The sequence below is a fragment of the Protomyctophum parallelum genome (genome assembly GCF_964188405.1).
Source record: "Protomyctophum parallelum genome assembly, chromosome: 2".
NCBI lineage: Eukaryota > Metazoa > Chordata > Actinopteri > Myctophiformes > Myctophidae > Protomyctophum > Protomyctophum parallelum.
Window position 1 is genome coordinate 60,608,459 of NC_139699.1, and position 72,089 is coordinate 60,680,547.

Genomic DNA, 72,089 nt, shown 5'->3' on the forward strand with positions numbered 1-72,089 from the left:
CAGATTGGAATTTGTTGTGGACATTCTGTAGAAACACATCCAATTGATGGAAGATGCATTTTTCTAAAACCTTGCCCAGAAAGGGTAGATTTGAAATGGGTCGATAGTTACCCAAAACAGCGGGATCAAGATTGTGTTTCTTGAGTAGGGGCCTAACTACAGCAGTCTTCAGTGAGTCTGGGAAGACGCCTGATTGTAGAGAGCTGTTTACAATTTTTAGGATATCTCCAATCACACTGTCTAAGACCTCTTTGAGAAATTTAGCTTTGGCTAACTCTGGCCCATTTACATTGATGTGAAAACTGACATGTTGATTAATGAGCTTTGTCCCTGTCAAATAAATAAATAAATAAAAGGTGTGAGTCGGTCGGACCTAAGGTCTGTAGCTATAGGCTACTTAAGTAAAATTTGAGGAATTTGTGCTATACTTTATAATTCCAATTTCCAATACTAATCCACTGCATTTCCGATCTAAATATTGTACTTTTACTCCACTACATTTACTTTGTAGATTTTGAATCTTATTATTACAAAGCAAAAGCATACATGAACCCCTTCAACCTTTTGAAGTAGTTTAATGTTAGTGGTGCTTGTGGTTAGTGGAGCTTGTAGATCTGCTATTTAAAAACAAAATGAAATTTGAAAGATTTAAATGTGAATGTATAAACATGAGTACTTTCTACTTTTGGTACTTTTTAAAGTATTGATACCAATACTTTTGTACTTTTACTCAAGTAATTTTTTTAATTTGAATTTTCTTTTACTTGTAACGGAGTAGTTCTATGTTGCAGTATCTTTTTTTTGTTATCAAATGTTTTTTATTTTAAGACAAAAATCACAATAAGACACGTTAACACCATGAATACTATGTTGCAGTATTGATACTTTTACTTAAGTTAAACATTTGAGTACTTTTTCCACCACTCTATCTATTCTAGAACAACAGCTTCTCCTTTATTTCCTTATTCTACACCCACCAAATTCAAATTCCCCCCTCTGAGTTTCATAAGAGGCATTTATGAGATTTAGTAGGGTTCAGTCTCAGTATGAGTATGAGGCAGACCGCCATTTGAAAAGATTTTGCCCCCCAGGGACCCCCATAAGAGAAGATTATTGTTGTTAGATCAGATTTAGTACATTTATTTAGTACATTTAGTACATAATTCTAAAAGTGTCTGTACTGTAGGAGGGGAGATATAACAGTGGAGAGGAGAAACCTGATCTGAAAAGTCGTTATTTTGCAGTCTCTCATTGGGTAATTTCCTCTGAAGGGGCCCTGTGGGTCTCAGGAAAAAAACACTGATTTACAGTATGTGAGTACTGAGTACTTACAGTAGGAGCATGGTGCCTCACTTGGACTTGAGGACATGACAACAACAACAGGGATTTAACCAATTATAGAATACAACGGCTTCTATTTCCCCCACAACATTTATAATGATGGACACTTCATGTCCTTTGTTGTATCTTTTCTGTTTAATGCAGCAGAAATATCTTAACAGACTGACAGTCAAGTCTTTAGCTCCATCCAGTGGTTAATGCAGCCTTGTACAACTGTACAGTTTGTGTGTGTGTGTGTGTGTGTGTGTGTGTGTGTGTGTGTGTGTGTGTGTGTGTGTGTGCGTGTGTGCGCGTGCGTGCGTGTGTGCGTGCGTGCGTGCGTGCGTAGCTTCATGAACTTCATTTCCAATTCCAACAGCAGTAAGAACTGGATTGCCCAACTAGAGCAAACTGACTCCACCCAGCTGGCAAGTATAGTCGAAGCCAAAACAAACAGTGTGACTGAATGGGTAGAGATCTGTTCATAAATACCATGTGTTAACATTAACAATGGGATTAAGCTCCTTCTGCTACAACAAAAGTGATATACTTTATCACCTTAATACAATAAATACATAGCCTAATACATGAATGCAATAGAAGAGGAGAAGAGAAAGTCTGTATCAGTCCTGGTTACCAAGGTTAGCGTGTCCTTGGCACAGCGAAACAAAGAGTACAGGACACGGCAACACACTGGGACACAACAAGGAATAGAATGTACACACACACACACACACACACACACACACACACACACACACACACACACACACACACACACACACACACACACACACACACACACACACACACACACACACACACACACACACAGGACTCGAGGAAATGTATACAAAGTTGCTTTCCACCACTGAGTGCAGCAACAGCAGGGCACGCCAGCAGTCATACATACTGTATACAGGCCTATATACACATAAAGATAATCCTGTGTGTCGTCAGGACGACAGGGCGACAGCCTGACGGGCTTAGCGTAGTTTGTTCAACAGTCTGATGGCACACTGAACTGAAAGACAGGACAGTGACACAGAAACAGAATGTTGACCAACCCAGCCTGTTTGATTAGCTATAGCTATTCTACACAGTCTGTTAGTTGGCAGCTGTACAGACTTTCACAAGATAAGGTCAGTGCTCTGTTTATACCAAATATGAACAATTTGGTTGTAGCTATGCAATAAAATCATAAAACAATGCACAGCACAGTGAGCACACTCATAAAAACATCTTAATTTTTTATAGTAGGCCGAGTGCAGAAATTCACCAAGGAAGCAACTACCTGTGCCAATATTTGATGGATTTGAAACTCAGTACCGGTATTATGGCTTTCTCTTCCTCACCTCCATCAACAAGTGCCATGAATGTGCCTTTTAACACAAGCCTTAATCCTAATTAGTTCCAGAGGAGCTGTGCTGTGGCGGTATTGGCCAGCTCCCTGTGACCCAACTGCATGTGGTCCCTTTCCCATAAACAGGCTCAGGACTGCCAGACAAGTACTGGAACTATAAACAATCAAATAATAATAATGATATGAAAAAGAAGCATTTACACACATATTGCGTGTGTGCCTTAAACACGATAGTTTCATGATGTGTGTTTTTCAACATATAATAATTCTGCCTCATCCGGTTCCAGTAACACACAATCTAAACCACATAAGTATTTGACTGACAGGTTGGGAAATAACCCACATTGCCAGCAAAGACTCACCCTACAATTAACACAATCACAGAGCAGGCATCAGCATCACAATATCACATGCAATAAGAACACAACAAAGCTGCAGCAGTCCTGAAACAGCCCCTCAGCTCTTGACATTACACACTCGTTGCCAGGCAACCAGAGACACTTGTGGCCAGGACAGGAGTATCCTTTAATTAGCAGGCCATGCACCAACCAGACCGCTACGTTACGGCTAATCTATCTTTAATTTACACACGATGCAGAGTGACTTTCAAGTCCAACAGTGGGAAAAGTTTTAGTACTGAGTTCAGCAACTTTGCAATCAACCAGTAGTACATGGTGCAAGCATCAGAGCCACAGTGGACAGTCAATTCCAGTGTTATGATAAGGAACAGTATCACTACAGACATTTAATTTGTTTGTGCGTGCGTGCGTGCGTGCATGCGTGGGGGTGTGGGTGTGTCTGCGTGTGTGTGTGTGCTTGCGTGAGCTGCCAGATAGAGAGATCTGCTGTCATACTTGATGATGACTACAAGGTTAGCTGAGTTGAGCGGCGTTATGCACATAGTCCAACAACTTTAGCATGTGTCCTGTCAACTTTTGAGCAAGGCACTGAAGCCGTCTCGGCTCATCCGTGAGTCTCTCTGGATAAAAGCACCAGTCCAGACAGTCACAGATATCATGTGTTTGACTTCTACCTGAGGGTTTTGTTAACCTGTTTAGACCTGAGAACTGATTCTACAAATGTCTTCTAAATCCTAACAGTTTTCTGAAAAACCTCATGTTTCTATGTTGGTGGTGATCAACCTTTTTCATGTCAAGGACCCCCAGAATTATCTCATCTGTATTTGGCTGTGGACCCCCATCTGAAAATATGATGCTCCAGGGACCCCCCCAGAAGCTAATATTTGAGTTAAAAACGGTCACTGTGAAAGAATATATATTCAAATATTTGCGCCACATTTTCACGATTTTTCAAAAAATAGCAGATCTACAAGCTGCTATTTTTCAATAGCTAAAGTATAACATGATGCTTGAAACACCAAAAGGGGTTCCCGTCCTGAATGGGTCAAGACCAGCCGATGATACTGTGTTGTTTAAAATTATGATTGTGCAAATGTGTGTGTGCAACATACGTAGTGATTACGTGTGATACTGTGTATATACAGAGTATCGGTATGTGTGTGGATTTGCCTCTGAGGGTGTGTGCCTGTGAATGTCTATTAAATATTAACTGGATCTGCTGAAAGAGCAGCAAAAATATGACAATGCATTGAGTTTACATATTTGAGGTTTATTGGTTTTATGGTATAAATATGGTATTACTTACTGAGAATTGTGGAAAAACATACTCATTGTCTATATGTTAACTGACAGGGGTTCTCAACGCCACGCTCCATACTGTATATGGCCAGTACAGAATTCATTCCATATGTTGATCTGAGACCCCATGCCAAAGCACCAGCGCTCGCCCAGCAGTATGCTGTCATGCACTCCCAGACAGATGCGTGCACGCGACCTCGCCCTTTGGGGTACAAGGTCAGGGTGTCGTACTTGCCTGGTAACTATAGTAACAAGTTCTTAAATAATTTAGTGGAGTAAAAGTACAATATTTGTCTCTGTAGTGGCCGTGGAGTATTGGACATTGGAATTACTCAAGTAAATTACAAATACCTCAAAATTGTACAAGTTACTGTGAGAGAGAGAGAGAGAGAGAGAGAGAGAGAGAGAGAGAGAGAGAGAGAGAGAGAGAGAGAGAGAGAGAGAGAGAGAGAGAGAGAGAGAGAGAGACACCCCTAAACATTACAGCGCCAGTGAAATGGGAGGGGCTTAACACTGAGCTGAGCCTCTCTCTCTCAGTCTCATCTCAGAATCAGATGTGTTTCAGACCACAGAGAGGAGAGGTTCGACACACCACGGTCCTTCCACCACACACACCTGTTGAAGAACAACAGCAGGGACCATTATCAAAGTTCGTATTCGGAAGGAATTCGCTCCGGCTTTTTTTCCTCTGAGATTCACTAGAAAAACTTCTAGACTTTTGGAGTTTTTCGCCGTGGGCAGCAGAACAGGCAGCAATATGACGGACACCCTGTTACCAAACAGTGTCAAAGACCGAGGCGGAGAGAAGTACTTCAAAAAGGTGAGTTGGAGTATATTATACATTCAATGGAATGTACCGGTAATATCCTCCATGCTGGAAATAATAAGTACTAGGAAGTGTGTGTGTGTGTGTGTATTCCTGAAATACAGAAGAAAAGTTGGTTAAATATGTTTCAGTTTTACTTTTTTACCTGTAGCCGTGCATGAGTCATGAGAGCAATACAAAAGCGTTCCCAGTAGTAATAGGCCTACTAAACGGCTCTTTACTTTATTCACAATTTCACATGCATATAATTTACTGTACATGCGACCGTGCGTAAACTTGAACACAGTAGGCCTAGTAGATCTATTCATAAATAGCCTACTTGTTGAACATTTCATTTCGTGAATACTGTGTGTGTGTGTGTGTGTGTGCGTGTGTGTGTTGTGAGAGATGACGTACTACGTCTCTGATAGCGACATAGGCCTATCAGTGATATTAACGTTGAAAGTATTTAATATCCATCCCTTCATTCACTGTTAGGCTATCCTCAAACGTGTTATTTTTTATTTAACAGCGTCTTCGATGCCTTATCAGCGTGTTTTGATATTAGCGTGTGAAAGAACCGATTCTCTCTTTGGGAAACCTGTTCTTCCACTTTGTTTTAAGTTGTTTTGGTGATCAGCTGCCAACAAAACTCAAAGAGTTTTTCTTTTTGCCAGTTGATTTTATATAACCTACCTACATAGTAAGTTAGTAACGACTAATCAACTTGTTGCAAATATCATAAAGCTTTTTGCAAATATTTAATTATGATATTAATTGACTTTAAAAAAAAATGTTTTATGATTCAATTACGACATTTGAACACAATGCCATGTTATCCTGTAATGTGTAATTTCAAAAATATATCTGTTCTTTTTTTTTTTAATGCTTTATAAAGATACTCCATGTGTGACAGTGTAATTGGATTAACCGCAAAGGAAAGGAATCCAAAGGCATTGAGTTACTATTGCCAACATTAGGAATAGGATGCCTTTGTCGACTCTTGCCCAGCCCTGGCCTGCACTGCTTCTGACTAACTATGGCACTACAATGCTACGTAGCCATTGATTCTTGTCTGCATTTTTAATGCTGTATGTATTCTTTGTAACTTTTTTCTGTCTGCCTGCTGATGCTGTTCTTTTGGACAGTTTTACTGTCTGCAGCATGACCAGCTGGTTAGACAGTTAGGTAATGTAATGCTCTAGTAGCCTAGTCGACACACACAGAGTATATACATTTATGTTCTTAGAGGCTCAGAGGATGAGATGCAATAAGTTGAGCTTGAATGGTAGACTTGTCTTGGGCTGCTTCTCAATTCAATTTCAATTCAAATGAGCTTTATTGGTATGAGAAAACATACGTTTACATTGCCAAAGCAAAAGTGGAACAAAAAATCAAGGATCTCTCTCTCTCTCTCTCACACACACACACACACACACACACACACACACACACACACACACACACGGTGAGAGAGTATACTACTTATGTGTCATTTCAACGACAGGGAAAGAGGAAATCATTAAGGAGAAAGAGAAGGCAGGGCTGTCGGTACCAGATGCCGGTGTGTGTGTGTGTGTGTGCAGTGGTCGGGGGGTCGTGTCAGGCCATTAATAGGGCCCCGCAAAATATCCCAAAAGGGGCATATTTTGTCCCTTCCAGCCCGCATCCTTGTTGTGGGGCAAGTAGGACCCTAGGAGAGACAGATCAATCACTTTGCTAGAGTGACATGGTGAGCTTGTAGCCTAAACAGTTACTTTACCATGCTATTATACTACTTTAATGATGCAGATTTGCTCGGTTTACTTGGGCCATAACAGAAGGAAAGATTTTATTGTCTGGACTTTCTATCAAACAATCAAGTTTCAAGCATGTGCACTGACGGCGCACAGAACCATGGATGCATAACAGCCAAGCAAGGTAATTTAATTAAGCCACATACGCATTTATACAATCAATGAGGTTTCTATTTTAATTGGGTGTCTAGCTGGCCATGTCATGATTTTATTTATATATTTATATATCACTATTAGTATAATAGATCAGAGATCTATGACGAGTCGTTGCTGGAAACTATATAGCATCATGTCAGTCAGTATCAGTGGACAAGTGTATCAGATAAGCTATTTAGAGAATGTTGTCCTACTACCGGTACTAAACATGACATTGTATGTACTGTATGTCTGACATTGGTAACACATCTTATCTTTGGGTGTTGTGGAAGTTAGCCAATTAACCCCCCCCCCACGGTCTCACCCCACGCCCCCCCTCAATCTCCTCTCATTCTTTGGGTGGATGCATGTGTGCATTTTTGAGTTGGTTTGTAATATGCATTTCCACTTGCGTGGGACAGGCTTGACTTGACAGACTCGACTAGCTTTGCTTTCCCACTAGCAGATAGTAGGCCTACCCCTCTGACTGAGTGGTCACTCCAACCCTCTGCGTAGGAGAGTGCTAAACAATGCTTTAGTCCAGTGTTGATTTGAGTGAATAGTTTTCACATAGTTTTAGTCACATTTTAGTCACCTGGAATGTTTTAGTGTTAGTTTAGTTTTAGTCGACTAAATGTCATAAGATTTTAGTAGACAACATTTACAGGTGATTTAGTCGACTAAAATGTATTTTGGTGGGCCTCGATGGTGTAATGACTGATTTTACACTTCAGCATGCAACCAAGTGTAAAATGTCTTATACTGGATCTCTTGTCCACTAGTCCCTTCCTAACATTTTAGTCTAGTTTTTATTTGTTGACGAAATTGTCAGTATATTTAGTCTCAGTTTTAGTCATCATAGCTTAGTTTTCATTTAGTTTCCATTTAGTTTCGTCAGTGAAAAAAGGTAGTCGACGGACATTTTTCATCTTAGTTTTAGTCGACGAAATCAACACTGTAGGAGAGTGCTAAACAATGCTTTAGTCAAAGCTCTGACCAATCATTAGTTTTCATGTCACCTTTTTGGAACCAAGAAGATCAGTGACATTCCTATATTTTTTTAACGCACAAACAGAACATTAATAGCAGAAATCTTCAGATGACTCAAAACTTTAATGGTTAACCGGGTGGTTGAGCCTGGTTCATGATGCCAGTCGTTTCCACAGAGAAGCTTGGGTTTGTTCAGTGGAAAGTTCCTCTCGGTTCACCTTCCTTTACGAGAAGACGGGGTTAATTTATGTTGCTTTTATTTGTTTTATGGAATATGACGCCTATAGGCATATTCATTATGCAAATTGTGCGGTGCAGTGGTCAATTTGCGTATTCCCCTCATGGCACAGCCTGGACTATAAGAGAGAGACCAAACCACTTCTATAAAAGTGGCCTTGACAGCTCTACTGGTGACTTGAAGTTGATTTCCTGTCATGTCGAATGTACTGCTGGTGTGGATGCAGGCAGATCATATTGATGTAATTTTCGTTGACATGACAAAGAAAAAACATTCTTGAGCCAAAAAGAGTTCATGTTTGACTTGGCAGACTTTGGTATCTGGATGCCATTATTGTTTGGTTTTGTTGACCGTAAGTAACCATGCATCTGTTGAATGCTACGGGTGTTCTCTAAAACAAATGCTCTTTCATCGTAGCCACAACCTCCTGCTTCACATTCTCACCTGGGATCAAAAAGTCAAAGTCATACGATTTGCATTTGTCACACGTGTTACCGCAGTGAAATTTGTTCTCCGCATTTGACCCATCTCTCTCTTGGGCCGCAGCCAGATTAGTAGATTTGACTCCCCAATCCAACCCTTTGATGCCGAGTGTCAAGCAGGGAGGCATTGGGTCCCATTTTTACAGTCTTTGGTATGACCCGGCTGGGTATCGAACCCCGACCTCCCAGTTTTATAGCTGATCTGCCTTTATAGCTGAATACCACAGTCTTGCACGAGGGCTCACACTGACAGTAGTACCTCTGTGAAAAAGAGACGGATGCGATGGAGGTTGGTTTTCGCAGCTGATCTAGGGAAGTTAGAGATTTGAAATGGCAACCTTCTCAACCTAAGCCTGGTGGGGAAATAGCTGTTATCTAATGATTGTACCGTCACCGTGTGTGTGTGTGTGTGTGTGTGTGTGTGTGTGTGTGTGTGTGTGTGTGTGTGTGTGTGTACTGTCAATACTGTGTTCATTCACGGCTTGTGTGGGACTGCAGCAGAGCACTGTGCTGTCAGTTCGTGCTTGTGTGTGTGTGTTGTAGATGAGTCTGGAGTTTAAAGGGTCTCTGTTTTGTTAGGCCAAGCCCACCCCTCCCCAGCCCCAGGACAGGTTTACCATTCTGAACCCTGTCTGGATCCATGCTTTTGTCTCCATTTCCTGTCTGTATAAACACTGCAGCTACATATGCCAGACACACAGAGATCTACAGAGAGCCAACGAGAGAGTGAGGCCAAAGTTCAGCACCTCCATCACCCCGTTTCCTATCTCTCTCACACACACACACACACACACACACACACACACACACACACACACACACACACACACACACACACACACACACACACACACACACACACACACACACACACACACATACTTTCTCTAATATTCATTTTGTCCATGGATGAAAAGCGAGTCAGTATCCACCCTATTCTTTCTTTCTGTCTTCTCGCCATCTCTCCCTCTCTAGTATTCTTTTTAAGCCACAGGGTCAATGAGTACGATGCTCTCATGATTTTCTAAATGTTAAACAGATTTGTGATCTGGAAACTGTTTTGTCAATTTTTAAGCCAAATGGAACCAAGGACCTTTCCCCCTTCCTCTCCCTCCCTGTCTCACTGCCAGTGAAAAAGAATTGCAGCGGTTTGGCGTGGTTAAAGCTGCAGTACGGGAATAACGATTAACATTTAATTCTTAAACAATACGTATGGTAGTTAATATAAAATATAACTAGCATCTGCAGTGGCTGGAGGTGGTCTCCCTCCCCACTATTGGCCCTGCCTGAAGCTCATAAGGCGAATATCTCCGATGGCCAAGGGAGGATTCCCTCTTTGATGAGTGTTAGATATTTGGTTTCCCGCACCGGAGACCCAGGTTCGAATCCCAGGTGTTACAGTTGCAATTAGCCCTCTTTGTTGAGAGGACATAAAAGGACAATAGGACATACAACAATTTATGGATTGAGGCTTTAAGCAGAGTCTGTGAATAATTAACTTTACTTAGAGGGGCTGTGCTGTCCTGTAACTGAGTCACACATTTGATTCTCGCTACAGTCATCCTTCCTGTCCTTTCTTGAGCTACCGCCCACCTGCTCTCTCAGTAGAAATAATGTCCATCGTTTAAGTAAGGGTGCCAAATGCCAAAACGTTTAAATGTTAACTGTCTCACATGAGCTTTACAGTACAAGTCTGACCAAAGTCCAAAGTGATATCACAATTCTATGAACACATTTATGAACCAATGAATCAAATGCCAATAAACCTCTAAACCTCCCGCCTCCTTAATTCAGCATATTTGGGAATTTGGTTTCATCCTAATAAACCACCAGGTGCACATCCCTCTAGTGAAGTCGTAAAACAAATTGTGTGGGTTGAATCCAGCGAGATTCATCTCTTTATCCTCGTCTCTTTCTCTCTCTGTTTCTCTCACTTTACTTCTCTGCATTGTGCTGTAAGCCTGCATACAACATATTTCAAATAAAGAAAATGTCCAGAAAGCACATTTGAAATTACGTTTGAGCCCTGGAAGTATATTTTCCACACATTATACTTACAGTAGATACATTTTGCCCCTGTCAAAAAAAATCTATTTCTTAGTTTATTTCTGAAATGTATGGCCCATAATCCCATATTTATTTTTGGTATGGGGTAAAGCCAGCGTCCTGGTGTCCAGATGAAGCAGGGATCGGCCCCCTTGACAACCCCCCCCTTCCCAAACGGGTCTCTGCCAGCCCCTGGCTCACTACCACACGGAAAAACCACAGCAGGAAAACAGCCGAATCGGCATGTTTCTCTTCTTCTCGTGCTCCAGCCGTTGGTCTCAGGGAGCCCATTGACGTAGTAGAAATCAGCCCCAAAGCCTGTCCTTCACCCAAACCAAACCACACAGACAAATCAACAGCATGTGCTCTGGACTACTGACAACCTCTCTCTCTCTCTCTCTCTCTCTCTCTCTCTCTCTCTCGCTCTCTGCTGCTATAGTAACACAGAGGCAAGAGGTCACCAACAAACTGTCTGTCTCATTTCTTTCTTTGGGTTTTAAATGGGAGCAGTCCTCTTCACCTTGCTTGACTGTTTCTTTGTATAGACACTAGTCTGGGAGAGTTGAGAGGGAGACATGAACTAGCAGAGCAAAGAAACTAGGAATGCTAAGCTAGCTGCCTGGCAGACAGACAGGAGGAGGACTGGCAGGCAGACGGTAGGATAGCTGCGAGGGAGACACGGTAGAAAAGCTGAGAGGAAAACGGAGAGTACAGGTAAGCTGAGAGGAAGACAGACCATAGGGAAGCTGAAAGGTAGACGGACAGAGAAGGAAAGCTAAGAGGGGGACACTAGTGTAGGGGAGACGTGGTGAAAATAGACCCTGGAGGTATTTCCTCACAGTCCTACGCTTAGCCAAGTACACAGTGGGTCTGAATATGCAGTTCCTGAGTCACCACAACATCAGTGGGCGCAATCTCTCTATTGCTATTGCGTTTTAAATGGGAGCAGTCCTCTTCACCTTGCTTGACTGTTTCTTTGTATAGACACTAGTCTGGGAGAGTTGAGAGGGAGACATGAACTAGCAGAGCAAAGAAACTAGGAATGCTAAGCTAGCTGCCTGGCAGACAGACAGGAGGAGGACTGGCAGGCAGACGGTAGGATAGCTGCGAGGGAGACACGGTAGAAAAGCTGAGAGGAAAACGGAGAGTACAGGTAAGCTGAGAGGAAGACAGACCATAGGGAAGCTGAAAGGTAGACGGACAGAGAAGGAAAGCTAAGAGGGGGACACTAGTGTAGGGGAGACGTGGTGAAAATAGACCCTGGAGGTATTTCCTCACAGTCCTACGCTTAGCCAAGTACACAGTGGGTCTGAATATGCAGTTCCTGAGTCACCACAACATCAGTGGGCGCAATCTCTCTATTGCTTTTGTTCACTTAAAAATACTGTCTTTTTGATAGAGCAGGGAGTGGCGAGTGGGTATTGTGCTGCCATAACTGGCCCGTGGTTGGAGCAGGGTGAGGTTAGCCTCTATCTGGCTTACTGCCATTCCCTAATCGCCAGTTATGTAACTGACCGACCCCATGAATCATTGCCGTGGCCCGTGCATATTCTTTACGAGGTGTTGTTGGCTATGCTAGACATCCTGGACAGAGGGGAGGCCCTGTTTCGTTCAGGAGACTAGAGTGGCTGACAGGCTTGTCTTCATTTATTAACAAAAACCTTCTTACGTCCTCTTCTTACTGTACGTAAGTGGAAATCTTGTAGGTCCAGATTATTTCTTCAGGAAAATAACCTGTTTCAGGGATCCAGTGTAGTTATTATTATTTAGTCACACAAGCAAGCTCTTCTTTGCATTGGTTAAATATTTATAAAACCCTCAGACAGACTTCATCCTGGTCTCCCATAGCACATCTACAAGCTCATAACATAACTCATAATACAGCACATTGTGAGCTATTCTTGCTGCCAACTTAACCCATTTTGACCTGAGGACGATTCTACAAATACCTTCTAAATCCTGACAGTTTTCTGAAAAGGCCTATGTTTCTATGTCAGTGGTGCTCAAACTATTTCATGTCAAGGACCCCTAGAATTATATGTATTTGGCTGCCGACCCCCATCTCAAAACATGTTGTTCCAGGGACCCCCCTCCAAGAAGCAAAGATTTTAGTTAAAGACGTTTGCTCTGGCCCAGGCCGTAGCGTAACGGTCTGGGCACCGGACTGGTAATCCAGTCGCAGTGTGCCGCGGGTTCGACTCCCGGACCCGACACGGCCTTTACTGCATGTCATCCCCCCATCTCTCTCCCGTTTCCTGTCAGCCTACTGTCTGTCCCTTCAAAAATCAATAAAAGGCGTAAGCCGCACAAAAAAAAAAAAAAAAGAAAGACGTTTGCTCTGAAAGAATATATATTCAAAGATTTGCGCCATATTTTCAAGGTTTTTCAAAAATAGCAGACCTACATGAAATTAAATGTAAATATTTGTGTATCTGTATTTATGTGTGTGTGGAAACAAGTTAACAACAACCGGAACTGTGACAGTGTAGCCTTAGCCTACTAGAAATGGAATCAAAGGACGCTTTTATAACAATAAACTCTGAGACTGTACAAATGGACTGGTCCATATGGTTGTATTTGTACACTCTCAGGTAGCACATTCTCCAAACCATTATATGTCGCACCTCACGCACAGCTGTCGGTTGTAGTGTTGACATTAGCTTGGCAGATATTAAAGAACATCTCATATGTGTCAATCGCGGGGGTCCGCGGATTGGCAGGTCCAACCGGGGTCCCTGTGGAGGTCGGCGTGGGATGTCCGCGGTAGTCTGCGTGGGGGTCCGCGGTTACAGTGAGTTGACTGAGACTCGAATGTGTTACTGTTAAACCAGCGGGTATGCTCAGCTCTCATGCAGGTCTACGCACTGTTTTGCTGAAATTAGTTAGCCTATATAATTCGGCGGCGGTGACGCCGCTCGCGCGACCGTTTAGACGATGGCATGAAAAGGGTCTGGTTGCGTAGAGATGAGGCAGCCAATCAGAACTACTCGTCAGACTAGCATGTCGATCTGTCGTCTAGTTTTCATGGGCTTTCATTGACCAGCGCTTTACAAGCCGCTGGTAAAAATATAGAGATACAAAGTTTCTGCCTGAAAACGACGGTATCTTGTCTCTATTGTCGTGCTGTCTAAAATCATCTTCACATCTTTGTCTGACCCACTATCAATGAATCAATCAATCAAATATTTAGAACATTTCATACAGCAAGTGCAACCCGATGTGCTTAACAGATTGAAATAGAAAAAAATCATTAAAAACATTCATGGACCACAGTTGGCAGTGCTGTCGCCTCACAGCTAGAAGGTCCTGGGTTCGATTCCCGCTCGGGACGCTGTGGGTGCTGGCGGCGTGTTTCCTCCTCCGCGTCATCAGTGCCCATACCCGAAGGCGGGGTTGGCGAAAGGGCCTTTCTGTGTGGAGTTTGCATGTTCTCCCCGTGTCCCCTAGGGTAGGTACCCTCACAAAAAACATGCAGTAATCCTGGTCACTAAACTGCCTCCCCCTGGCCAGCCAGGGCGCCTGATGGAGGGGAAAGGAACTGGTTGGAATAACGTGTTCCTTCCACACGCTACGTCCAACCAGGGAAACTCCCCCCTGTCGGGTGTAAAGGAGCAACTTGGACACTCAGGCATGAAGGAAGCATGAGTTCAAGTCCGTTGCTCTCCCCTTGTCCCCCATATATGGGGACTAGGTTGGTGTCACATCACAGGATCACATTAGATGATTGACACAGGGGTGAAAATGGGTTACAAAATCGTGGGATAAAAAAAAAAATATATATATAAAAAATAAAAAACATTCATGGAGAAAAAATAAATTAAGAATAGACAAGAATAAACAATGGATTCATAATATGACCTAGTTAAAGGCAATGCTAAAAAGGTTCACAGGCAGGCTTTTGGAACCATAAAGGCTGCTTCTCTGTGCCTTTTTAGTTTTGTGTCTCTGACCATTGCACTGCTTGTTGGATGTTTCCAATAAAATAAGTGATGTTTATTCTATTGTTGGGGGCTTATTATTGGTACTGTATTACTGTATCTAGGGGAAGGAGGGAAGGCGACTGGGTTTGGACATATTTGAAGTGTTGTGAGCCCCGGGCCAGCATTGTGTTTCTTCCTGGTGGTGATGGTGATGATGATGAGGTGATGACTGCACTGCCTTTGTGCTCTGCTCTAATGAAGCCTGGTCAAACACTGGACTGGTTCAGCATGACTAGGTCCTTCCACTCCAATGGGTAGAGCTTGGATATTGGCCCGATGCCAGGCGACGTAATGTTATGGTGGTTGAGGATGAAAACATCATCACCGCACATGTACGTAGCATCGGAAAAGAGCACAATAAAAAAATATATACGTTTAATTTGCAGAGCAAGTCTGCCTTCTTCAGTGTGGCTTGAGGATACTAACTAGAAAAAGTGCTCCTCAGATCACAGGTCTCCGGCTGGGTCAGGTATAGGTCATTGTGGGCCAGCAATGTTTGGAATTCGCCGAATCGCCAATCGGGGTAGAATAGAATATGAAAGAATTGGACAGATCCGTCTTGGATTTACTGGTTCTGCTCTGGCGTCCAGGGAGTTTGTGTGCACAGTTTCTCTGCCAATCAAGCCAATGGTGCTGGAGATTAGCTGACAGGAGAGAGACATGAGGACACTGACAGGAGAGAGAGATGAGGACACACTGACAGGAGAGAGACATGAGGACACTGCGTAAGAGGGTCAGCTAAATGACTTAACATGTGTGTTAGATCAGTCGGACAGTAAACTGTTTCATGTCGGGTCATGTGCCTTAACAGGGTTGTTAGAGCTGGGAGACAACTCCAAGATTTATTTATTTAAACACACACACACACACACACACACACACACACACACACACACACACACACAAACAAACACACACACACACACACACACACACACACACACACACAGGGAAATGTGTGTGCATGTGTTTCAAGCATGCAGAAATGCAGTGCAAATAAACTTGAATTTCCTTCCCAAGAAACGGAACGGAAATTGTGTTCTGTGTGTGCGTGCCTGTGCGCTTGTATCTGTATGACTATATACGTGTTGACACAGGGAGGCAGGGCTACTGTTTTTGTGATAGCACAAGGACATGCAATGGGTTGATAGAGGGAGAGGCAGATGTAGGTAGAATAGATCCATGGATAGCCACTAGTCTGAGGATAGGACTGCTCATCTCCTCCTATTACAGAGGAGAATGAACACGAACCACTACTGTTCAAGTTGATCTTTATATTATTACATGACTACCAGGTCTAAAGGAGTGTGTCGATAATATATCTTGTACAAGCTTCCTTTGATTGTAGTTACAGTACATTACTAACCACAAGAATCCTAGCATCCCTATTCTGGGGTGGGGCGAGGACAATAGGACATTCTGTGTACATGGCAAAATCTAGATTTGATGTAGAGGAAAATACTAATTTGGTCCCACCATAGAGCTGTCAAATGTCAAAGTATATAGGGTTTAAGTGTTGTTAAATAAAAAGTACAAAGAAAGGAGTAGACATCTGCATTACTGTATGAATAAGTTACACGTACTGAGGTCACTGTTGGGCCTGTTGAAATGCCCTTGAGCATAGTGTTGGGATAAAGTAGACCTTTTAAGCAGTTACCATTACTTATAAGAGTGTGTGTGCACCCTAGCTGTGCTCGAGCAAGGTCACAGAGAGACAGAAAGATTTCTATATAGCGTCTGAAAAAGTAGAGACACGTCAGAATTCTCCAGGACAGACAGTCTGGCCTGCGCTTCAAGGGGGCGCCCCGACCGATGGACTGATTTGATTTGTGATGCAACAGGTCGTATTTGCTTTCATCTATGTCTTTGCTGTTCATATGCATATCACATGACCATTGATTTTGGGATAAGTATCCCGGGCAATCATTAAAATATGCCAGATCTTATGATTCCATGACTTATGTTTACAGACTGTTTATTGCATCTGATAACTCTCGCACGATAACAACGACGCATCAATAGGCACTTATTCCACATGCCCTTGAGCATAGGCAATTATTCCACATTTTCATGAGAACTTATTAACTGAACTTATTAACTGTGAGCTTATTATTTATCAGTTACTGACTGATGTAGTGTGCTATGCCCTTTGTACAAGAACACCTCCTGACCAGTCTGCAACCTTCATACGAGGTGTTTTCGTCCAAATACATTTTGTCTCTTATTCTACAGATCTACAAGCTCATAGCGCGCCACTGAGTGGCGCGTAACGAGCTTGTAGGTCTGCTTTCTTTTTTATCGTGAAAATATTTATTTCATAAAACTGGAGGATTTAGAAGATCTTTTTTTAATTTCGAGGTCAGGCCTAAATGGGGTAAGCGACTAGCTCCACCACCTCTATCATGCAAGTAATTGACAATAAAGTCACAATACCAATACAAATATAAGGTTTATTTTTCCCTGATTTCCTGAATTTATATTCTTAATTTCCTGGAAAATGAACATTTTGGAGTTCGGGTGGTTTCTTCCTGACAGCAGAGAAATAATGCTTTATATTAATGTCACCATTTCTCATATGCACGGCTCGGCTGTCTGTATTTATGTTGACAACCCCCCCACCCCACTTCCACTTGCTCAGTTCTCTCCCTTAAATGTCCTGTGTGTCTCGTGTTGTGTCCGTGCAGGGCTGTAATCCGCTGGCGCAGACGGGTCGCAGTAAGCTACAGAACAAGAGAGCCAGCCTCAACCAGCAGATCATCAAGCAGATGAGGATGAGAGCGGGAGCTGAGAACCTCCTCAAGTAAGTCCAAACCCATTTTAGACCTGAGGCCCATTCTAAAAAAAATAGTCTTCTATATCCTGACGGTTTTATGGAAAACCCTATGTTTCTATGTCAGTGGTGCTCCACCTTTTTCATGTCAAGGACCCTCATCTGAAAATATGTTGTTCCAGGGACCCCCCCCCCCCCCCCCCAGAAGCAAGGATTTGAGTTAAAAAGGTTTGCTCTGAAAAAATATATATTCAAAGATTTGCACCACATTTTCAAGATTTTTCAAAAATTTCAATTTCATCAACAAATAAAAACTAGACTAAAATGTTAGGAAGGCAGTGAAGGCACTAGTGGACAAGAGATTCAGTGTAAGTCATTAGTTGCATGCTGAAAAAGTGAAGAAAGAAACTGCATCAAGGCCCGCCAAAATACATTTTGTTCGACTAAATGAATTGTAGATTTAGGTGACTAAAATGTGACTAAAACTAAATGAAAACTATTCAAGAGTCTATGACTAAAACTAAAATCAAAATTTGCTGCCAAAAACAACACTGCTACTTTAATTGGTGTTCCGACTGTGCCTGTCGGTCTCAAGTGGATGAATTGTGCTGTGTAATCTGTGCCCTCTACAACACAAGATCATTACATGAGAACAAGATCAGAACAAACATGCAATCCTTTTCTTCTACACTCGGTGCTCACTCACTCATTGCTAATAATACATCATGTCTGTCTTACTCTTAAATTGTGAGACTTGTTTATTAATGTCAGTTTCACGGCTGCTGTTTTGTGAATTAATCTGTCATTCTCACATCTGCTGCTTCGTTAATTAATCTGTCCGCTGTCTCGTTTGCTGTCGTCTGAACATTATGATCTATCTCTATCAAACGTCTGACCTCCACACAAAGTACTGGAAATCATGTAGTTATTCTTGTCATATTTAATGACGAGTGCAGAAGACCTGACATCACTCCGTTTTTTGGAACACAGTTCTTATCACATTATGGTGCGATATTAAACATGGGAATTCAGAATTGGGGAAACAAAACCAGCCAACATCATGTGAATCCATAGTTTAAACATACCATAAGGATCATATACTGTAAATTCAGTACTTTCCTTGTAATGTGGTAGAATTTGAAACGGTCTAATCGTTAGACCTGGCACTGATAGAATAGTGCACTACTGTGACAACCAGCCTTCCCCCGGGGATCCGAGTCGACGAGGAACACTTAATTAGCAGAATAGCAAACTAGCAGTAGTAACAGTAGCAGCACTGAGTACTTTAACATGACAACGGTTTAATAATTTAAACTAACGCGGGCATGGCGGAGACTCCTATCAAATGTACTTTGCATGACGATACGACGAGTCATTCTAGAATGTGATTATACTGTATAAACCCCAGGCCTTTTATGCTCATGATACACAAACAATGCCTTTTATGTTCAGTTCACAAAGAGTGCTACTGTACTGATAAGATAAAGGTTTATCACACCCGGTGAGAAACTAACTGGGTCGTTAGTATGCAGATTACAGAAGTGGTTCAAAACACAGTCACAATATATTATAGACAATAGACCAGTTAAGGACTTTTAAGACCTTTTTTTTTAAGATCTTTACTGCATCAAAAGTAAACAACAAACTATACTATAAAAACTGGTCAATCATTGGCCAAATAGTCGACTAATTTATGAAAGAGGGGGGGGGGGGGGGGGAGATCAAGCTTGCAAGGCTTTGTGAGCTTGATCTGCTATTTTCACAATATTTATCTTATCTGTGGAAGTCAAACCAAAATGGAATGTCTCAACTCCTACACTCCAACTGCTTATCAGGGTGGGACGTCCCGGGGGGGTGGGGGTGGGGGGGGTACACGTCTCATGTTCTCCCATCAAAATGGCATTTGCAACATTTAGATTTTAATGCATGAACCGGCTTGGAGACACAAAATGCGTGTGCTCAGAATCGCATGCACAAGTACACATTGTTATAGTTTCATTACACCATGGCCTCAGGCAGCTATTAAAGCTACATGTAGTGTCATTCTCAGTCATCACCCCTCCCTCCCTCCATTCATAGACCGTAGACGGCTGTGCCTCACCATTCACATACTGTACTGTCACTTTAGCTCAGCTTCTGTCATCTGTCAGAGATCATGGGACGTCTCAGTCCAGGCCTCATCAGGAAGGACTCGCTGAGCACAAAACAACACGGAAGATAAGATCTGAGCGGCGCGGGAAACGGCATTCTTCACACGCACACACGCGCACACACAACCTGACATACACACGTTATGTGTGTGCACGCATGCGATTGTGCAGTGTGAACATGAAGACACCATTTTGTGCGTTTTGAGGTGATGATGACAGACACTAATTGCTCCTTTGTGATGATGACATTATTCTCCTTGTGACGATGACGCCATGCTTAGGCCTGTCACGATCATTACATACCCCTCCTGCAGTTATTTTAGATAATTGCGAGCTCATTGCCCACGCAGCCCATGGTCTGCTGTCCTGCTATGTGCCCTTGAGCAACGATGCTGCTGATGAGCAGTGTATTATATAATGGATATAATACAGGTAGGTCGATCAGTCTAACCAGACAGTGGCCTTGTGGTTAGAGTGTCTGCCCTGAAACTGGGAGGTCGGGGGTTCGATCCCCGGCCGGGTCACACCAAATGCTGTAAAAATGGGACCCAATGCAGAGAGAGATGCGTCACACGCTAACGTGTGTGACTAATCGTACGACTTTGACTTTGGATATTGATCGAGTCATATAATGCATGACCTTCAACTTTCAGTGCTTTCCATTAGTGGTGTGAGTGACCAGAGACAAGCTGCCATTACAGGGTTTTGTTACCGTTTAAAAAGCAGGCCAGCTCAGGCCTGGTGACTATTTCCTTCTCTCTCTGTAGAGTGGCCGGTCTGCTCTACTGTACCTCAAGTAGTCTTAGGGGAGGAATGCGTTAAACCACCAGTTGAATGTCTTCAGTATAATTCATACCAATATAATACCTCGGTCCTCTATCAGTGAAATGTGTTTACCAACGGTGGGCGGTTCGCACGCGAGCGCCGTGCTGTGCAGGCTTGTGATAAACACACCACACCTCCAGGCCTCTCTGCCTGCTACCATGCTCCCATGGTTACTGTGTTATTAGTTGTCATGCCAGCAGAAGCATCAAGTCCTTGGCACGTGTGTGTGCGCATGTGTGCCCACTTAATAGAGGCAGGGGGAGGTGTGTGTGTGTGTGTGTTTGTGGGGGAAGGGGGGGGGCTATTCTTGCCAGTGAGCTGCAGGCTTCCAGGAGTGGGGGAGGGGGAGGGGAGGGGGGGTTGAACCCATGCCTTGAAAGACAATTCAATTCAATTCAAAGGGCTTTATTGGCATGAGAAAACATACGTTTACATTGCCAAAGCAGAAAGAACAATACAACAATACAGCAATACAATCAAAACGAAAATGATGTACATTTAGCTAGCGTTGACTCCCATTGTAGCAATGGAATGCGGAAGTGCTCATTCTATCTCAATGGAATAGTTCCAATGTTTGAAACTGTATAGCCCATAGCAGGGACGTCATCTTTGTATAACGTTAGTGAGTGCTCCCCAGTCCCAACAAGGTGATTGAGTCTTGCTTGTCCCATTGTGACTCGCAAATATGTCTTTAGTCTCCTGATCCCGGTAAATGTCTCTTTCCAGATGGGTTGATATTTTCGGGCATATTTGCGCCGTGGCTTGCGCCCCCCCCCGGGCTGCTGGCTGCTATTAGCTCTTAAAAGAGCCGTTGTGTTGGCGCTGATAGTGCTGTAGCCTCGGCAGCTACGTGCAGAGTCGGTGTGGCGGCAGCGGGCACTGTACTGTACTGTATGCAACATTTATACTCTCTACCTGGCAGCAGAACAAAAGCCACCTTATTAGCATTTCAATGCCCAAGTTTGGCGGCCCAACACCTATCTTGGCCCAAGCGCCCCCCCACCACCCCCCGTAAAGGTACGTGACTACGTGCATGACAACATGACCAGGGGGAAGGGAAATTCAGTCTTAATTTCAGTGGGTGGCGCATATACTGCATATTGATATTGGCTTATTATTTTGCCAGCGGGTGCTTCGGCTCCTTGCGCACCCGCAGAGCTTTGCGGCGAGATCAAAGCGTATCGCCACTCTCCTGCTCTACACTCTGGCTGGAACGTAACCGTTGGACTATTGGTCAGTATTTGTCATTTTCACCACCAGCTGCTCTGTATTGTGTTATACTTAGTCATACAGTGGTGTTGCACTGTGAGATTAGTCTATCTATGAGCTCACAATGATCAGTTGTGTGAGTTTGCCCTTTTTTTTAGAAATGGCTCTGACTGACATTTTTGCCTATAATGGACTTGCCCAATAAAAGGGCTGCAGTCAGTCGGCAGGTTGAAAGTGGTTCAAGTCCTAGTAGGAGACCATGATGACTTCCTCTTGTGGTCCCTGAGGCAGTCTGGCCTCTGTCTGTAAGGGGGGGGAAGTGGCCTGCTATGAGCCATGGGTCAACTTTAATCAGCCCCTGTCTGCCCCTGGCCTGTCTGCTTCTCCTCCTCTCTTACTTTTTACCTACTCTTTTTATTTCATTTTTTTGTCAGGTGCTAGTAGCGACCGTTGTGGACACTGATGTCATGGTCGTCTCTAGGCTGCCTCTAAGCCAATAGGAGACTTGCCCATGAAACCCATAGTCTGAACGGCATGAAACCCATGCTCTGAACGCCGCGACATGAAGCCGTGAGCTGAGGCTGCAGCGCACACACTGATTATACATGTTCATGAAGGAGAGCTTTCTGCACCTGGCAGTTATATGACTGAATCATTCTTGTTGTTACAGTTTTAGTCCAGTTTGTGTATATTTTGTGATTTTTCTTCAGTATTCAGAGTTCTCAAAAACACATTCCTCTAATAAAAACTAATCTGAATAGACAATTGAACGCTAGTTTGAACACTATATTTTAACAAAGCGGATTTCAAGCCAACCGTTTCGAAATGTGGCTTGAGATGGGCTGTGAACTAGGTCATGATTTTGTGTTTTTGGGTCACTTGTGGACTGTCATTTTAACGATGTGTTTTATGGTTATGCGTGAGCCGACAGCTTAATGCACAGCAGACGAAGGTAGAAGACGGTATGGGGAGATGAGGTTACTTTTAAACCTGCATTTAAACGGTTTCATTTCAACATGCACTACACAGGGAAATGCACTCTGATGCGTTAATCCCGTGAGAGGGTTATCTGATAAACTGTACACATAAGCTGTACACATAAGTCATGGAATCATCGCTCCGGCATTCGTTAACACCTGTGCATGCACGCACAGTCAAACAAGGAAATGCTGAGAAACGGGAAAGGATCCATGCACTTCCTGTTCGTTCATACAGTGGCCCATTTTTTTTGCTCCCGGTCCGATTCCGATCATCTGATTTTGAGACATACCGATTTTTCCCGATCCGATCTCTCTGAGAAATGTGAGAAATGCGTCATTCTAGTCTAGTCAAGTAGAGAACACCATTTGCATGGCGTTGGCTATCATTCAGAGATAGATAGTAGGCCTACTACAGGACATTATCATATCATGATAGTGGGGGTTGCATTACTTTGTTTTCATCATGGGTCTATTACTTTGTTGCATGATCTTTGAGATCAAGTGGTTGCCACTGCCGGAACTAGTGCCCCAGGAGGACAAACTAGTATCAAGTATAAACATGTCAGCTTTCACAAAATATCATTGTTTATACATCTTTCTTTGAGATTTACATTCAAGAGGAGGTTTAGTCAGACTGTAAAGAGAGCAGTGCAGTCGGTATGTGGGTGAACTGGCTGGGCAGCTACAAGTGGAACAACAGCAGGCCTGGACACATGCCTTTAGAGTGACAGACCCAGTCTCACTGCAACACTGTCACACACGCACACACACACACACACACGCGCGAGCGTCCTCCTTCTGTCTCCGCCGGTTCAACTTTAGTTACACATTTATCCGTGGTTGTATATTCTATGTTGGTACATCAAAAGTTACGACAGGTCCAACTAGTTACTGTACAAACATGCAATGAGGTGTGAATGAAGAAGGAGAGAAGGAAATCTGTCTGTCGTCAGTGTGTGTGGCTCTCTGACTACATGGCTCCACCAGAGAGAGAGAGTTCGCTTCTCTCTTCTCTTCACCTGAAAAATGTCTGTTTTCTATTATGGCTATCTGAGGAGCTCAACCAACAGTCATCATTCAGACTCCTACATTCCTGTGTCGACCCTCTCTCTCGCACACTCACTCACGCACGCACACACACACACACGCACCGTACACTCCTTGGGTGAAGGCAGGAGCAGATGTAGTGTGTGTGTATTTCTCTTCCAGCCCGTATGTCTTTCAGACCACAATCCATGTGTTTGAGGAACACTGGCAGGTGTATTTTTATATCGTTTTAAAGGCGAACCACAACACATACCCTTTCTTCTTAAAGGTATAATAATCATGCTTCAGATGGGGTAGACATTGTTTATGTGTGACTGTCAGTCCGATATTGTAAATTATTTAGAAATTAATTTGCCAGTAGCGGGAGGCAGCTTGATGTACAAGTACACCCCCTGGACACGTATGTCACTGCAGGGACTTTCCCCCGATCCAATCCTTGATGCTGAGTCAGAGTGCCAAGCAGGGAGGCATTGGGTCCCCGGCCGGGGGTCGACCTCCCTGTCCCAGGGCGGACACTCTTAACCAGTCACCACGAGGCCACTGAGCTGGTTACTCCTTCATATGAGGAACCAGCTAAGAGTAAAAAGCACACATGCATGTGCGTGCGTGCGTGCGTGCGCGCGCACGCACAAATGTCTCCTGCTGCCAACAGATAGCATAATGGGCTCCATTGTGATGTGATTGTTTGTTACGACAATATGACATGTCACATGTTTCCACTGAGGAGGGTGAGGGAGTGAAACCTATAACAAAAATCACACCCGTGTGAACCGAGTGGTGCAACTCCCCTCTCTCTCTCCCCCCTCCTCTCTCTCTCTCATTAGCAGGCAACAGTGCAGCACTGTCTCTCTCTCTCTCTCTGTTTCTGCATGGCACAACAGCGCCCCTACTGGTACTCATACTGGTGCTCATGACCACGTACATACATAGGTGAACACATGGGTGAACACGGACATTGCTGGTTGTAGGAGTGGTTGCACCACTCAAAAATATGTATTTACCATATTGGTGCTTTGGTGATGTGGAGGAATTGTTGGGGCAAATGAAGACGCAGACTTAGGTGGTGATTTAATGCATGGTATTATAGAAGTGCATTCATTTGACCATATAAACCTGTACATAGTTGACCGGATTCCCAAGGGCTCTAAACTTGACTCCCTCCTGTTTTTGTTCAACACTAAAGAACTTGGCTGAAAATGGATGATCTACAAACTCACAATGCCTCAAGTTGCGACACATTTGTGAGCTTGCAGATCAGCCGTCTTCGTTAAATGTTAGCCCCAGATTGAACATGGATGCTAGGGTTTTAAGCACAGGTGGTGACGTAGTTCTCTGTCTAACGGCAGCGATGGGGAAATATATATTTACATGGATAAGAGAGGCTCGCGCCACGGAGCCAAGCTGTAGCCATAACAATAAATACAATAAATGTCAGGCCAGCATACAGAAGCGTCTTGGAATTTTCAGACTTCTAAGGCATTTCACAAGAAGGGCAAAATAACATATTTGTGTCAATAGGACAAGGACAAAATGTGAACACATTGAACTACCGGTACTTAATATAATTCTGCCATAGTTTCCCACGCTTTGTGGCGATAATCAAGCACATTAGCGTTACTAAATACTACTGATTAAAATAAAAAATGCACCATTTATGGAGATGGATAAAAAGGGACAGACGGCGTGCCATGGAAGTGGTCATGTGCTTTTAGCTGGTAGTGCGAGTCTGTGCGGCGGTGACACAATGTGTTGATAGGTGGTGTGTTTGCAGTGAGATATAGACAATAAGATCGGGTGACAGATTGTGTGTGTGTGTGTGTGTGTGTGTCAAGGAACCACCCATTACTTATAGCACACACACAAAAGCATGCCCGCGCAGGCACACACACCTTTTTGAATGTTCTTATCTCTGCTTTGCAGGGCAACAACATTGTCATTACGGCAAACCGTTTCATGTCAGGTCATGTTCCTTAACAGGGTTGTTAGAGCTGGGAGACAACTCCAATATTTATTTATTTAAACACACACACACACACACACACACACACACACACACGCACACACACCTTTGAGAATGCTTATCGCCTTTGCAAGGCAACAACATTGTCTTTAGGACACACACACACACACACACACACACACACACACACACACACACACACACACACACACACACACACACACACACACACACAGTATTTGAGCCTGTCCACCTGCTATCCTCTGTATGCTTATTGCATATCTTCTTTCCCAACATGTCTAGTAGTTGGTGGTGTCGTCTCCCAATCGATCTCTCTCTCCGTCTTACAGTTTACATGTCAGTGTTCCGTGTTTTGTCACGACGGACGTTAACGTCTTTTTTCCCCGTCTCCCTGCAGGGCGACGCACAACAACAAGGTCCGTGAGATGGTGGGCCTGGAGCTGAGCTACGTCAACTCCAACCTGCAGCTCCTCATGGAGCAACTGGAGGGACTCAACAGCTCTGTGGAGGTGTACCAGAATGCACAGTAAGAACCATAAGAACCATAACACTCTGTGGAGGTGTACCAGAATGCACAGTAAGAACCATAAGAACCATAACACTCTGTGGAGGTGTACCAGAACGCACAGTAAGCACCATAAGAACCATAACACTCTGTGGAGGTGTACCAGAATGCACAGTAAGAACCATAAGAACCATAACACTCTGTGGAGGTGTAACAGAACACACAGTAAGAACCATAAGAACCATAACACTCTGTGGAGGTGTACCAGAATGCACAGTAAGAACCATAAGAACCATAACACTCTGTGGAGGTGTACCAGAACGCATAGTAAGAACCATAAGAACCATAACACTCTGTGGAGGTGTACCAGAACGCACAGTAAGAACCATAAGAACCATAACACTCTGTGGAGGTGTACCAGAACGCATAGTAAGAACCATAAGAACCATAACACTCTGTGGAGGTGTACCAGAACGCACAGTAAGAACCATAAGAACCATAACACTCTGTGGAGGTGTACCAGAACGCATAGTAAGAACCATAACACTCTGTGGAGGTGTACCAGAACGCATAGTAAGAACCATAACACTCTGTGGAGGTGTACCAGAACGCACAGTAAGCACCATAAGAACCATAACACTCTGTGGAGGTGTACCAGAACGCATAGTATAACAAGAATTGATGACATAGTCATAATTACCATCTGCGTTATTATATCTGCAGAATTGCAGATTCTGCAGATATAAGTGGGTTGTTGTTGCAACTTGTGGGTTGTTGTTGCAACTTGCTGGCTGCAATGCAATGCTATCCCATTGGCTGAGAGGTCGGCTAAAGGCAAAAAAGTGTCTGGTTGCCTAGACACGAGGCAGCCAATCAGAAAAATGGGTGACTAAGGCAGCCAATGAAATGATTAGTTGCCACTACCAACCTCATAGAAAGTAGACCAGCCTGCTTCGCAGCTGGTAATAATAGTACTACGTTTATTACTATTACCACTACACTAGCAGCTGTAATAGCAATAGTACAGGTAAAAGTAGTTGATGCTGCTACTGCTATTACTGCCACTATTACTACCACCACGGCTGCTACTACATACTACTATACAGTAGTACACCAAGTAATACATTACTCTGAGTCTGTCAAACTCAAGGCCCGGGGGCCAAACCAGCCCAGTGCTTGAATTATCTTTGGCCCGCGTGATGATATTTAATTAGTATTAGAACACACAATGTCCCACAATGGTCCTGCAAGCACAAGCCTGTGTCTTCTCTTCACTATTCATCAGCAGTGGAAGTGTATCACCACTTTCAGCTACCCCTATCCCCAAAAATGGCTAAAAGAAAACAGGGGTATTCAGGCAGAGGGCAAACCTGTGTGTGTGTGTTTTCTGTGTGGAGACAGTGTGGCTGTAATGAAAGAATATTACCTAAGAAGACTCTATGATAAGAAATGAATGTAACTGATTTTATTTACTTTCTCATTTTACTATGAAAGCACTGCTTGGTGAGGATCATAGAACAGGAAACTGAGCTTTAATAATGCTCAGTTCCCTGTAACACACACACACACACACACACACACACACAGGCTACACAAAGGAAATTGATACATCAGGAATATGCATACATAGAGGACACGCATGTGCACAAATATGCTCCGATACATTACACATGCATACACATTCATGGATAGTTCAGGCAGGCATGGCAGGGCAGAGGCCTTTGAGTCTGTGTGTGTGATTAGTGACAGACAACGTGATGATAAAGTAGAGAGGTATGTTAGTTGAGAACTGGAATGTCCGTTTTCTTTGCGCGTGAAGAAACCGACAGGGGTGAATCATTCTCCATATAATCTAAAATAAACAATAGCAGTCTTCATCTCACCTTTCAGGTGTTGTTTATGTGAGTGTGTGATGTATAGCAAGGACACATGTGCCTCTGTCACATGTGGTAGTTGGTTGCAATTGACCGTCACATGTGGTCCTGTAGGTTCAATTGAGTTACAGTATGTAAATATTTGCCTTTTTATAGGCCAAATTTAACTGCTATAATTAGCTATAATAGTTTGATTTAAGTTGCATATAGGCTTGCTAAGTTGATGTGATGATCTTTAATTGAATATGGAAGAAATATGAGTTAAAACAACCTGTTTATTTAGATTACTGAAGTGACTAGTGATTCAGTGCTGTAGGTTACTGATGCAACTATGGTTATTGAAGTGAAATGAGTGCATTTCAGTTATTGTTTTTGATTATGACCTTACATAGTTAATGACAGCTTGTATTTTGTTTTTTGTCTTTCTCTGTTTAAGGTTTTCAACCTAACCTACAACTAATACCTATACCTTACAACTGTACTTACCTGTACCACAACCAATTTCAAAGTAAAAACAAACAAAAGAGGAAAGAAGTTGTCTTTTTGAGTTGACCACGACTAATCGAGGTCAGCCCTAGAAGAAACACACACTTGAGACCATGTTATCCATGACAACATGTGGCAACAACACTGGAGGGGCGGGCTGGGTGGCTGGTTGCTATGGAAGCTCACATAGAGGGTCATTCTGTGAAATAACCCAAACAAGCCTCACCTTTGTAGTCTTTCATCTGACACTCTTCTCCAGAGAGACTAGAGGGCCTTTCAAACGTGAAGCGATTTAACCTGCCTATAGTTCATTTCCTCGTTTCGTGCACACGCCCGCGACTCACCACAGTCTGGATTCTGTTTCTTTACGCTTGCGTTGTCGCGCCCCCCTCTTGAGAAGACCTGTATCCAGACCTCTCGTTGATCCAGGCAACAACAACGTGTGTGCGTTCCTCGCTTCCCGTTTGAAAGGCCCTTAAATGCTGCGTTCACACGGGCAGACGCAAAGATCACAGCATTATTTGCGGCGTTGTTGCTTTTGGAGCAGCTACATGATGCATTATTGCGTCTTTGCATCATCACGTCGCTGGCTTCCATTGACAATGAATGGTAGACTGTGTCTTTGCGTTGGCCCGCGTGAACGCAACATGACGGTCCGTGAGCAGGTTGGGGTTCCTTCATTTGGAGCCTTACGGTCCGTGAGCAGGTTGAGGTTCCTTCATTTGGAGCCTTACGGTCCGTGAGCAGGTTGGGGTTCCTTAATTTGGAGCCTTACGGTCTGTGAGCAGGTTGGGGTTCCTTCATTTGGAGCCTTACGGTCCGTGAGCAGGTTGGGGTTCCTTCATTTGGAGCCTTACGGTCCGTGAGCAGGTTGGGGTTCCTTCATTTGGAGCCTTACGGTCCGTGAGCAGGTTGGGGTTCCTTCATTTGGAGCCTTACGGTCCGTGAGCAGGTTGGGGTTCCTTCATTTGGAGCCTTACGGTCTGTGAGCAGGTTGGGGTTCCTTCATTTGGAGCCTTACGGTCTGTGAGCAGGTTGGGGTTCCTTCATTTGGAGCCTTACGGTCCGTGAGCAGGTTAGGGTTCCTTCATTTGGAGCCTTACGGTCCGTGAGCAGGTTGGGGTTCCTTCATTTGGAGCCAAGAGAGTGGTGTAATAAGCGAGCGGTTTTAGTTTGGTCCCCCCCCCCCCCCCCCCAGAAGCAGCAGTTTTGTTATTAACTTTGGCCTGTTAATCCTTTAAAATCAGATGAAAAGCAGCTTACAAGTGACATAAAATCCACAACATCATCAAACAGCAGGTCACATTGCCACCAGGGAAAGCCTTTATAGATTAGTGCAAGTCTTTTTTTTTTTTCTTTTTTTTTTAATACTTTTTTCTTTTCTTTTTCCTTTTTTTTAACTTTTAAACTTTGCTGAACAAAATGGTCTTTCAAAGTAACACGCTGCCTGCTGAGACATAGCTGAGACAATTTACACACTTTAACAGTAAGACCAGGGAATTGCCCGTACAACCACAGTCTTCTACTGTTGGCCAAAGGTTGGTTGCCTTGCTCAATGGCAAATCATCAGTTGAGAGAAGCCAATGGTTTCTTCCATCTAGCTAACGATTCACATGGGTGATAGGCAGGTTATAGGTCATATTATCTGACCTCAGGGCAACCGTCTCCTCCTCTTGTGTGTGTGTGTGTGTGTGTGTGTGTCCAGGTGTATCTCTGAGACACACAGAGGCTGAATTTAGATAATTACTGGGAAGAGAATCTGTTCCCATGACTCAAGACACTTGAACCCATCACATACAGTATATACAGTAGTGTAATGTACTGTACATGTCTCAGTCTGGTCTGGATCAGGTCCCGACAGAAACCGCCTATACTTCTGCAGCCTCTGTCCCTCTCTTCACTTGTCACCATGTCCCTCTCAGCTGCCGGATTTTGTATTTTTTCATCCATTTGTATCTCCCAGAGGGCAACACTCAGGATTTTACAGTGTCACAACACTCCTCTTCCTCCTCCTCCTCAACAAAACCTCTTGTGCCCTGTCCCTCTGTCACCGTTCGAAACTCTAGCTCGACACAAAGTCAGCCAGGGAACAAAAGATTCTCCCCCCCTCACCATTCTTTCCTGCCCGTCTTCCCTCCCTTCTCCCCTGTCTCCTGTCCCTCTTCTTCGCCCTGCTCACAATGGATTGCGTTTCTGAAGGTATTTCTCGCCCAAACTAGAACCAGCTGGTTGAGCCGTGAGGTAATGCGTACCAGAAACGTGTCTTTTGTGTGACACAGCAGCAGTGAAGGTGTCATAGGCCTGTTTTCTAAAAAAAAATAAGAAAAAAGTGTTGCATTTATAAAAGCGTCCGCAAACTGCAGTAAAAGTCATTAGTGTTATTTTAACTGAGAGTGAACAAATGGACCCCAACTCTCAAGAGTTACAAACGGATAGTGCACAAAAGGCGCACCATAACCACTAAAATGCATACCACTGAATAGTTCTGATCCTCTTTTCTTATATTACCTGCTTTGCCGAAATAAGTTGAATTCTGCTGAAGCATATTTTGGCCAAAGAATGTGATTATTACAAATGTTCTCTGGCAGTTTTGAAGTTTTATCAAATGGTTATAAAGCAAATTGGCTTTGGCTTTCTCAATTTGCAAATGCTGTTGGACAATTTATGTCCAAAATACCAAAACATAACCTCAAATACTCTGATGGACAACTGTAATGAATGCTTTGCGTGCGTAATGGTTTTAGCATCTACTCTTCACACAGGTGATATTTACCCACCGTGAGTTTTTCTTGTTTACAATGGAAGGTGCTTATATGCAGGGTTGTAGCCATGGTGACCCACCACACACTTTGACCTTCGCGTGTGTGTGTGTGTGTGTGTGTGTGTGTGTGCGTGCGCGTGCATGCTATGGGTTTTAACATTCCTGCAGTAGGTGTGTGTGAGACGTGCATGTGACCTCACATTCCCTCTTGCCCCTGGAGATAAGGACAGAACACTCTCACCTGCGTGTACAGTGCGTGTACAGTGCCTGTACAGTGCCTGTACAGTGCGTGCTTCTTTCTGTTTTGTCTCTCTCACTCGCTAGCTTTCCCACTCTCTCTCCCCCTTCTCTCTGTCTCTGTCTCTCTCTCTCTCTCTCTCTCTCTCTCTCTCTCTCTCTCTCTCTCTCTCTCTCTCTCCTCCCCCCCCCCCCCCCCTCTGTCTTTCTAATGAATGAGTCAGTGCTCTGGCTCACAGAGGAATGCTGGGATATCTCTGCGTCAGGCATTATTTATTTCGAGGAGGAACGTTGTGTTTGAACACTGTGTGTGTGTGTGTGTGTGTGCTTTTCTTCTCCAGCGATAAAAGAGTAACATTCACCCGCTCCTGCAAAATATCACGTTTTTGCTTTTGTCTGCACAAGATGCCGTCATATTATGACAAAAGTATTTGTATTTGTTAGCAATCATTGTTCTGGTGCATTCTGCGTTGGTCACTCCTAGTGAGAACCAAGAGGATATCTTATGTCTTGTTGTGAAGGCCGTTTGGATCGTCCAGTCCGTTCTGTTTTAGGCAGGAGGAGGTGCGTGTAAGAGGAGGAGGAGGAGGGAGGGAGGAGGGAGGAAGGGTGTGGAGCATGTCTAGAACCAGAAGCCTGTAGGACAGGTCAGGTGGTAATTCCTCTGCTGAGGCTGTGATAAGAAACCAGACCTGCTTTATGTCTGTCTTTGTCTCTCTCACTTTCCCTCTCACTCACTCGCGCATTCACCCGTAAAAAATACATTTTGTAAACGCGACCATCGGTTCTTTTTATGGGCCGTTGAATATAGCTTGTCTTGACGAAGAGCACAATCTGAATGCGAGAGAAATGTATTTTTCATAATGTTCAATCAAGTCAATATGTTACATGCAAAAAAGAAGGCACTGGAGCAATTTTGGAACTTCTACATACGTCAATATGTTAATCAGTAAATTAGCACATTTATCGTGAGTTACTTAGAGTAGTGTACATGCAGCCGCGGTACAATCGTCAGAGCTCATCCATCAGTAACGTTGTGTCCACTGAATTGACTCAGGCTGGCAATGTTGGCTACAGCGGTGCCCTTTTTGGCACTGGCCTACTTGGAACGATGCAAGTTGGAAATGCCCCACCCAGTTATTATGCCTGCGTCCCTTTTATGCCCATATATGGAGTCAATGCAGATGTCAGAACAATCATTGTGATGTCAGAACAGGCCAGCTCCATATATGGAGATATAGGGGTGATCAGTTCCAGAGCCCGGGCAGAGGCTTTTGTGCTGGTTCTGGACAACCGGCTATCCGACGGACTCGACACCAGGCATTGCACTCCCTGTGGGATGGTGTGGAACGACACCGGGCACTGCACTCCCTGTGGGATGGTGTGGAACGACACCGGGCACTGCACTCCCTGTGGGATGGTGTGGAACGATACCGGGCACTGCACTCCCTGTGGGATGGTGTGGAACGACACCGGGCACTGCACTCCCTGTGGGATGGTGTGGAACGATACCGGGCACTGCACTACCTGTGGGATGGTGTGGAACGATACCGGGCACTGCACTCCCTGTGGGATGGTGTGGAACGACACCGGGCACTGCACTCCCTGTGGGATGGTGTGGAACGCGTGTGTGGAATTTGAAGTCTGTGGGACGAACGGTTCTCGAGTTAGGTGCATTACAGACGTACGTACACGTCACACACAGACCAGTGAATCGACTGCGGTGCCTTCAGGCTGGCATTTTAATATTAATGTTCCTCTTGGGAGAACAAAGAGCTGCACTAAGTCCTACATTCCTTCCATTATCAGGCTATTATTAAATGCTGACAGTATTGTAGTCATTTTAAGTCTGTTACATTCTTTGAACTTGGTTATTTATTTGAACTATAACAAAACGTTTACTTAATGTATTTTTATTCTTTTATGTGTGTGTGTGCTATTTGTATTATCCTATATACAGGTTTAATGTTTGTCTTTAGTTCAATGTTTGTTTTGTAAACGCCATCGACAATGAATTTACGTGTGTCATTTACGTCATATTGACGTGTAAAGGCAGATTTAGATTGTGTGCGCCTTGTAGATCTTTAGAAGATATTACAGTAGGTGCACGATACAGCATACATCCAAATTGGGCATTATTACGGTACTCCCTTGCATGCGAGTCTTTTTTTTGTGTGGACTGTAAGTGTTGCAAAATCATGTGCCCTTTGGGATAAATAAAGTATTCTATGTGTCCTTTTACAATATTGTGTTTTCAACTGAAGGAGAACTTTTTGTGTGTAGCCAAAGCACTAAGCAGGCCTACCAGCCATCGGTCAGACATTATTAATGTGATCCTAGAAAGGCCATTCATGTGGAGAGTCGCCGTGGCAGAGGTTTTATGGTGCCAGAGCTCTGTTTGATGTTTACAGAAACAGGTAGAAGGAGCAGAGGCCGGTCTTCTAATGACGGAAGCTAATGAGGGAGGCTGGGAATGTGTGGGCTAACCGGAAGGGTGGTTGCATGAAGCACTTTGAAGCTCGCGTCCCTATTTTTAAATAATGTCAAATAGGTGAAAATAGCAGATCTATAAGCGCTTGGCTATTATCGATATTTGTAATATGATTTACTATATTCAGTGCTTATAAGTGGTTAATAATATTATAATAATATTATTATAGACTGTATATTTGTATAATTGTCTGTCTCTGTCTCTCTCTGTCTCTTTCTCTCTCTCTCTCTCTGTCTCTGTCTCTCTGTCTCTGTCTCTCTGTCTAACACACACACTATGGGTGGTCCTGTGGGAAAAGATCCCCTAATCTAGTGTTAGTGCCTTGCTATACCCACTGATTTACTCAGGAAATTGAACCCTAAACCTCACAGTGTTAATGTTCTGAAAAGGCTTCTTTACCACTTGTCTTTACCCTTATATATTTTGTTGACCCCCAGGGGTCCCTCTACACAAAGGTTCATAGTTCAACTAGCCGATCTACATATACATGTTGTGAGCTTGTAGATCAGCTATTTAAACTATTTTTAAAGTAATTTTTTTTTAAATAGTAAAAATGTGTTGTGAGCTTGTAGACTTCCTATTTTTGAGTGGTGCAACCACTCCTACATCCAGCTTGCAATGTCCGTGTACCTGTGTACCTGTAACTATGAGCACGAGTATGTGACTTATTTATACCAGTAGGGGGCGCCAGAAACAGAGAGAGGGTAGGTGCTGCGTCTCTAATGAGAGAGAGAGAGAGAGAGAGAGAGAGAGAGAGAGAGAGGGGGGGGGGGGGGGGGGGGGGGAATTGCACCACTCAGTTCACACGTGTGTGATTTTAACATACTGTATGACATTATGTGAATAATGCAGAAAGTCCACTCCCTTAATCCAAACTAAAGATTGACTAAGTCTAAGTGTAAACTTCCTCTGGTGTTTGTTTGACCAAGGTGTACCTGATGATCTATTTACTGTAGATTGCCCTTATTATGACGTATGTAGAACACGTGTGGAGCCTTGTGGTGTTGTCAAAAGGAGTTCTCCTTTTATCCACAGTTTGTCATTTATCAGCTCTAGTACCAATAATACAAACGGCAGTAACTATTGTCATTAGTGTGGTTGCCTATAGGCAAGCAGACTATCGTTATTGCACTTCAGCGCGTAGACCGTTGAAAACGTTTTAAAGCGTTTCAATCGTGCAATAACTCTATTCTCCCCTCCGATTGGCCAGCAATTCAGAACTCGTCTCAAGGCGTTTGTGTGCTTTGCACTCATCTGATTGGACAGTATACGGTGACATACCCTCATCTGATTGGACAGTATACGGTGACATACCCTCATCTGATTGGACAGTATACGGTGACATACCCAACGCAACTCTTCTAACTGAAAGATATTCCTATAGAGATAGGTAACCACACTCGCAATTCCGTAGGATTGCATCTTTCTAGTTATACTTTAAAATGCATAATAAGGCCATGGCTAAGGTTTAAGATTTCATATCGGGGGAATAAAATCATACCAACAATAATACTCTGCACATCCGTACTAATACATTTTAAGTCAAAGTTCTCTTTTTCACTTATGAACTTACTGGTGACTTACTGTTGGACGTGGACAGACAGACCTACTGTATGTGCCTCTGTAGGAGAGACTGTTAGTGCCGTCTCTGTACGGCAGCGTCACTCATTGGCTCATCTGAGTTTTTTTCTTTGATGTTTTCCCAGGGAAACGGCCAATATTCCCCTCATTCCTTTGGGGCTGAAGGAGACGAAAGACGTGGACTTCTCGGTTCCATTCAAGGTAGGGTCTGAGGACGTCATACTGAGGTCTGTGTGTTGACGCTGGCCATTCCACTTGGCTGTGCCATCAGGGAAAACGCCTCCCCTTAACATAACATTTCATTGTTTCCAAAAAAAAAAAAATCACTCATTATTTTTACCCTCACTATTTCTCCAGAAACAATAGGCGGCGTAACTACATCAAAGTGTGTGTTTTATTTTATTGTGTAGGTCAGATTTCGGAATTTTACGGCGGTGTAATATGCGACTGAATGTAGGTCACATTTTATTACGGACTGAAACTGGCCTCGCATGGTCATAAATCAAGACACTACAGTCATTACATTACAGTCAGAGGTCTCTTCAGGTAATGACACCATGTAGGTTGTATAGAGCGTACCACAATGTCCTTGAGGGGGCGTCAACATATGCGTCACGGGCCAGAAAACGGAATTCGTTTTTTCAGCTTTCCAGCATGGAGACGGCATCAAGGAATCCAGATTGACGAGTTTACTAAAAGTATCTAAGCACAGCCGTGTTCGTTCACGACAATTTCCTTGTCCTTGTATTTGGGCCCGACGTTCTTTCTATCCATTCTGGTGTTGGTTCACTATGTTGTCGCCATGAACGAGCTCAATATTTACAAAAACATACCGCCGTCACTCTATTCTGAGTGATGTGGGCTAGAGTTTAAAGCCAACGAGAATGGCGCCGCTAGCTTTTCAGACACCGCCCCCCTCTTGGTGATGTACTGGTACACGTTTCTCTTGCTGTGTTGCCAGTTTTGCAAGAGAAACAATGGCCAGGTCTATGAAAACAAGCACAGATGAAAATGCCTGATCTACAAGCTCACAGCTTGTAGATTGCTCACACATTGTGAGGTTGTTTAAAAACACATTGAGAATAAATCGAAATATTTTGAATATTTTTAAAACGTAAAAGAAAAGGCACAAAATGTTCAGATGGGTGTCTGTGGACAATTACATATTAATCTTGGGTTCCTTGATGTGAGGAAATGTGAGAACCACAACAACAATGTTTAAACAACATTAGGAAGCAACTACTATACACTTCAGATTAATCGAGCCCCCAAAAAACATCAACCAGCAACAATTTATTTACAAAAAAAACAAGTCAAAGGTTGCTTACAATAAGCAGACATGGCAACACAGCCTGAAGGAAGCAAAGCACACACACACAAGGAGCCGCAGTGCGTTGGCGGGGGAAAACGTGGACAGGAGCCTGTGCTCCCCTGCTTCCTCATGACCGCAGGGCTTTAGGTTCACCCTGCTCTGCATCTGTAATCACCTCTCAGTCTAATGACCGGGTGTACTGCTACCTGTGTCTGGCTTTCAGCCCGCCACACACCACCTCCGGGTCACATTTCAGGCTTTATTTATCAGATCATGTGCTGCTGTAGTCTCCACACGCGTTGCAATGAAAGGGAAGTGATTACTTGATAGCACAACACGGCTAATAAGGACACACTGCTCTTAAAGGACAACTTTAGTTTTTTTCAACCAAGGTTCATGTTCTAGGTTGTTATTAGAGAAAGTAAAAGATGAGTCTTAATTTCTTTTCATTTGCTGCTTTCTTTCGTTTTAGGGATTTTAGCTCTTTTTGACAGGGGGGCGGGGGCATTCGAGCATGGGGCTAAATATGTATTTTTTTACAACATTTTATGGTGATTTTTCTTTGTATTATTTACTATAGTCCTAATAAACCCCAGGAAATTACATCTGGCCACAGAAGATCACAGGATCTACTGAATGTGAAGGTAGCCTACTGGGGGAAGGCTTATACTGTGTGTATAGGCTCAATATGTCAGTTTGTCACATTCAATAGATCCTGTGATCTTCTGTGGCCAGATGTAATTTCTTGGGGTTTATTAGGACTATAATAATAAAATAATTTATCGCCATAATATTTTGTAAAAAAATACATATTTAGCCCCATGCTCGAATGCCCCCGCCCCCCTGTCAAAAACTGCTAAAATCCCCAAAACAAAAGAAAGCAGCAAATGAAAGAAAATTAACACTCACCTTTTAGTTTCTCTAATAACAACCTAAAACATGAACCTTGGTTGAAAAATACTAAAGTTGTCCTTTAAGTGCATTTTGCGGACGGCTAGACATCTAAATGTCACTCATTCTAACTATAAGCTTTAATGGAGCAGCTATTGAACACTGCCCAGGGAGCAGTTAAGGGGTTCAGTTGCCTCACGATGCCGGGACGAGCCGGGATCAAAGTAGGAACCTTCTGATTTCCAGGCAACCACTAGTACGAATACTACAAGACAAGAGCCACGTGAAGTCATGATTTAAAATGGACATTTCACCTATAACTCCATCTCAACTGCATTCTGACTCAATTTATACTTCAACAATTTGACCATGTTGCTTGTTGACAATAACTGAAAAGTGTGATGCAATTTTCACTCGAGTCTTTAGGTACTAACATAGTTGGCTTCTATTGGAGTTCAAATCAAAACAATACAAAGAAGAATGTACAACCAACGGTGAACATTAAAGTCTGTGGTGTCGTTATTTTGTATGATCATGTGTGGTGTTGATATTCAGCGTTTGTTGTCAACAGGACTTCATCCTTGAGCACTACAGTGAAGATGGAACCAGCTTTGAGGAAGAGATTGCTGATCTGATGGACCTCAGACAGGTAAAGAGACTGGAGGGATACAGCAGTCAAAATACACACAACAAACACATCACATTGAATCAAGGACAGACATTAAATACATTAAAGCCTTGGCTTGTAACGATACAAATGCATGCAGTTACAGTATATGATATGAAAGTGGAGTCTGTAGGGGAGAACACACCGTCTTTATTAAAGTGGTTAAAATAAATCACGTTTCGTCCTAGCCTCTGAAAAGGTCTTCTTTACCACTTAAACCCTAATGTATATATCTCTACAGTTTCTACAATGTCACATTTTAGATGCTTACTACTATTTACATCAGACCCCCCCTCCCCCAACATATTTAAATAAGGTGTGGTCAATGTTTTCCTTCTGTCCTCCTCAGTCCTGTCGAACACCGGTCCGCAGTGACGCAGGGGTGGAGCTGTTGGCTAAATACTACAGCCATCTCCCTCTGCTGGAGAGCCGATTCTTTTCTCCCACCCACCAGACTGGAATCTTCTTCACATGGTACGACCCAACACACTGTCACACACACACCACAACGTACAACCCAACACACTGTCACACACACACACACACACACCACATGGTACGACCCAACACACTGTCACACTCAGATACCACATGGTACGACCCAACACACTGTCACACTCAGACACCACATGGTACGACCCAACACACTGTCACACTCAGACACCACAACGTACAACCCAACATACTGTCACACACACCACATGGTACGACCCAACACATTGTCACACTCAGATACCACATGGTACGACCCAACACACTGTCACACTCAGATACCACATGGTACGACCCAACACACTGTCACACTCAGACACCACATGGTACGACCCAACACACTGTCACACTCAGACACCACAACGTACAACCCAACACACTGTCACACAGACACCACATGGTACGACCCAACACACTGTCACACTCAGATACCACATGGTACGACCCAACACACTGTCACACACACCACATGGTACGACCCAACACACTGTCACACACCACATGCTACGACCCAACACACTGTCACACACACCACATGGTACGACCCAACACACTGTCACACACCACATGCTACGACCCAACACACTGTCACACACACCACATGGTACGACCCAACACACTGTCACACACACCACATGGTACGACCCAACACACTGTCACATGACATCACATGGTACGACCCAACCAGGGGGGCAGTCAGACAGATATTTTGTGAAGCCACTAAGGAAATCGGGACATCCTGAAAGTTCTTATAATGGCCTGTTGTGGCGCTGTCATTGGGCCCAAAAAAACCCATATCCCCATAGAGGTTCATGCATTTGGGCCCAACTTCACCTAGACTGAATACTTTCTGCTTCCAGTCACTAGTTTAAAGTCTCATTTCTCATGTCATAATATTCTTTTTGGAAAATTATGGTCCCATTTATTAAAACAATGACCATAAAGTCGCGTATGTTCTGTGGGGCGTGGCTACCGTTACAGTCTATGAACTGGAGCCACCCCCGTTCGAGTCAAAATAAAAACCAACTAAGAAGAAGGGGGGAAGTCCCGCCTCGTTGTCTGGGCCAGCCGATGGCCAGCTGGGCCAAAACGGATCTAGAAAGATGGCGATTTACAATACAAGGACTGACTGGCTTCATTTTACGTCCATATCAGACCCGGCGAACGCTTTGTCCATATCTTTTTACAGTCTATGGACCCAACACACTGTCACTTGACACCACATGGTACGACCCAACACACTGTCACACACACACCACATGGTACGACCCAACACACTGTCACACCCACACCACATGGTACGACCCAACACACTGTCACTTGACACCACATGGTACGACCCAACACACTGTCACTTGACACCACATGGTACGACCCAACACACTGTCACACACACACCACATGGTACGACCCAACACACTGTCACTTGACACCACATGGTACGACCCAACACACTGTCACACCCACACCACATGGTACGACCCAACACACTGTCACTTGACACCACATGGTACGACCCAACACACTGTCACACACACACCACATGGTACGACCCAACACACTGTCACACCCACACCACATGGTACGACCCAACACACTGTCACTTGACACCACATGGTACGACCCAACACACTGTCACACACACACCACATGGTACGACCCAACACACTGTCACACACACCACATGGTACGACCCAACACACTGTCATTCCTCTATGGGGGGAATTGTTCTTTTTGACCAACACTGATCTTTTCTTTACTCCATGTAGCCAATGTAGTTACATTAGAACATAATTAGATACTACTAGTATTACCTAATTATGAATAATTTAATAATAATAATAGAATGTGGATCAATGAGCTTTACATAGTAAATAATTGTCAATTACCGGTAGTTACTCATATTTTATAATACTTATCATTAATAATATTCTGTGTGTGTGTGTGTGTGTGTGTGTGTGTGTGCGTGCGCGCGGTGCAGGTATGACTCGTTCACAGGTGTCCCGGTGTGCCAACAGAACCTGTCTCTAGAGAAGGCCAGCATGCTGTTCAACATGGGAGCTCTGTACACGCAGATCGGTACCCGCAGTGACAGACAGACTCTCAGTGGGCTGCAGGAGGCCATCTCGTGCTTCCAGAAAGCTGCAGGTACAGGAACACTTCTGTGGAGGCATGACGTTCACAGAACATCATGCATCAACATCAGGAAAAGACGACGCTCATGGCATTATTACGATGTCGAAAATCTCTGAAAATGTCGTGTCTCATCATGTCACGATATCAAAAGAATTATCGATATTATTGCCCAGCAGCTTTTGTAAGCACTACACTCTTAATGAGCAGTGTGAAGAACCCAGTTTCTCTGCTGCTGTCACTGACGGATTGTTTACACAGAGACCGTGAGAATGCACTCGCTGTCAGTTCTGGGAACTGAGAGAGAGAGACAGAGAGAGAGAGAGAGAGGTTCCATCTTTAACAAGGACCGTTGCCTCAATGTGTAGCACTGTCTTGCAATGATGATGCAATGATGCATTCATTCAACTATACAGCACCACCCAAAGTCACTTTCCTCACCACTGTACTGTACCACACGCAACCTACACCACTCTAACAACTGCCTAAAACATCTAATACTAGTTGTTTTAATACAGTTGGTTCTAATACAGCACCTTAACACTACTGTACTGTTGTGCGTGCGTGCGTGCGCGCTCGCGCAGAACCGAAGAATCTGAGATTGACATGAACCGGTTTGTTTTCTTATGCTGTTGACAGAGAAGTGTTGTTAAAAAGGTACAGAGCTGATCCTAGTGTTGTCTAGTCTTAAATGATACCTCTGCCCAGCGCACAGCTGTGCACAATTTAGTCTCCTATTAAATAAAACAATTGGGTTGTTATTGGAAAGCGTTGGCTCTGTGTATGAGAAACCTATATAATGAGAACTCGAGCGGATCAGCCATAGCTATGCTGTAGTACAGAGACAAACAACAGGAACTACTTTCTAACACGTTTCAAATGTCACGGGTGGTGGCAGGTAGGATTTCAAATTGATATCATGAAAGAAGATGATACCCCTTAAACGCTAGTGGGCATGACATACTATCCGACCAACCTATCGATCGGACTGAGCAGGAGAGAAACCATGATGTTTTTATTCTTGGTTTCACCTCTTGACGCAGGTACCACTAAACACAGTGAACTCCCCAGTGTTCATTTAACTCTCTCTGAGTCAAATGAACACTCACAGTTCTGTAGGGCCACATGTAAGCCTGCCAGGGAATTGGGAGAGGAGGAGGAGGAGGAGGAGGAGGAGGAGGAGGAGGAGGAAGAAGAGAGAAAGGAGGTGAGCTGAGCTGGTATAGTCAGATCAAGTCTGGGAAGAGACTACAGAGGCGCTAGTCTGTCATTAGGCTGTCTACAGCTCTGTGCTCTGCTGCCAACTTCACTGTATAAGCCATAAAAAAGAAGAGGGAGTCTCGTTCAACCCCACTATGATGCACTGCTAGCTGACATGAGGACATGGTGACCTGGGGATGGTGGCTGCCGTCTCTGTGCAGATATGAGCTCATTAGCAGTAGTTGGTATGAGGGTGTAGGACTTTTGTTAGATGACGGTGTGTAGATAGTAAAGGACTAGTGTACACGTAAAGGACCATGAGCTTGCTCTGAAAGGCTAGGCTGTTCTGTTTTAAAACAAGTATGCCACTGAAGGGATCGGTGGGTATGAGCATGAAAACAGCATGGTTGTTTTTCACCACATGTGCACAACCTAACACACACACAAACACACACGCACATATTATCTGTATATATGAGGAGTGTGCCAGTACAGTACAGTACAGTAGAGGGACCGGCACACGGTAACTGTCATTTCTCAACCGTTTCGGACACACGGGGCGGCTCGCCGGAACCGGGCCGGCACCCTGGGTGCGTTCCTGTGGGTCTGGTCTGGAATGTGTCCGCTACCCACAAATGGGTGTTTGGGAACCAGTGCTTTTTTAAACTATGACCTGTGACCTCTCTGTCTCTCGCCAGGCATCCTGAACCAGCTGAACTTTGACCCTGTGACCTCTCTGTCTCTCTCCAGGCATCCTGAACCAGCTGAAGGAGACGTTCACCCACACGCCCAGCTACGACATGAGTCCCGCCATGCTGAGCATGCTGGTCAAGATGATGCTGGCTCAGGCCCAGGAGTGTCGGTTCGAGAAGCTGGTTCTGCCCGGCATCAGAAACCACTTCTACTCTCTACTCAAGATGGCCCAGGAAGCCGCCAAGGTGTTGCACTGCGGCTAATTAGAGCTCTTTTAGGAAGTTAAAAGACAGTGGTGTACACTGTACACTAGTGGTGTACATTTACTTGAGTACTGTACTTGAATTTTTTTTTTTTTATATTTGTACTTGTGTTTCCATTTTCCAAAATGTATTTGATAACTTTAGTCACATTAACATAACAGACATTAACCACATTTTGAATTATCGACTTTTACTTGTAGTTCTACGATTTACAATTTTACAGGCATTTAGCAGACACTCTTAATCCAGAGTTCTACTGTGCATTGCAGTATTGGTAGTTTAAGTAAAACAATTGGAGTATAGTTTTTCCATCACCGTTAAAAGATTCTGTTCAATCCAAATGAAAACGAGACGAGGAGAGATCCGAGATGCTTTGCGGTGGCAACAGGACGGTGTCTCTAATCTTAAATGTCCTCTCTGTGCGTCCTCAGGTGTCGGAGACCTACGACCAGGTCCACCAGTCTATGATCCAGACACCGGTCAAAGACAACGTGCCATTCTTCTGGTCCACCATGTCCCAGGTGAAGACCAACCACTACCGCTCCCTGGCACACTACTTCGTAGCCACGTCCCTGCTGGACCACCAACGTAAGACCTATTTATTTAACTCGTTTTAGGGCGGGAACCCCCTTTTTTTCGTGTTTAAAGCATTATGTTATGCTTTAGCTATTTAAAAATAGCAGATCTACAAGATTTTTGAAAAATCGTGTGCCTCAAATCTTTGAATATATAACGTTTTTAACTCAAATCTCAACATTTCGACGTCGGGCCTAAATGGTAACCCAGTAAGACCTGAGGATCTGAGTCTACAAATGTCTTCTGAATCCTGACAGTTTATCAGTGGTTCTGAAAGGGTTAAAACCTATGTCTCCATATCAGTGGTTCTGAAAGGGTTAAAAAAAAAACTCATGTTTCGATATCGGTGGTTCTCAAACTATTTCACGTCAAGAACCACCAGAATGATATGTACTGTATTTGCCCGCAGACCCCCCCCCATCTCAAACTGCTTTGTTCCAATAGACGCCCAGAAGCAAAGATTTGAGTTAAAAATGTTCGCTGTGAAAGAATGTAATATTCAAAGATTTACACAATTTGTATAAAACTTAAACACTTTAAATTGTTAACCAACATGAGACCAACCTCCGATGAATTTAGTCTTGACCATCAGTAGCTCTTCTACTTCCTTCCTACATGGTCTCACAAAATAACAGAACTAAAACTGGTATAATGAATCGGTTCAATATAACCCAGGACAGATGCACAAAAAAAATAAAAATAACCCAGAGTAAAATGTGGTACCAAAGAGAGAAACTATAAGATGGACCATACCCAACAATGGATTATGGTCCCGGAGAACCCAAAAGTCAGAACAAACAATGGTATCTCAGAAGACAGACCGTAAGCTGGTATCGCATCAACTAATCAGGATGGTATTTTAACTTGAACACTCACAGACCTCTACTTGCGTACTTCAGATGGGGGGGAGGGGGAGGTCCTTAACGGTTGAACCAACAAACAACAGAGATAGAAGCCAAGAAGTGAGTAGAGAGAGAAGTCCTTAATGGGCTGGAGGGAGGGAGGGAGGGAGGGAGGGAGAGATCTGAGGGGAGGCAGCAGAGAGGGAGCGAGACAGAAACAGAAGTGGAATGCGGGTGAGTGAGTGTTGGGTGGAGAAAGAGTGGGTGAAGTGGAAATGAGGGCGGGGGTGATGGATGGAGAGAGTGTTGGTTATGTAAGACCCTGCTGAATGGCAAGGCGCTCAGCGGAGCGAAACCATTCTATGTTTGGCGGCTCATTATCAGATTCCTGTGAATGAGATTGTTCTCCACAACACGGATCCTCTGCCAGAGACAGAAATAATACTGGAGAGAGAGAGAGGACTTCTGCTGAAGAGAGAGGACACAGGGACATGTGTTTTCTACTGGAGAGAGAGGACACAGGGACATGTGTTTTCTACTGGAGAGAGAGGACACAGGGACATGTGTTTTCTACTGGAGAGAGAGGACACAGGGACATGTGTTTTCTACTGGAGAGAGAGGACACAGGGACATGTGTTTTCTACTGGAGAGAGAGAGGACACAGGGACATGTGTTTTCTACTGGAGAGAGAGAGGACACAGGGACATGTGTTTTCTACTGGAGAGAGAGAGGACACAGGGACATGTGTTTTCTACTGGAGAGAGAGGACACAGGGACATGTGTTTTCTACTGGAGAGAGAGGACACAGGGACATGTGTTTTCTACTGGAGAGAGGACACAGGGACATGTGTTTTCTACTGGAGAGAGAGAGGACACAGGGACATGTGTTTTCTACTGGAGAGAGAGGACACAGGGACATGTGTTTTCTACTGGAGAGAGAGGACACAGGGACATGTGTTTTCTACTGGAGAGAGAGGACACAGGGTCATGTGTTTTCTACTGGAGAGAGAGGACACAGGGACATGTTTTTTCTACTGGAGAGAGAGGACACAGGGACATGTGTTTTCTACTGGAGAGAGAGGACACAGGGACATGTGTTTTCTACTGGAGAGAGAGGACACAGGGACATGTGTTTTCTACTGGAGAGAGAGGACACAGGGACATGTGTTTTCTACTGGAGAGAGAGGACACAGGGACATGTGTTTTCTACTGGAGAGAGAGGACACAGGGACATGTGTTTTCTACTGGAGAGAGAGGACACAGGGACATGTGTTTTCTACTGGAGAGAGAGGACACAGGGACATGTGTTTTCTACTGGAGATTGCATTAATAAGAGACTACATTAACCCATTTTGACCTGAGATCAGATTAAAAAAATGTCTGTTTGAAAATGACAGTTTTCTGAAAAAGCTATGTTTCTATGTCAGTCGTTAAAAGTGAATAATCATTATAATAATAATAAATCTCTGCCCTGTCCCCAGTGGGTCCCAGTGATGATGAGGACACGCAGGAGAAGAGCCTGTCTCAGGTGTACGACCGTCTGCCTGAAGGATGCTCTCCTCTGGACATTCTGAAGAGGAGGGAAGAGAGGAGACGCATCGGTACGACAAACTAGCATTTATTTAGCTAACTTTAAAATAATATCTATATCACTTTTATGTATGCTCAGATTAAAAGTTTGATAGAATACCTACTTTCACAACAGACATTTTTGCCAACTTTTAAATATATTTTTCCTCATATTATTTTCTCTTTGCCACTTTCTGGTATGAATACGTACAGTATGACATGTTATCTCTCGTCTCCAGGCAAGGCCCACATGCGCCGGGCCATCCTGGGCCACGAGGAGGCTCTGAGGATCCACGGCCTGTGTCGTCACCTCAGGCGCCTGGACGTGCTTCATGACATCCTGAAGGCCAGTCACGAGCGCTCCCTGGACAAGTTCAACCGCCACGACTATGAGGACGAGTTCACCGACCACATGGACGCACCAGACATCATCTGTGAGTTCTGCAAAATGATGATGAGAATGATAATGCTACTAATAATAGCATTAGTAATGATTCTTAAGTGGTGCAACCACTTCTACATCCAGCAATGTCCGCATGTATCATGTATCATGTATCATGTATCATGAGCATGAGTGGTGTGCGCATGCGTGAAATTGGAACGAGAGAAGTATGTGACATGGCTGCCACCTGCTGGACGCAAACGATACAGAGAAGAAATTGGAACGATACAAATTGGAACGATACAGAGAACCAATAGACGGGACTGGTGATTTTTTTAATGATATAGAATAAGACAGCAGTTGTTTGGATGATGTATGAGCAGGAAAGGGAGTCCGGTCAGGACGGCAGTGAATATAATAACAAAAGCAGTGGTCCGGGGACCACCAGTGGTCCTTTAGGGGCTTCCAGGTGGTCCCCAGCTAAATGGTGGAGAGTTGGTAACCAAATGGACCACTATTAGAATTGAACGATTGAGAGTTTATAATGGAACCATTACTCTCTCAAGACTTAATTTTTCGTTAAACATCTGCACTACTTAATTTACAAGAAATCTACACAATTAGAGGATGTAGAATAATTGTTATTTTGATCAAAGTTTGCCTGTTATCTCTCCTATGGTACCAACATCAATACAGAATGGAATTGCATGGAAAACCTTATTCAAGATAACAAAATATTCTTTAGTTTTTGGGTCTGATGTGCTAAATCTCATCAAATGGTGGTCAGACCTTGACAGCACTGAGCTAGAGGCATGCATAGTTGAGCGGTGTTTTCAGCACCCTCTGGTGGACAGAGCGGGTGGAGGCGGGTTCTGGAAGTAAGGCAGTAGCAGCCTGACCAGTTTTGTTTTGGGAAGTCTGGAGCCTTGTTTTAAGGGCCTTTGAGGTGCTGTGGCACCATGAGGTGCATGCATAGTGAGGGCACTTGTTGGGGTCTTCAAGGTATTTTATGAAACAAAGACAAATATCTACAAATGTCATATCCTGTGCTGTCTCTCTACTCTCTGAAATGTGAAACAGGAACTTTAATTCAATACAATTTAATAGTACTGTTTCCGTCTATTTTTTGTTTGTTTTGCCGACCACAGAGTCATGACGACTGTTGCGTTGTAAAACACACTCTGTTGAACGGACCAGAGGTCATTTCAAAGTGGTGTTTTGGCAACAAACGCAACCAGATGACATGACATCTTCTTTGTGTCCTTTGTGTCCCTCCCTCCACCTACAGCTAAAACGGAGCACAGGGCAGAGCTGGAGGTACCTGTGGCCACCAAGGTGAAAGTGACCGACTTTTTCCACCGGCTGGTATGTGGGCTACTAAAGTACTAATAACCTTTCCATTCACAATTCACCTTATTCACATGGCGGCCATTTTGCTATTAAGTTACCACCACCCCAACGGGGGTGGCATTTCTTCCCAACCCGCAAATATGGGATAACGGGAGCAACATGGCCGCTGTGTGAATATAGCCAATGCTTGGTTCATTCCATACATTATTATTCCCTTGGTTTATTCAGAACAAGACACACGGCGGATGCTCTGGATTTGTGTTGTCTGAGATTTTAAATTAAACGTTAATTTAAACGTTTGCATTTGTTTTTACACCCAGAGTGTCCCTGTGTCTTATTTCCTGAATTACAATCAACCAAGGATGAGACTTCAGTAAGCTTTGGCACATGTTGACACTGTGGCTGTGGCTGGAAATATGTGTACACTCTTGAGTCAAATCCAGTACAGAGGGTGTACTGTGTACTCATTTCTAGCCCCAGCCAAACTCTTCAGAGAAAGCCATACAGTACATACAGTAGTCCATACTGGCACTTGTCGTTGGTCGTTACGGTGTGAAGCTTTCTGAAGTGTCAGCCAGAGGGACAGAGGCCGCACTAACACTTAACCACACACAGAGCCATGGGTGCTCTGCCTTCTCTCACAACACAGGACATGCTGTATGCTTTGTTTGTGCGTTTACAAAAATAAAATGGCCCAAAAATACAAATGTATTTGTGGGGGAAATATATTAGAGAAAATAATAAATAAATGTTTTTTTTTTTTTGGGCCATGTATATACAATATATTCTATGTTGTGGGGAATCTTATGGTGAGATATTAATAAACAAGGGCAACCCTTGTACCTCCAACTATAGGGTGTGTGTGTGTGTGTGTGTGTGTGTGTGTGTGTGTGTGTGTGTGTGTGTGGGTGTGGGTGTGTGACATGTTTCAAGTATATTATACGTGGTCTTGGTAGACTTGGTTCTGTGCTGCGTCAGGTCGCGCCGCGCCCGTTCGCGGCCCTCGCTCAACGCGAGCATGGTTCCTTCCTCGGGTTGAGTACAGAGTGACGTAGAGGGTGCGCTGTGACTGGCCAGTCGCTGTGATTGACAGCCTACACCTAAACCTAACCTTAAACCTCAGTAAAACTATACCTAAACCTAACCCTAACCTTAACCTCAGTAAAACTATACCTAAACCTAACCCTAACCCTAACCTTAACCTCAGTAAAACTATTCCTAAACCTAACCTCAGTAACTATACCTGAACCTAACCTCAGTAAAAACTAAACGCAGTGGCTGGGGGCGTTTCCAAGAACCCGGAAGAACGACAGAATCCGCGGAAGATCCCCTCCTCGCTCGCGTAACTTCTCGTCTTTGCATTGTATGTAATCGCGCCGCTCTAACCATCCAAGTCTGAACGCACCTTTAGTGTGAATGCAAGGTGAGTGTGTGTGACTGTGTGTGTGTGTGTGTGTGTGTGTACTGTACGTCTTTTGAGTTAGAGCTTAGTTGTAAATGATGCTATTTCCAAAGGTGAGTGATGAAACGATAAAGGTGAGAGACTGAATGGGACCCTAATCTGATATGGTGGATTAACAGCCTTCTAAGGCCTCTTTTAGACGGCGACCATCTCCATATAACACGTCAAAGTCCCGTTGCGTTCTCATTTTTTTGGACCATTTACATGAGAACGCACACTTGAATGAACACGCTACAAAGTGCATGCATATATATGCCAGGTCGCTAGGTGGCGCGTGTCCTTGTGGGGTCCGTGTGACGCAGCGCTTATATAAACCATAGACATAAGTCACGCATGCGTAGAACTACTTCCGTTCTTCTACACAGAAAGTAAACAAACGTCGCGTCCTCATCACACCTCCAGCAAACCGGACTATCCGACATGGTTGTTGTTGTTCGTTTCCCCTAGCAACTGACGCATGCCTATGACACCATGTAAAAACGTAGGACACGGGGCGAGCCGACCAGAGCTGACGTAAGCCACGATGTCACAAGTTTTGCGGATCCACCGTTTTGCCTGTTTATACGGAGACCATAGGAAACGGTGTTCTAAAAGATTTCCACTCTGGGAGGTAGTTTCACTTCGTTGCGTTTTCACCTCCTGTGAACACGGTTCTCGTCTAAATGACAGCAGCAAACGATACTTTATTTTGCCGTTTTTTATGAACACCATCCTCGTGTAAATAGCACCTAAGTCTGTATCAGTGGCTTCATTCAGGCGCTCTGCGACTGGAGACAGAATGTCCCCTCATTACCGGGAACAAAGACAGCACTGTCCTCCAAACACAAATATCAGCACTTACAGTCGTCTGATGTGTTTTAAAGGTCACAGGCCATAGCTAGGCCATAGCTTTGATATTTACTCGACTAAGACTACTTGCAACAAAACAAACCACACCAATGCAACTATTGATTGGTTGATTGAAATATGTATTAACAGTTTGAAGAATTACAGTACATTTCAAGCACAACTCAATACAAAGACTGTTAACTGTGAGTGGACGACCCAACAAAGCATTACACTTGTTTACAAGAGGGTCCACCTTGTTCAATTTATCAAAACATTTAGAGACGTACAAATAGATACTTCTATATAGCCAAAGAACGGAACAGGAATTCATCATAAAGGAGGTAAAAAGGGAAAAGAAACATATACAGTGAGGGGGGGAAAGGGGGGGGGGGGGGGGGTTTCCGATTTTACGGGGGCCAGTTTCGAATTGCAGCCGTCCGTAGGTGCCCCTTTGAGAGCGGTTTTGAAGGAGTCGAGGGATTCACATGTCTTAATGACTGTTGGTAGGGCGTTCCACATTTTGGTGGCATAGGAGCGAAAATTATTTAGTCCCTTGTTTGTGCCGAATCTGGGTTGCAACTGCCATTGGGAATAATGGTTCCAAATAGTTACATGTTGCAAGGAGTAAACTATTTCAGAAGACTAATGGTGTGTTATTCAGAAGACTGAGACTAAATCAAAATCTGCTGAAAAAATGAACACAGAAGTATAGGAAAAGAGGGTACATTTATTGATGACGTTTCTCGAAACATCGTCAATAAATATACCTTTTGGAGCAGATGAGGGTTCCTTTCTCTTTTCCCATGTCACTTTTTGAACCCAGCACCTCCACCAAGTGATGTGTGTATTTTACTATAGTTTCTGTACACATAGAAGTATACAAATGAATACGTGCATTTTCTGTACGTACTATATAGTCTGATTCACCGTATACTTGGTGGTGCTGATGTCGTGGACTCAAGACAGCCAATCTGCAAGTTCGTTACGACACGTTGTGAGTTTGCAGATCTATTTTCTGTGTGCAAAACAGATGGGTGCCAGTGTTGTTTTTGGCAGCACATTTTGATTTTTAGTTTCCCCTTGAATAGTTTTCCATCAGGTTTAGTCACATTTTAGTCACCTGGAATGTTTTAGTGTTAGTCTAGTTTCAGTCGACTAAATATCACAAGATTTTAGTCGACTAAATCTACAGTTGATTTAGTCAACTTAACTTGGTAAAACGAGCGCTCCTTTCCTGAGCTATCCTAGGAATAAAAAACTTGCCTATGGGACACGGGGAGAACATGTGAGGGTACCCTACCCTAGGGGACACGGGGTGAACATGTGAGGGTACCCTACCCTAGGGGACACGGGGAGAACATGTGAGGGTACTATACCCTAGGGGACACGGGGAGAACATGTGAGGGTACCCTACCCTAGGGGACACAGGGAGAACATGTGAGGGTACCCTACCCTAGGGGACACGGGGAGAACATGTGAGGGTACCCTACCCTAGGGGACACGGGGTGAACATGTGAGGGTACCCTACCCTAGGGGACACGGGGTGAACATGTGAACTCCACACAGAAAGGCCCCTGAGCATTTTTATTCGGTTTATCAGTCAATATCTCCTGTCTTTGTGTGTGCAGGGTCCTCTGTCTGTCTTCTCAGCCAAGCAGCGCTGGACTGCTCCTCGTACCGTCCTACTCCGTCCACAGGATCGAGACCTGGGCTTTACGCTGAGGGGAGAACCACCTGTTCAGGTGGTGTCACTGGACCCCCTCTGTCCTGCCGCTGTAAGACATACACACACGCACACACATTTGAAGCACCCATCTTCTTTTGCCATGGTTCAAGTGTTTTGCCCTCAGTAAAAATAGCTTTGTTTTGAAGAGTGGGTCCAGAGTGCACCACAGTGTTTGTTTAACTAAACACAGTACATTCTGCCCAGACTTTGACGGTGACATTTGGGCCAATCATCGCACAGAGAGTGAAAGAGAAGAGAGAGTCCTGCACAGAAACGGCTGGGCTGTCAATATTTACAGTACACTGCATGGCACACATCAGTGGCCCAAGTGTTACCAATTAAAAGCTGCATTACATTTGCACACAAACTACTGTACAAAGAAGTGTATCCAAATATGAGTTTATTATGCAGTTTCATTATACAGTTTATTTTCAACTCTATCTTTAGAAACACTACATCTACACGGTGTAGATATAGTGTTTCTAAACATATAGTACACCTAATCTCAACCCTGAATAGGGAGTTAGGGACGCTAGGGGGTTATGGCGTTAGGGAGTTGGGGACGCTAGGGTTCATGTGGTTCAATGTGGTATCGAACAAAAAGTGTCAATGTATCCATACTTTAAACAACCCTACACCCTAAAGGCATCCTACAGACGGGCATTACCAGCTACAGATAAAATACACACATTCATTGAATGTGTGACGCTTTGTGATCCAGACTGAACAGGCAGGTGTTCTCCATATCCAGACTGATGAACAGGCAGGTGTTCTCCATATGCAGACTGATGAACAGGCAGGTGTTCTCCATATCCAGACTGAACAGGCAGGGTGTTCTCCATATCCAGACTGAACAGACAGGGTGTTCTCCATATCCAGACTGAACAGGCAGGGTGTTCTCCCTGGGTATCTAAACTGAACAGGCAGGGTGTTCTGGAGCATTATTCAGCGACACTTTGGCAGGAGGCATGGCCAAAAAACTAGCACATTATAGTTCACATACACGATACTTAGCTTTAACTTCCATTCGCAGGTATAAGACACTTTGACACTAAGCTTAATATGAAAGCTAGTATTGTTTGTTTACATTCTTTTCCTCTGCGTTGCCAGGCCAACGGGCTGAAGGAAGGCGACTACATAGTTTCCGTGGGCGACACAGACTGTAAGTGGATGGCTGTCGGAGAGGTGGCGGCTCTGTTGAAGGACGTGGACGAGGAGGAAGGAGTCAACATCCGTGTCGTCAGCATGATGGAAAGCTACCCTAACATGGTAAGACGGTTTACACTTCAGGCGTTTTAGTAGCCCTACAAGCAGAACCCAATGGTACTGGAGTTTCTGACATTTTTGAGACCCAGACCATGGGGTCCTATTCCACCTCCACCCTGCCACCGGGTACGCACACATAAATAAACGTAAATACCTTCGGATACGTCCTTCTGCGCTCTTTGACGGCTTTTTTTCGTTTGAGGGCTTCTGAATTTGTGAACTATAAGTACCTATAAATACCCCTGTGAATATCTCCTGTGGCGCGGAAGCTGTTAAGTATTTTTAATCTTTGTTTGACCGATTTGGTCGCTTTGATTCTTCTCTTCCTTCCTTAACGACGATATTTATGTCCGCGTTCTATCATTTCAATACGAAAATATAGATACGCACAGGGACCCTACGCAAAGTGACATCCAAATTTCAGAAATGCTTTACGGAGGGTTCCGAGAGGGGCTAGCGTTTTAGCAGACTCAGTCTTATCCAGAGCAATGGTAAGTGAACCGTAGTCAACAAACAACCGGGCTAAATGGAGTGCAAAGACAACTATTTGGTGCATTTGAATGCGATCACAGTGATGCCAAGGTCGGGGGTTTTGGAAGGAAAGGGTGATGAGTGATACCTTGACTTTGGAGGCAGATGGGACGCAGCCTGTGGTTATGGATGTGTTGTTGATGGAGGTAATGAATGGGAGTCGATGGCGTGCAATGGTCTGGAACATTGAGGAGGGGTAGTATATATATACAGGGTCGTCAGTCTGATGGAGGACACCATGTTCCAGGACCTTGTCTGGGGATTGGTGATAAGGCTTGATATATTGATGTTGGCATTAGGTGAGTTAAACCATGACTTAGTGGGATGATGGGAGAAAGTGTTTCTGATCTCATCAATCTTCTCATCAAAGTAGGTGACAAAACTTAAGAAGAGAGGGATGGTGTAGTGGTGGAGTGGTGTTAAGGAGGGACTCGGAGCTACAGAAGACCTTTTAGAGCATTTAGAAAGCAGGATTGAATTAAAGTGGGAAAGGTCATCTGATTGTTGCGGCACTTCCTTTCAGCTGCCCAAAGACATGTTCGCTCAGCTATGAGGGTTTCAGATAACCAAGGAGAAATGGGGGCAACGACGATCAGAGACGGATGAAATGGTGGAGAGGAAGGAGCAGGTTGTAGAGTGAGTTGAGAGGGAGGGGGCGAGGAGAGATAAGACGAGAAAGGGCTGATAGTGAAGAGTGTTAGACAGGTTCTGCCAACTGGTGATAGACTGAGGCTGGCTAGGTTTAGGTGGGAGAGTAGAGAGGGAGCAGGTGGTGCTCAGATATGAAGGAGACTAAAGGCCTATTCATAGTCTGGATTTCCGGTGGTGAGGTGACCACCGGAGCTGAAATAACATTGAGCGGTGGCGAGTAAAAACAGAGAGAAGGGCTGGGGTGGTGGCGGTGGTTTTCTCTTCACCGCGGCTCATGACGTCATGTTGTAGTTCAGTGGTCACCTCACCACCGAAAATCCAGACTATGTATGAGCCTTGACGGAGGGGTTGGAGGGTTTAACCCATTTTGACCTGAGATCAGATTCTAAAAATGTCTAAAAATCGTTCTTCGATTTTTCAAAAATAGCAGACCCACAAGCTCGTAGATCTTCTATTTTTCAATAGCTAAAGCATAACATAATGCATAACACCAAAAGGGGTTCCCGTCCAAAATGTGAAAGTTGAGAAAGATTAGGAAGGAAGGACATTTTACTTGGGAGATCTCTCTACCCTCTCAACAACTTTACAAATCAGATTCATCTTTTGTTTGGCTTTATTTTATTTTGTATGCTGGTCATAGTTTAGTTTTACATAATGACCTATTGTTTCTATCCACTCCTGCACTATGAATGCTTTTGGTGGAACATGTGATGAAACTTAAACATCACTTTTTCTCAGATCCTTCCGTTTGTTATATCGTAGCACTTCTTGTGGTTAGGACATGATGATGGCTGACTCAAGGGAAAGTCTTTCCTGCTTGTGTCAGCGAGTGACAACAGTGTCGGGTAGATTTGTTCCGGTTTTGGGTAGCCATGCACTACGTTTCCGCCTATCCGGTGTCTTGTTAAGTGCTTGTGTTTCTCTTATTGCCTTAGTAAATAAGCCTGAGTGATTTCCCATGAGAAGTTGGTTACCTGCTGGTTCCAAGCCACTCTGTAGAGCCCATTCCCACCATCACATCATATTGTTCATTCTTTTAAAGTCAGCCTATACTTCCCTTTCTTTCTTATTTCATTTTACTCGGATACAGCGTACAGGTACAGGTCAGTGTTTCAGTTTTGTTCATGTTGATTGCCTTTTTTTTTTTGTGCCTATTCTGGCCTTTTCTTTCCACCACATTAAAAAATATGAAACCACTCCCGGTTCTGTGTTACCTACTCCACTCAGTAAGTAGAGATTTCCCGGAGGTTCTGACATCACAACACTTCATATTTGCGCATGACTGACACAGAACTCCATATGGGGGGAAAAAGGGGACAGATACAGAAATCTCCATGTATGAGCATAAAAGGGACACAGACAGATGGGTGTAACGGGTGCTGAGGGCTCTGACATGGGTATTGCCGTATAGCCGGGCAGCGGTCTAGTGACTCTGTGCTCTACAGCCGGGCAGCGGTCTAGTTGGTCAAATGTGCTGTTAATTCCCACAAAGAATACTTCTCAGTACTTCATTACTGCACCTCCCCAGTGACTCGTTACTTAACCATCCTTCTAAACCTCTCCATTTCTTAATTTTCTCCCCAAACCCTCAGCCTACCAAGAGTGCTACGTTCTGCGGGAACCTTCCCAAGACCTACTCCATGATCTGCCTGGCCATCGACGAGGACGACAGCGGCTCCACCGTGTCCCGCAAAGTGACCAAGAAGCCTTCGTTTCTGAGCTGGGGCCTGAAGAACAAGCTGAAGAGTGCCAGCACGCTGAGCCTGCCCACGAGCAGCCACGGCGCTGCAGGGATGCTGCCCTGGAACAAACCCTGCCCCACGTTCCCTAGTCACAGCACCTATAACGACAGCAGTCATCTGTACTGAACGAAGGGGCGGTAGGGGGGTGAAACCGATGTCATATATTGTATATTTCCTTTTGAGTACTGAAGGAACAGACATGGCCTGTACAGAAAGTTCCAACGCTGGTTTCTGCTTGACTCTGTTGTCTAACCCATTCTGACCTGAGATCAGATTCATACCAGGTTTCTGCCGGACACACACTGGTCTGATGAACCCATTCTGACCTGAGATCAGATTCTAAAAATGTCAGTCGCTCTTCGATTTTTCAAAAATAGCAGACCTACAAGCTCGTATCGCGCCACTCGGTGGCGCGATATGAGCTTGTAGATCTGCTATTTTTAAATAGCTAAAGCATAACATAAATGGGTGCCCGTTCAGAATGGGCTAAATAAGGACATTTCTCCCACACATCTGAACTGTATAATTGTACCACCAAGAACAATACAGTACAGTGAGAAGGTACTCCCAAGTCCGCTTCAATATAGTAAACGATTTAAATGATCTTTGTGAATATTGACCAATATTGACAATATTGGTTGTGGCTTCAACAGCCTTTACCAGATGTTTAAGTGGGATGAAGTACCCTGTTTTTGGGGGGTTAGAGACCATTGTTTGAATCTGAGAGTTTGTGTGAGAAACATAATGAAATGCAATGCGCTGTAAGCTGCTCTATATATTATATATCGTTATTTTTGTTTGTTTTTTTTGCCACCCTTCATGTGGTTTTGAAGGAAGTTGTTGATGGTGTTTGTGAACTTGAGTTGGGACACATCATGGGGAAACAATGGTTTTGTATTTGGTAAGCGTACTGTCCCACAGATTGTCCTGTAAGCCAGTGTGTCCCAGTCAACAACCAAAGTGTCGATGAGCAGGACATTAAGACCCTAGTACCACCTGCTCACTGAGAACTATGGACGCTTACTCCACTGGGATCTGTCCAGTACAACTACAGCTAGCCACTGGGAGCTGTGGAACTAACCGCCATTGGTCAAGATTACATGTGGGAGCTGCGGTGGTGTTCTTTCACAAATCCATCCCTTTCTTTCCAGCCTGCCGCTAGACTAGAGGATTAATGTGGGGTTCAGTAGCCCCTTGTCCACTGCAGGGTCCCTCCCTCAAAGACAATCCCAAGTAACCAGTTTTGTTGTGTTTAAACCTTTAAAGGGTACGAGTTGTGAGTATGTTTTTTATTTCATAAGTTTGGCCATAAATGCTACTAAAGCCTGTGCTCTTTCACCTCTGTACCCAGCGTGCAGGCCATGACAGTCTGTCTGTGTTGTTCATAAAGTATGTCATGTCTACAGAAAGGATTCACATCATCCCAGGACAGTAACAGCCAATCAATGCACATTATATTAAAGTTGGATCAAAATCCCACAGGCATGTTTGTTGCTGTGGTCTCTATATACCTGGGTTAAACAGACCGACACCCTGCTATGTTGGTCTTTATCTCTTTATCTACAAAGTAGATTATTTATACATGTTTGATAATCAAATTATTTATGTGATGAAGGAAAATGGACAAAAGTTTTTTAAGAAAAAATGCAAAGGTGAATTTGTGATGTATGTATGTTGGTGTTTAGACTGTCCTTGATTTTACATTGTTGTTCTCTAGTGTTCCTAAGTCTGTTTCTGAAACGGTATAGTGTAACCTACTGCAGTTTTTGTGTACAAATCCAGTTTTACAGTGTAAACGTCATGAGTTCTTAGCCTAGTTAGTACAAGTATTTATCCCATTACCCATTAAGAAAATGATGCGTTTTTCTGTAGAGTTTAAAATATTGGTTAAATGTTGTTTACTTCACATGGTTCCTAAAGGTGCCATTTCATCTTAAAATTTGTTTTATAATGAAGAATACATTTTATAATGAAGGATAATTTAAGGGCACTACTACTCATGGGTTTTATGGTAATATGCTGTGATAAAGTATTAAGTGAAATCTCTCTCTCACACAGGCTTCGTACACACATAAAGTGTAACAACTGTACTCTGCTCTGCTCTGTTTCATGGCCGCCCCAATGCTTTGCCAATGGAAGTCATGTTGTGTTTGATTGCCCCTCCCCCTCCCCCATCACACACAACTGTTTGGTCAAACCACGTGACTTCCATTGGAAAAGCATTGGCCATGAAACACGGACAGCACAGAGCATGTTCGTCTGACATGTCTGTACATGTCTCTCCCAAACATGATGTACTGTCTCACTGTTATGATTATTTGCTTGTGGTTTGACATGTTGATCCTGAATGCTGTAGTCATGTCTGCACAGGAGCTAATGTTTGTGTTAATGATTTAACACAATCCCTGCTTCCCCCCTCGGTTCTTATACTGCTGTGGAGACGGAAGCTTTACTGATGCTAATTGTTTCCATTGTGTTGTAAAAACTTGTATGTACAGTATAATCTTTTAAATCTCAATAAAAGTGGGGATAAAAGTCAAACGTGCCTATGTGTTCTTGTTTACTTTAGGGTATTATATCCATTCATTATAAGGAATATCAAATGAAAAGTTGATTGCCTTATATTTTCTCCATTATTTTTAAGATGTCAATATACCTTTTTCCAAATGTGCATTGGGGAACCACAGGAATGTGTCTTAACAAAGCAGCACAAATCTGTTCAATATTTTTATTGTTTCATCTTATGAGTACAGTACAATTCTTAGGTTTTGGTTTCCCAACAATATAGCTCCAATAGTACATTTTTTACAAACATTTGTCAAGAGTTAAATGTTAAATGAACACAGGGGTTAACTGTTTAGTACACCGAGTCAGGATCTGTTTGACGAGAGCATATATGACTATAATCCCCTCTGGAGCAACCATTATGTCTGAAACCTGGAGCGGAGGGCAGAGAAACGTTACTGTCCACGCATGTGGAAATATTCGTGTTTTTGCTGCCTTTGAGAATATGTCTGGTTGAAGGTCTGTGGAGTCTAATGGATTTTAGATGTCTGTGGTCTCACTGGGATTACACGCTCAACCAACAATGATGTCACACTATATAGCGTGTGTGTGTTTGGGGGAGGGGGGGGGGGGGGGTCGAGGATAGAGTGAGTCAGAAAAAGAAAAGTATTCTATAATACAATTAAGTCCCAAATACAAGGTTTCAAAGATCTTGATGAGACTGCTGCAATCTAAGAATCAGTGTGTGTGTGTGTGTGTGTGTGTGCGTGCGTGTATTGTGTATACAGTTACTTAATTGTGAGGGCCAAATGTCTAAACAATAGTAGGAGTCCATAAATGTATCATTGTTGTCAGGACATTTTTTCCCCCGGGTCATTGGAAAAGAAACTGGTTGTTTTAAAAGGATGACAACTGACTGATGATGACTTGTATAGACAGCGAGGTATATAATATTAATATGCTCAAGTTAAAATGCTATCTAGAAAAATCTATCATGTGCAATTAAAGGTATATTCAGTGATTTCACTCAAAAAACCTTAGGTTTCGTTTTTGGCTGTGGGACCCAGCCTTTCGTCCAATCAGGATAGAGAGTCAAAAACGAAACCTAAGGTTTTTTGACCCCCAGGGGTTAACTGGGGACAGGGAGGAACTCCTTATATGGTCAGCACACTCTATAGTAGGGAGGATTATCACAACAAAACAAAAAAATAAGTGATATTTGAATTAAGTGAAATCACTGAATATACCTTTAAATGTAGCCTTGGTCCAGGGATTAGCCTACAGCGAGTCTCTCTGTAAACCCTGGACCAGGGCTAGTGCAAATGATGTATAATGTAGCCTTATACTGCCCCCCTGTGGGTTAAATTCAGAAAGGCAGGCATCTAAATACAGGATTACAGTAATCTAGCAAACTAATAGGCTACTATAATTATAGGCCAGTTGTTCTGGCAAAGTTTATTTTTGTTTAATGTTTTTTGCTGTCCTACTCATAGCAGCTATATTGTTATATGATTTTGAAAATGTATTTATTTATTATTTTATTGTGGCTTTCACCTTTATTTAATATTTTTTATAGAGGGACAGACAGTATGGCTGACAGGAAATGGGGAGAGACATGGGGTGGGGGGGGTGGCATGCAGTAAAGGCCGCCGGGGAACCCGCGGCACACTGCCAGACTTGGACGTGCCTGGACCGCTGAGACACGGACCTGCAGGCCATTGAAAATGTATTTAATAACAACCCTGAGTTAGTTTTGCCTGAAAGTATAGGGAAGAGAAACTAAATGGGAATAATCTTCATGTAATTCACTTTTGCAAGTTTCACCAGAGCCCCGTTAGTCAGCATTACCTGCTTCCGCGGTTCCACCAGGACGTAGGCTTTTTTTTTCTTTTTTCAAAGCTGGCCCAGTCAGTGGCCATCTTGGTTTTTGTAGTTCAATGGCCCAGTCAGTGGCCACCTTGGTTTTTGTAGTTCAAAGCTGGCCCAGTCAGTGGCCATCTTGGTTTTTGTAGTTCAAAGCTGGCCCAGTCAGTGGCCATCTTGGTTTTTGTAGTTCAAAGCTGGCCCAGTCGGTGGCCATCTTGGTTTACAGCATGTTTGTCGAATCTCCTTTTCCTTTTTTGAAAATCCGATCACTGCAATCCGGGCCCCCAAGCTTTGGAACACCCCACCTACAGTATTGTCCTAAGACGTCCAAAATCGGTGTAATCTTTTAAACCTCTTCTGAAAACCCAACTCTATGTCTAGGCCTTTTCTTAATTTCCTCTTTTTGTATAATTGATTATATGTGTGTGTGTTTCTATTTTATTCATTGATCTTTTGTTGTATCTGATTTATCATACCTTGCTCTGTAAAGCACGTTGTGACCATGCCTAAATGTGCTATATAAATACACTGAAACAACAGCTTCTTAATATGTATCACAGTTAACACAACTTGTGCCCAAGACGTCCACAGACGTCATAGACGTCCTAGGAACTATGAAGCAGGAGTTAAACTATTCATCTTGTGTCTGTGAGGTCAGATGTAGAGTTGCTGGGCCCCGGCTCCGTATACAGAACAGTATGCAGATCAGATCAGATGTAGAGTTGCTATGGGCCCCGGCTCCATATGCAGTATGCAGATCTAGGTGACGATCCAGTACTTCGCCATGTATGGCTATCCAGGGTTTGATGAGGTCAGTGTCTTGATCTTCATATATATATGGAGAGTGGAGACGGCCATATATGGAGCGTGTCACGGAGGCGTGATGGACTTACAGGTTTTCATAGTAAACCGAGGGGCATTATCTGGTAGCACATGGCGGGCGTCATCAGGTGACAGGGCCAGGGTACTATGGGTCTGTAGCACATGGCCATCTGGTGGTAGTTGTTCATCCTCAGAAAGTGCTTATTGTTGTTGTACGGCAGCAGGAGGACCGCTGGTGACACCACCACCACCACCGGGCTGGACGTCACCTCTATCGGCCTGTATGTGGCCTCGTACCGCAGCCAGTCATCAGCCAGGGGGGCTGGGGGGGCACTAGGGGTCAGCCGGGGGTTCGCCAGGGGGAATGGGGGAAATCCAGGGGGCAGCCGGTCAGCCAGGGGGACAGGGGGGTGTCTGGGGGTCAGCCGGTCAGCCAGGGGGACAGGGGGTTGTCTGGGGGGCAGCCGGTCAGCCAGGGGGAATGGGGGAAATCCGGGGGGCAGCCGGTCAGCTAGGGGGACAGGGGGACGTCTGGGGGTCAGCCGGTCAGCCAGGGGGACAGGGGGGTGTCTGGGGGGCAGCCGGTCAGCTAGGGGGACAGGGGGGTGTCTGGGGGTCACCCGGTCAGCCAGGGGGACAGGGGGGTGTCTGGGGGTCAGCCGGTCAGCTAGGGGGACAGGGGGGTGTCTGGGGGTCACCCGGTCAGCCAGGGGGACAGGGGGGTGTCTGGGGGGCAGCCGGTCAGCCAGGGGGACAGGGGGGTGTCTGGGGGTCAGCCGGTCAGCTAGGGGGACAGGGGGGTGTCTGGGGGTCACCCGGTCAGCCAGGGGGACAGGGGGGTGTCTGGGGGGCAGCCGGTCAGCCAGGGGGACAGGGGGGTGTCTGGGGGTCACCCGGTCAGCCAGGGGGACAGGGGGGTGTCTGGGGGGCAGCCGGTCAGCTAGGGGGACAGGGGGGTGTCTGGGGGTCACCCGGTCAGCCAGGGGGACAGGGGGGTGTCTGGGGGTCACCCGGTCAGCCAGGGGGAATGGGGGAAATCCGGGGGGCAGCCGGTCAGCCAGGGGGAAAGGGGGAAATCCGGGGGGCAGCCGGTCGGCTAGGGGGACTGCGGGTGACGATACCGCCGGGCCAGTCGTGACCTCGTCGGCCTCGTACAGGACGCCGACGGAGCCGTCCTCCTCGCCGAAGCGATAGCTGACCTCGCGCGGGTCCACCCACAGCGTCAGCTCCACGGGCAACAGCCGCGACAGCTGTTCGACGGCGAGTCCACTGCGGTCGGCCGCCCGGGTCAGGAGGGGGTCGACGGGCGCCACCTTGCTGATGCGTATGCACCGGTAGGCGGAGCCCCTCCGCGGCCTGTCGGGGTACCAGTGGCGCTCGTAGTGGGCGCTCATCGACTCCTGGAGGGAATACCGGAACACCTGGACCTGGTGCCGGTCGAGGCACGTCATCGTCTCCAGGAGTGACGTCACAAAGGACGCCGCCGCGGTCACTTCGTGGAGCATATCTCGGTTCTGGAACTTGGTTGTTTAACCCTTTCTGACCTGAGATCAGATTCATACAAGGTTTCCGCTGGACACACACTGGTCTGATTAACCCATTCTGACCTGAGATCAGATTCTAAAAATGTCAGTCGTTCTTCGATTTTTTTCAAAAATAGCAGACCTACAAGCTCGTATCGCGCCACTCGGTGGCGCGATATGAGCTTGTAGATCTGCTATTTTTCAATAGCTAAAGCATAACATGATGCTGACACCAAAATGGGTGCCCGTTCAGAATGGGTTAAGGAGAAAAGGTCTGTCAACCTGCAAGCTTTAATAAAACGTGGCCGTGCCATCCGCAGCATATTTTATAACGGTCGCCACGTCACAATTACATCCCGCCTCTCACTGTGATCCATTGGCTGATGTCATGTTTTATGTCAGAGAGCACGGTCAGCCAGATGTCAGTGACATCATGTACACAATGGTCGCCGTGATGTCATGTTTTTTTTTAAAACACGAAAAAAGTTCCGGATACAATGGTAAGTCAACCAGTAAGACCCCTCCCTGCACAGTTGAGAAGCAGCTAGTTGAACTATTGAGCTGGTGTCAGGCTCCATACTGTATATATATGCAGATCCATGTCAAGTCAAACCATATGGCTATCCAGGGTTTGATGAGGTCAGTGTTGTGATCTTCATATATGGAGATCCAGGTGACGCTATGGGTCAGCTCCACAAATGGAGATCTCCAGCATTCCCAGACGACGCCCTAACCCTAATACAATCTCTGTTATGGAGCGTGATGTCACTAGGAGTCTCACGGCATTCCCATGACGACATCAGGGATCTCCATATATGGGCATAACAGGGATTTTATAAGGCACGGGCGTATGGCAACCAAAAATAAATGTATTTCAAAAAAATATATAATCAATAAGTTACATCACTGGCTAACATAATTACAACAGTAACTGCTTACACCAGTCAGTCACCACTTACATTCCTAAAATATACACATCCTAAAGTGATCCTAAAATTGGTTTTGAACATCCAAATGCTGCTGCTGTTGTCGCAACACAACCACAATTCTGTGGTATAAAAATGCCAATGGTTGCCCACTAGATGGGGGTCTCCACATTTAAATCTGCATTATCCTCTTTCCTGAGGTTGGACATGATCAGCTCAAAAACGTTTAAGCAGTGACGTTAATAATTGAGTGGGGTGGGAGGGGTCATTTGTATTTGGTAGAAATACAATTAATGCATTAATAATTCTAAATTTGTACAAAAAAAAAAAAGTAATCGGATATAAAGAAATTACAGGGCAAAGCCTACCTCCCACAATTTTGCAACCCAATTTTTCACCCAGTGTGAATATTCCAACGTAATCCTGGGCGCTACACCTCCTCTGCCAACCTGGGGGGGGGGGGGGGGGGCAGCATACTGATCTCATGCTTCCTTCTATGCATGAGGAGTCCAAGCTTCTTTTCACCTGGCAGAGGAGAGTTTCCCCGGCCGGACATAGCGCGTGGAAGGAACACATTATTCCGACCAGTTCCTGTCCCCTCCATCAGGTGCCCCAGCCAGGGGGAGGCAGTTTTAGAGACCAGGATTACTGCATGTTTTTGTGAGGGTACCTACCCTAGGGGACACGGGGAGAACATGCAAACTCCACACAGAAAGGCCCTATCGCCAACCCCGCCTCGGGTATGGGCACTGATGACACGGCCCCCAGTGCCCACAGCCTCCCCAGTGTGAAACTGAATCAAACCCAGGAACTTCTAGCTGTGAGGCGACAGCACCACCGTGACCCCTACATAGCCTACCTTTGAATGAAAGAGCTCGCTGATTGACTCAACTCAATACCCAGAGTATTACATAATAATGCTGATGAGGCAGAAATTACTGCACAGAACTGCAAGAACAATGGAATTTATATAGTGCCTTCATAGTCTGCCCAACGCTTCAAATGGACTAGCGACAGCAGAGGAAACCATGCATGGCACCAGCCTGCTCATTGGCAATGAAGCAAGAGACAGACACGAACACTGTAGTGTGCTGTACGTACTACGTAAGCCATTTGCTGCAGTGCTGTGTGTGCACTGGGGGGGGGGTACCATTGTGGTCTGCAGCAGGGCTCAAACTGATGGAGAAAGCCAGCTGTCACTGGCTTGGGTCTCAAGTCGGTACTAGATAAGAGTTCTGGCCTCGAATTAAGGCCCAGCCTTAAGAGTCGGGTATTAGAATTAGAATTTGAGAACTCGAACTTGAGAGTAAAAGTGAAACACCAGCTTCCTAATAGATTAGACATAACAGATTTATTTGTATTAAAATATATATCTTTTTCTCATGGTGCTTGAGGCCCAGCCCTACTGATTAGCACACATTTTAGGCATGGCCTGAAAACGTCGGGTCGGACAGAAGTTGAGAACTCTAGTACTAGAGAATGATGCAAAAACTCTCACTCACACCATAAGGACAGTACAGGGCATGGCAAAATGTTCGACCTACAAGCACCATAGTCACATGTGCACTGCTAAGTAGCACACTACTTGCAAATACAAGTACATACAATACAATATTTGTACCATTATTCCAGAAACAGGGTTTATATGTAGCCTATTACGCAACAGTCAACCCTAATTTCAAAATGCCCACTTGTAAAATTGTGCACGACTGATGCGATACTCTTCGCTAAGCCTATAATCTCCCATATCATGCATTTATGCCAAGACTTAGAATCATTATCTTCGTGGTCGTCAACTCTTTGCTGGCCGTTTCAATCCCATCAACTTCAATACCAACATGGGTTCCAAAACATCTTAATCATTGGACCTGAAAATATGTCTAGTTTCACCCACTATAGCTCCTTTAAATGTATGCAATAACTATAAGTTAGTCAAGCACTGACTGACCACCAAGTCCAAGAGAATGGAGAGGAGTATAAACGGATCACTCCCAGTGAGAGACATCCTCCATGGGCCGAGTTGAGTGACAAGTGGAGTTCACATTTTCTTTTATACTTTTTTTTGTATATTCTCAAAATAAATCTAAACTATAGTTCAGAAATAGAGTATATCCCATTACAAACAACACTGGACGCTTATTCAACAAGCACATTTTAATGAAGACCAACTTGACATCTTCATGAATGTGAATCAAAGCTCAAACAAACTTGGAACAATTCCTGTGAAAGAAGAAAAATGCAGCCATTGGTTAAAACGTGTTGGCCCATTGATGCACTACACTTTTATCTTGAAATTGAAAGCAACTTCTGTTAAATTTGTCAGAGTTGAACTGACTGCATGACGATGTCAGTATCCAACATCAATTAAGAAAGGGTATTTGTTTCATGCATAATGCCAAGCAGAGTGGGATACATTGAGACAGCCCATCCTGCCAGGTAGGGAACAACGCAGTTCAGTTTTTTTTTATATTTGTTGCTCCAACTAAAAAACACAGAATACGCCCAGATGGAATACAGTACAGGAACATCTCATTGAATATTTCTGGGTGCAAATAATATAGTCTAAAACAGTGGTTCCCGGGCTAAATGATAGTTCTGGAACCAAATGGACCAAACGGGTCCATTTGTACACTCTCAGAGTTACATTGATTTTACAATATAAATTTGGGGGTCCCAGAGATAGAAATGCCATTAAATGGGGGGTCCGTAGACTGATATGCATGTCAAACTGGGGGTCCTTGAAATTAACCCATTCTGACCTGAGATCAGATTCATACGAGGTTTCCGCCGGACACACACTGGTCTGATGAACCCATTCTGACCTGAGATCAGATTCTAAAAATGTCAGTCGTTCTTCGATTTTTCAAAAAATAGCAGACCTACAAGCTCGTAGCGCGCCACTCGGTGGCGCGCTACGAGCTTGTAGATCTGCTATTTTTCAATAGCTAAAGCAAAACATGATGCTGACACCAGAATGGGTTCCCGTTCAGAATGGGTTAAATGGGTTGAGAAATCACTGCTAGGGCCTTAAAAAAAAAACTCTTATGGGGGTCCCTGGCATACATTTTCAAATGGGGGTCCGCGGGGCCAATTAGTGTCAATTTGGGAGTCCTTTGACATGAAAAAGTTTGGGAACCACTGGTCTAAAAAAACTGCAAATAATCTAGTCTAAAAAGCCTAAGATTCTCACCAGGATGGGACATGCTCTTCATCAGATCCTTGTATAAATAATCTAGTCTAAAAAGCCTAAGATTCTCACCAGGATGGGACAATATGCTCTTCATCAGATCCTTGTATAAATAACCTAGTCTAAAAAGCCTAAGATATACTCACCAGGATGGGACATGCTCTTCTTCAGCTCCTTGTACACGTCTCCTGTCATGGTCGTGATCTCGTCCCGGAGTCTCTGCCGCCCGTCCAGGGTGAGCTGCCACAGGCAGGACTTCCTCTTGCCGTCCTTGCTCTGCTGGTGGTGAGGAGTCTTACTGAAGCTGCTGCTGAAACACAGGTTGTGACGGATGGTGTTCTTCCAGCCGTCAGGAGCCGTCTGGAAGAACGGGAAATGTTCTCTACGGGGACAAAAAGAAATAAAAATAAAAAAATACAGTGAATGAGACAAGTTGATCTTTTACACCATTTAAGTGGTACAGTACTGTATAAATGTCAGATAAGAGTACAATATCATTTTTGTGATAGGCCAAAACATTCTCCCCTTCCTCCCCACACACAGGAACAGTTTTGACATAATAAAATAATTAATAAATAATTGGGGAAATATTTAAATTTGCAACATTTCACAAGATCACGAGAAAAACCAATCTGTGATCGGTCCCAAAAAACCTGATCGGAGCATCCCTAAATTGATAGTTTTTCCACTAGAGAAATTTGAATGTCATTTTATTCTCATTCTCAACTGCAAACATTTTACGACGGATACCGTCCTAAGCAGACAGTATAGGACGGTCATTATAATCTCCATATCTGAACATTCAGTTGGAAATCTACTACAAATGGCCGGTGGCCGACTTAGCGACAGGCACATACAGGTCTATAGTGCCATTGTTTTACACCTGCTGTGTAAAACAATTGGACAAACCTGATGAAGTTGTAGATCTGCTGGACATTGAGACTTTTCACCAGGCTGCTGCTGAGCGCCATGGCAATCAGTACACAATAGTTGACAGGAGGGCGGTGCCAACCGCCCGGTTTTAGGGTCTTGCTGTCCTGCAAATACAGCGCAGAATAAAGCATGCATTCATAATCTGTCCTGCAAATACAGTGCAGAATAAAGTATGTAGGCTATTCATAATCTACTGCAAATACAGTGCAGAATAAAGCATGTATTCATAATCTCCACATAAATCAAAAACACCAAAATCATATCATACAGGCGATTACCGATCGCCTGTAAACTCTCAAAGCATCGCAATACGACGCGTTGTTGTGAGCCTATAGATTTGTGCATGTTTTGAATGTTTAGCCATTTCGCCAAAATGTCCATTATATGAACTCAAGGAGTTACAGGGGCTAAATATGAAACCTTTTAGATTCGAGTAAAGAAATGGCACACATGTAAAAGGTATGAATTAGTGGACGTTCTGGGCTACGCCGTTACCTAAAGGTATGAATTAGTGGACGTTCTGGGCTACGCCGTTACCTAAAGGTATGAATTAGTGGACGTTCTGGGCTACGCCGTTACCTGCAGGACACGTTGGAGAGACCTCTTGGTGGGCAGACGGTCCTTTCTCCTGGTCTTGGCCGCTCTGACCTTATTGCACACAGTTTGAACTGGCCGACCGCCTCCTCCTACACCACTGAACTGTCAGCCAGGGTCGGAAAGGTTAGAAGAAGCAAACGTTTATCATGCACTGACACAAATACAGTCCTCTTCCCTCAACCGTTTCTGGCGTTTTAAAACCCATTCTGACCTGAGATCAGATTCATACGAGGTTTCCACTGGAGATCAGATTCTAAAAATGTCAGTCGTTCTTCGATTTTTCAAAAAATAGCAGACCTACAAGCTCGTATCGCGCCACTCGGTGGCGCGATATGAGCTTGTAGATGTGCTATTTTTCAATAGCTAAAGCACGACATGATGCCGACACCAAAATGGGTGCCCGGTCAGAATGGGGTTAAACATTATAATTTAGCCATTGAAAAATTGCAGATCTACGAGCTTGTATAGATCTGCCATTTTTGAAAAATCTTGAAAATGTGGCTCAAATCTTTGAATGTATATTCTTTCAGATGCGAAGGCTTTTAACTCAAATCTTTGCTTCCGAGAGGTTCCTGGAACAACATATTTTCGGTGGCCAATTACATATCATGTTTGGGGTCCTTGACATGAAATATTGAGCACCACTGATACAGAAACATGAGGTTTTTTCCAGAACATTTATCATTTAGAAGACTTTTTCTTTTTAATTTCGACGTCAGGCCTAAATGGGTAAATGTTTTTTTACACCCCCATTTATCACACAAACCTCATGCTGATATTCTTCCCCGGAGGAGGCATCATGCAGAGTTCCAGGCCGCCAGCAGGTGGTGTCACCGAGCGTAAGGCCATGACATTTCTTTTGGACAGTGTTGTCATCGTCCACGACAGACAGGGACTGAGGGGCTTGGACTTCCACAGGAGGGGGAGGAGGACTCGGGGGTTTGCTGTATTTAATTGGGCAAACTATGTTGGGGTTCACCACCAGCCACAGGTTTGTCTGCACAAGGGCTTCTGTGATGTGGCACAAATACATCTCATGTTAAATTGTAAACTCCCATTTACATTTGTTGTCCAAACTTCCCCCTTTTTTACTTTTCCAGTGTATATGATGATTTCCTTTTTGTATTGACTTGTGCTTTTGTTTGAAATGTACTCAGTCTACATACTGTGAATTAAAACTTCAATAAACACTGCAGCAAAAAGTTACCCCTCAACCTACGTTTTGGCAAATGTTGGGAAAGCAAGCTTTCTGAATGAGTGGTAGAGCAATATACTGTACTGCATGAAGTAAGACTTGTGCAAAGGCGTATCTGTAGAGTGAAGTATGATGGTCTCATCGTCACAGGTCTTCCCTCTCACCTGGCCCTTCGTCTTTTTTCCTGGATCTTCTGGCATAGTGCCACTGTGCCAGGTATTGGTCGTTCAGCTTGTCATCTGTCAGTGTTTATGGACAGGCATCAATCATGTCAGTCGTTTCGTTTATCCACACATGACAGCAATCATTTACTGATTTTAAATGGCTGGATTGCCATTGGCCTGTGGTGCGAACAGTCGCACTGAATGCATCTAGCAAGTAGTTCATGGATAATGCCTTAAAGGACCACTTCAAAACCCATCTTAATATAATTGGTCTTATGTTCATGATAAAAATAGCAAAAAAGAAAAAAAACACTACTAGGCCTACAGTCTCATTATAGATTTAGGAGGGCTGTGGGCCGTTCAGATACCAGTCTGTGTCCCTGTGGGCAGTTCAGAAACCAGTCTGTGTCTCATAGGGCTGTGGGCAGTTCAGAAACCAGTCCGTGTCTCGTAGGAGAGCTGTGGGCAGTTCAGAAACCAGTCTGTGTCTCATAGGAGGGCTGTGGGCAGTTCAGAAACTAGTCTGTGTCTCATAGGAGGGCTGTGGGCAGTTCAGAAACTAGTCTGTGTCTCATAGGAGGGCTGTGGGCAGTTCAGAAACCAGTCTGTGTCTCATAGGAGGGCTGTGGGCAGTTCAGAAACCAGTCTATGTCTCGTAGGAGGGCTGTGGGCAGTTCAGAAACCAGTCAATGTCTCGTAGGAGGGCTGTGGGCAGTTCAGAAACCAGTCTGTCTCATAGGAGGGCTGTGGGCAGTTCAGAAACTAGTCTGCGTCTCATAGGAGGGCTGTAGGCAGTTCAGAAACCAGTCTGTGTCTCGTAGGAGGGCTGTGGGCAGTTCAGAAACCAGTCTGTGTCTCGTAGGAGGGCTGTGGGCAGTTCAGAAACCAGTCTGTGTCTCGTAGAGGGCTGTGGGCAGTTCAGAAACCAGTATGTGTCTCGTAGGAGGGCTGTGGGCAGTTCAGAAACCAGTCTGTGTCTCGTAGGAGGGCTGTGGGCAGTTCAGAAACCAGTATGTGTCTCGTAGGAGGGCTGTGGGCAGTTCAGAAACCAGTCTGTGTCTCGTCGGAGGGCTGTGGGCAGTTCAGAAACCAGTCTGTGTCTCGTAGGAGGGCTGTGGGCAGTTCAGAAACCAGTCTGTGTCTCGTAGGATGGCTGTGACTGAGTAGAAAACAACTGTGCGGCTGTGCCATTTTATCATGATCATTAGCGAGGACCAATTATATGAAGATAGGTTGAAAAGTGGTCCTTTAAAGCACAGTTTCTAAAAAGTGTTTGTTTCATAAAAATTATATTTTTGCAGATTGAAAGAGGATAATTCAAGCTTGCCCTACACCTGCAAATTTGCAATGTTGGTGAGTTTAATGTTGTTAAAGCAGATTGGAAATCATTGGATCAATGGGCTGAAACACTGAATTATTCTGTACCATAATCCCAATTCCAAGCAAAAATGTCAAATTATTATGGGCAAAATCATGGTCACCCATCTAGCCATATTCCTTCATACCTAGATCAAATCATGGTCACTCATCTTCCTTCATACCTTGATCAAATCATGGTCACTCATATCTTCCTTCATACCTTGGCAAAACTGATCAGTTGTAGTTGTTAGCTTCATTTCCTCATCCATGTCCCAGTCAGTCAGGCCGATGGAACCGTGCAGGTCCAAGAACTGACTGCGGTCTTCAAACTGTAAACTCATCCAATCTCTGTCAGTCATATTTTCACTGCTTTGTTTCCTTCTCAGAACATTACTGTGAAGCATGGTGTAGCTACACGTGAATGCACATGGCTGCCAAATGAGATCAGTTTTAAATTAGGCTGGAGAGAGATTAATGCCAGGTGGAATCCATATGTCTTGATTAGACTTGCTAATCAATTAGAGCAGGTGTGGGCAGCAGTATTATTTATTTACTTCAACTCCTTCTGCGCTGGCCTCCTGCTGTTCCAGAGTGTAAATTAGGTAGGCTTTGACTTTTTACAGGGGCCTTTTCTTAGTGCTCTTTTAGAGCGGTTTTGAAAGAGAGTAGTTTTTCCTCCTTTTCTTCTTCTTAGTTTCCGGCAGGCTGTACAAGAGAAACCCAAGA

General features: G+C 44.3%; 2 protein-coding genes across 4 annotated transcripts; one reads left to right on the forward strand and one right to left on the reverse strand.

The window, feature by feature from the left end:
* Positions 1-4,909: 4,909 nt before the first annotated feature.
* Positions 4,910-57,931, forward strand: rhpn2 (rhophilin, Rho GTPase binding protein 2). 3 transcript variants are annotated; one of them, XM_083793266.1, is made up of 16 exons: positions 4,910-5,161; positions 17,498-17,613; positions 26,173-26,301; positions 35,836-35,911; positions 38,485-38,562; positions 38,930-39,054; positions 41,054-41,220; positions 43,156-43,343; positions 43,793-43,949; positions 46,261-46,380; positions 46,588-46,782; positions 48,019-48,095; positions 51,999-52,145; positions 53,207-53,365; positions 56,137-56,529; positions 56,767-57,931. In XM_083793266.1, the coding sequence occupies exons 1-15, from the start codon at positions 5,099-5,101 to the stop codon at positions 56,410-56,412; spliced, it is 2,073 nt and encodes a 690-aa protein (XP_083649392.1). In that variant the 5' UTR covers positions 4,910-5,098; the 3' UTR covers positions 56,413-56,529; positions 56,767-57,931. The 3 variants fall into 3 exon arrangements, with proteins under 3 accessions (XP_083649392.1, XP_083649393.1, XP_083649394.1); XM_083793267.1 differs by having other exon boundaries at positions 48,019-48,065; XM_083793268.1 differs by lacking the exons at positions 53,207-53,365; positions 56,137-56,529; positions 56,767-57,931 and adding an exon at positions 52,818-52,961.
* A 7,208-nt stretch (positions 57,932-65,139) lies between these two features.
* On the reverse strand, positions 65,140-71,704 carry foxr1 (forkhead box R1; the record flags this gene model as incomplete). Its single annotated transcript, XM_083790698.1, has 7 exons — positions 65,140-65,186; positions 67,262-67,497; positions 68,025-68,152; positions 68,628-68,747; positions 69,412-69,656; positions 70,005-70,079; positions 71,584-71,704. The coding sequence occupies 7 exons, from the start codon at positions 71,702-71,704 to the stop codon at positions 65,140-65,142; spliced, it is 972 nt and encodes a 323-aa protein (XP_083646824.1).
* Positions 71,705-72,089: the final 385 nt, after the last annotated feature.

What these genes read in the sequence shown, in the direction of transcription:
- rhpn2 (XM_083793266.1), top strand. Translation starts at nt 5,099, where the DNA reads ATGACGGACACCCTGTTACCAAACAGTGTCAAAGACCGAGGCGGAGAG. An exon ending in TGGCCCAGGAAGCCGCCAAG is followed by an intron (nt 43,344 to 43,792) that starts GTGTTGCACTGC and finishes GTGCGTCCTCAG; the next exon opens with GTGTCGGAGACCTACGACCA. An exon ending in GTCCCTGCTGGACCACCAAC is followed by an intron (nt 43,950 to 46,260) that starts GTAAGACCTATT and finishes CCCTGTCCCCAG; the next exon opens with TGGGTCCCAGTGATGATGAG.